This window comes from Tiliqua scincoides, chromosome 8 (genome assembly GCF_035046505.1).
Source record: "Tiliqua scincoides isolate rTilSci1 chromosome 8, rTilSci1.hap2, whole genome shotgun sequence".
NCBI lineage: Eukaryota > Metazoa > Chordata > Lepidosauria > Squamata > Scincidae > Tiliqua > Tiliqua scincoides.
This window is the reverse complement of record NC_089828.1, coordinates 37,045,211-37,108,264: the sequence shown is the minus strand read 5'-3', so window position 1 is coordinate 37,108,264 and position 63,054 is coordinate 37,045,211. Positions and strand designations below refer to the sequence as shown.

Below are 63,054 nucleotides of genomic sequence, written 5' to 3'. Positions count from 1 at the left end.
CTAGTATTTGGGAGATTTTAGAAACACTGCTCTTGGCAGTTTTTTTGGCAAATCAATCGAGCAAGTTAAAGTATTCAAATACTTGGGCATGAATTTTCATTATAAACTATCCTGGGCCTTTCATCAGGCGTCTGCAGTTAAATTCACTAAGTTAACAGTTACCTTACACTTTTTTAATACCCAGGGAAAGTCTTGTGTAAGTAAGCTGCTTTACGTATATTTAATGCTAAAATTTCTGCCCAACTTCTTTATGGTGTTCAAATTTGGCTTCCTGTGTTTAATTCTGAAGTAGAGAGAACCCATTCAACATACTTCTACAAGATTTTTGGTGTTACTCACTGTGTATCTTATGCAGTATTATGCCTTGAGGCTGGCCAAGTCCGACCAGAGTATTTAGCATGGGTCAGATTTTTAAAGTTCTGGCTCAATGTTTGTTACAAAGCAGAGCAGATTCCTTTCTTTGATTTCTGATTCTAGTCAATATACAGTTTTAACTCTTTTTATTTCCAAACTGTTTTATCAGACTTGGTTGATCACTTGGGAACCGGAACTCTAGATAGTCCTCTTAAGGGTCTCCTACTTAGAGCCCAATCCTGAGCTCCCGTGGCACGCAGCTGCAGCGCCACGAAAAACAGCTGCCTCCACATCCTGCGCTCCCACGGCAGCTGCGGGCAGCACCTAGGGAGAAGGGAACTTTTGTCCCCTTCCTCCAGGTAAAGGGAGTAGCCCCACAATGGGGCTACTTGATTCACGGTGACATAAGAGCCTTTGTGTCAGGTGCCGAACCTGATGTGAAGGCTCTGCATCTGGTGGAGCGACACCTCCCTCCCTCCCTGCTCCTTCCCCCCTAGTGCTCTCCCCACCTCCTGGTCATGCCTTCTCCCTGCCATCCACCCGCCTCCCCCCTCCCCAGAATGCCTCCTCCCCCCCTGCTTTCCTCGCCGCTGCTCAGTAGTCCAGGCGACCGCTGAGTGGCAGAGGCCGGGCGCCTGCCCGGCACTAACCCAGCACCAGCCAGTGCTAGTCCAGCATTAGGACTTGCAAACATGCCCTATGGCACATTTGCAACAGTGCATGCCGGTGGTAAGCCAGAGCGTCAAGCTCAGGAGTGGGCTCAGACTCCAGGACAGCAAGAGACAGGAAACATTTGCAGCAGTGGCTAAGACTTGCTCACCTCTTCATCTGCAGTTATTCTTTAATTTTGGACATACTGTAGTTTGAATGATGATCCTCAGGTCTACTGTACTTACACTCCAGCCAGATGCAGTGTATTCCCACCTAAGGAATTGAATGCTAGATTTAACCCATGTTTACAGGCTGATAGATGCTGTGATTGTAACCAGGGAGATATTGACACGCTGGTACACATTGCCCATGCTACGAGGATCTGCATATTGTTTTCTTGTATTCATTATTGACTTACCATTCAGGAACCTATGATGATGGAATTTTGTGTTTCCTCTACTGACAAGTCCACTATTATGCAACTAGCTGATCATGCCGTTGTTTAAATTAATAAAGTTAAATGTGCTGCTTCTGTTAGAGCCGCTAATGATTGAAACTAGCCTATCACTAACTGTGTTTATGGGGGAGCCTGACCCTGCACTCAGTAGTGCTGTTTAATTGCATAGGATTGCAGTGTTTGACCTGTTTCGTTTTCCAGTCTCCTTAATTTTTTTGTCTGCTTTGTATTTTATGCCTTTGTATTTGGCAGGCAGTATCTGTCCCCCCAAACGTTGGGGGAGCAGCTGAAAGGGGCATCAGTGGAGAAAGTGAACAATTGGAGTTTTTTCTGCTTGTCCAATAATGTCTGTCCTGGTTTGTTGGTTGCTTTGCAGCTACCCTGTTAAATAACTCTGGTGAAGCCAAAAACTTTCTCATCTCTTTGTGACCATTCAGTTGGTGCTCATAAAAATGTAAAGTATTGGTAAATTTAAATATTCTGTTTCCATTTCATCCTATCAGTTATATGTTACCTTCACTGCTTTGGGCTTGGGATGGAGCTGATGAAACCACTAAGAGAAGAGATGGAGCAGGAATCGTTTTGAAGAATGTCTACATTGCAACTTTTTCACATACTTGCTGGCTGAGGGCAAAGGTCAACTTAGTCCAGCATCTCCCCCTGGACTCAGCCAGATACTCCAATGGGAGGCCTACAACCACAGCATGAAATCTCCTATCATTGTGTTCTAGCAGCTGGTACTGAGTAGTCCCCTAGTACTGAATCGTCTCTCTGAACATGACGTCTCCATGAAACTGTTTAATCCCCTTTTAAAGCTGTCTCAGCCACTGATCATCTGCTTCTGCAGCAGCAAGTTCCACAAATTGCATAAGGACAAGGGCATGTGATATCACCTGAATGGCACTGGGGGGGGGGGGGAGAGTCTGGGGCAGAGCAAAAAAATTGTTGACTTCTCTAAAGGCTTCTATGGTGAATGCAGCCTCTCTGCTTACACAACTCTCCTTGCACCATGCCTCCACCCAGCTCATCACAGTAGTTTCATGCTGTCTATGTAGGTTTTTTAAAACTTGCTGTTATGCAGATGTGTGTAAGTTTACATAATGTATTCTTTACTGTTTGGTATACTTTGTTTTGCCACTACCAGTCTGGTGGAGATGGTGCAATGATTAGCATCACTCTTTCAGGGCTGCTCCTCCATGGCCTCTTTGGAGCTGTGGCTGCCAAACAGCTTCCCACTGGCCCTAGTCATTCTGACAGCTGCTGAGGAATCTCCAGCTGGGGACAGAGAATTCTGCCATACCACCTTAGCTCAGGAGTTGTACCCACAAAGGCACCCATCAGACCACCAGTCTTCTGTGGCAGTGCATTGACTGGGAGGGAGAGATCATGTATGGTTGCAGTAGTTGTTGAGATGGAACTACTCTGGCTCAAACTTTTCAGAAGGTGGGCACTAGTCCATGCAGGCTAATAATTGCTACCATACAGATAAATCAAGGCTACTGTTTCATGGCAGTGGTATTTCTTTTCCCCCCACTCCCTTCCAAACAATCAGTGGTGTAGCTAAATGATCATGTAGCTCTGGAAATGATGTCATGCCCAGGCTTTTAAAAAAGTGAAAATGGGGGGAAATCTGCATCCTCTCTGCAGCAGATCACCGCCCACTTACTCTGCCACCTATCCCCAGACTCTCTCTACTAACACCTTTTTGGTTCCCTGCTGTATAATAACAATGCCTAATTGGCTCTCAGAACAATCAGGGCTCAGTGGTCAGTTTTGATTTAAGAAAATCCAGTTTTTGTTTCATAATGCAGATGTTTTTATTTTCTGGTTACTTGGCTATAACTGTACACAGAATAGAGGTATTTTGGCATGGGTTGTTCCATTGTATTCTGCTTTAAATTCTGCATTGAATGGTATATAACATGCTGGTATTATTTGAAAATACCAAGGTTTTCACAATTTTGGCCAGTAGTGTCAAGCTCAGTAGTGTCAAGCCCCTCTACAGCTTGTTACCCAGTGCAATTGCTACCCTCTGCACCCCTTTAGCTACACCACTGCAAACAATGCTACATGATGAAATTATATTGCTCTAATAGGCAAGGAGGGGTGATTTTTCCCCAATTCGTCTTCATCCAAACAGTGCTAGGTCATCATGGAGCAACAGTTTAGGGCTTTTGGGGGGGAGGGAAAGAGGAGTGTAACGTCTCCCCCCATTATCAAAATGCCACTGTTTTCATGGAAATAAAATGAGGATAAAATAATCACAGAGGAAGATAAAATTATTGCTCCTCCACATTAAAATCATTTATAATACAGGGACCATAGTTCAGTAGTGGTGAGTATGCTTTGCATGCAGCAAAGGCCTGGTTCATCACTTGCAGCAACCCCAGCTGTTGTGCAGAAAGATACTGCTCTTCTGCCCCTCCCATGTGAAAGCCTGGAAAGCCACGAAGGGTCAGTGAAACCGAGCTAGGTGAACCAAGAGACTGACCCACTAGAAGACAGCTTTCTCTAGCAATGGCTCAGTCTGTAGGGAGGCCCAGATTCCTCCCCAGGTTAGAAAAAAGAAGAAAAACACCAAACACTGGGGCGTAGGGATGAGAAAGACCTCTGTGATCCTGGAGAACTTTAGCCAATCACAGAAGTCACTACTGCACTATTGGTATAAGCTCATGAGATTTTTCATCTAGGTGCTGTTCCTGTTAAGAACTGGGCCGCACAGCAGGAGGTGAGCAGTGGGCAAGCGACTGAAGCTGTTGGGGTCTGGGTGAAGCCCTGGACTCCAACTTCCCCAGAGACTGGCCTCAGCAGAGGAGACACAGTGGGAGGAGGGGAGAGAGCACAGGGAGCAGCTGTTGGGAAGTGAGTGTCCAGCCTCCGGCGAGGAAGTGCTGAGGAACCATCTTTCCTGGCCATCTTTCCTGGCTTTCTGGCCATCTCTAGCTGATGATGCTGGAGGCAGGGGAGCTGGCGCTGGGCGTGGATGTGTGGCTCCCGGCTGCTCCCACCAGGGGGAGATTGGCTCGGGGACCTGCTGTCCATGGGCAACAAGGCGGGAAGCCTCCCCAACGCCATGGTAGGCAACGAGGGAGTGGGTTGGCTGGGGGGTGGGGGAAGACAATCTGTAAGGGAGGAGGGAAGTGCCACTAGCCACCAGGGAAAGACAGGGAAAGGGAGCTGGGACCCTTTTATGACCCCACCAGAGTGGAAGGGATGGGGTTGGGGGAAGTTGACCAGTCCAATAAAGCGCAGGGAGGAGCAGTGATGAGCAGGCGGTATGATGACGCAGGAAGCTGTGAAGCCACTTCTGTAGGATCCATTTCAGAGCTGTAATCCCCACCGGGATGAAAGCAGGGTGACTCAACCCTCTTCCCCCAGAGCCTAGTCTGAGGTGCCCTGCAGTCTCATTCTACCAAGTCTCAAGGTCCCCCTGGAGAGGACTCAGGAAATCCCCTTCTTCCCAGCTGTCAGCAAGGGCATGTACCTGACGATCCCCCCATTGGTCTTCCACAAAACCGGTCCCTGGTGCCAAAAAGGTTGGGGATCGCCAGGTTAGAGCTTACAGTATCTTGAACAGGCTGGAACTTGGAGGGTTTAAATAGCATGTAAAAGAGGGGGGAAATGGGAACAGTGCACAACACCCAACCTCAGCATTACTCATGTACTCTGTACATACAGAGTATGAAATAGCATAGGCTGGTAGAAGAACTTTACCTTTTTAAAACACATCCTTGGGATCCAGTGTCAGGTTTAGAACAGATTAGATTACTTTTCAACCTGCTTCCTCCACAGGCTTTTGCAACTGTGCTTTACTCGGAAGAATTTTGGTTCTCACCTTGGTTAGATTCAGAAATCTGGAGTGGTGGTGGGGTGTGTGCGGGTGTATAAAAAGGAAATAAACATTAAATAAATCCTGGACATCAAAAAGACTGAGCTCATGCCTCTCATCACAACCAACACCCTCCTCCTCTTTTTATTTAAAGGTTAAAAAAACAAGACACAAGAAATTATCCCAAAGAGTTCAAATATGAACACAAGAGAGACCAGGAAAGAAAACCCAGAAAAATAAGATGGGAGAGAAGAATGAACAGCAGCAGCCGAGTCTCTGAGATTAGTGATTCTTGTCCCCTTTACAAAAAGCAGGGTGCTGAGCTCAAGTGCGAGTGGGTCACCCTGCACCTTCTCTCCAAGCCCAGTTCCTGTAAGCATATTCTTTGGCTGGAAAACTGGGGGGACCTCATTTGCCCCTTGCCCAGACTGGGTTTCAGCAAGGCTGCTGGTGTCCTTCAGTAGATGACCTCGTACACGGAAGCCTTCTTGTCTCCAGAGCCAGTGACAATGAATTGGTCGTCTGTGGAGACGTCGCAGCTGAGGACGGAGGATGACTCCTTATACTGAAAAATGGCGAGAAGAAGGGGGTGAAATTGCAGTTGCAAAGAAAGGGCCAGTTTTGCTTTAATAAGAGTGGAACTTAAGACAAATGTAAGCTACTTCTGGCAGCATTTAGAGGCTGTAGCCCAATGTGCAGCAGAAACAATCCTACACTTTTAGTGTGCTCTGGAACACCCTTGATCTACAGGACTGGGCTGAAAGTTTGAAGTTCCAGTGTGTGAAGCATGTACTGCTTGCTGCTCCTCCAGATGCTACTGCCCCTTTCACCATGATGACAGCAGAGCTTTATCTGCCATACTGCTCTCCCCTTGACAGCTGCACTTTTGTTTTGTCCATAACAGCCTCTGAATGCTGCATCATCACAGAGGAATTCTTGGGGAGGGGTGGCTGCCAGTAGAGGCCATTTCTCCACCCATGATACATCTGTGATTTGATACTATATGACAATATACTGCTGCTCAGTGGGGCATCATGGGGGAAAAACACCAGTACCATCAGCAAGCAACTGCTGGAAGAAGCACAACACAACCAGGGGTACTCTGTAGCCACCCTTCCAATTTCCCCATTGCCCACCCCATCAAGAATCTTCAAATGGTTTCCCAATGTGCAAAGTAGACCATGAAAGTGTGGAGGCCTTTCTGGGTCAGGTCCAGCTAATCAAGTTCATGCCAAGTTGCTCAGCTTTGCTAGCAAGTATTTACTTGCCTTGGGCTGTGGACAGAAGATAGCCATAGTTGGGCAAAACAGGGTGTGTAGGTTTTTGAAACAGGCTACAGAAACCTGCCAGCTCTGTTCATACTCTACCTATTCTTTACTTAAATAATTTTGGGGGGATTAAAAAAAAAAAAGAAAATAAAAGCAATACAGCTGTCAGCAACCATGGGATCAAAAAGCATGGATATGACATAGGAAGGGAAGCCTCCTATAATAACTGTCTTCAGCCTTGGTGGATGGATTCTGCCTTCTCTGAGCTAGCCCCTTACCTGAAATATATTTGCTCCATAGGGTGTCCTCCAGGCATTCAACAAGTTGTCCTTTCCAGTACTTACAAACCATTTCCCTGTAATGAGTCAAGTTGAAACAAGTGTTCCATCTCAAGAGAATAATTAATCTTAAGATTTGGATATACAGTCCCTCCCGCATGGAGAAACAAGCTACCCAAGTGACAGGGATATTTGCAAATTAATTTATTACTATTTCATTCACTGGATTGCTAGCTCTCTCCTTCCTCATACTTAGAAAGAGAGTGAGCATGTGCCCATTTAGGGCTTGTATGGTAAGGATCCCAATAACAGAGAAGAGCCGTATACAAGTACAGCTCCTTCTAAGCACAATATCTAATGCATGGCTGATGGTTGTGATCCTGCTCGCTCCTCATTCATTCATCCATTCATCCAATATGTGCAAGAGAGATCAGCCTTATTAACCCATTTTTTTCCAGCAGACAGGTGTACACATTTGGTCCCTGTTGCATACGTGCAACGTGGGGCAGAAAAGACTTTAAAAAAGTCATCCCTGTGAGCATACAAATTTGTACACAGTCATGTGTCTGTGCTAGATAGGAACTGATCGACCACTGTTTGGGGATTCAATTTGAGTTATCCATCTCCAACCCCCACCCAAGACACCACACCTGCACCTACCACAGGAGGCAAACTTGAGGGAAAGGACGCAGCTCTCATGAAGGTGGAGCTGGTACTTCTCAGGCTTTGTTACATGCAGGATTTCCACATTGCTACTCTCCATCCCGACTGCCAGCCATTCACCAGTGGGGCAATAACCCAAGGAGAAGATCTGGGGAAGGGGCGTAAGGAAAAGGATTAAAACACATTAAATTTTTAGAAAGGCCCTGTCATTTCTTTGTCAAAGATAAGTGTATGCTGAAGTTCTGCAGAAGCTCAAGTATCAAGCAGTTGCAGAATTCATAGGTAAGTTCCTAGCCCGTATGATGGCATGGCATGTGAGTGAGGCCTTCTGAAATCTCAGAGCAGAATGCATGTATGCAGAACATCTACCTTGCTGCAGCTAAAGGGATCTGAATCTGGCCAATGCTTGGATGGGAAACCACCTGGGAATTCCTATTGGTACCTCCTTGAGGTCCAGTATGCAGGAGATAAGTATAATACATACACAAATATTTCCAATGGCTAAGGACAGGGCTTTAGGAGCCTGCATAGCCCCTGCTCATCCCCCTATAGCTAGCTATGTTGTGCAAATTGCTCACCTAACTTACATTGGCTGCATAATTTCAGCTATTGTCTATGGGTAGGATTTTGATTACTTTGGGGCAAAATTCTCTAACCACTCAAAAAAGGAAAGGAACTGTGGCCACAAGAGTGGAAGAGGCTGACTCACATCCATCAAGTACAATTCACCACAGAAGCTCTGCCTCACTTTTCCATCCCTGACTCCTGTCCAAGGTTTCACCCAGTTCTGGCACAGTGCTTAGCCCCCCTCCCCCCCGATAAGGGAATGAGTCCACCAACACAAAGGATGGAGAAGTCTGGGTTCAGGAACCACTCCAGTGCCCTCCCACTATTTTTCAATGGACTGAGGACCTTTTAACTCTGTCAATATTTGAATTTATGGCTCATAGAAGACAATTGTATACGGTTAAGTTTTTGGATATTTGGAAGCCCTTTTTTCAAAATTTAATCTTTATTAATATCCATTTTATATATGGTTATGTTTGTTAATACACTTACTGATTTTACACACACCCCTTTCTTTTTTTCCTTTTTCTTTCTACATTTGGAATTTTGTTTAGCAATTGTATTATTGTTTTATTATTTACCTATAAAGAAAATAAAGGAACCACTCCAGTTGCGAACCCCTGAAATAATTTGCCCCATCAAATACACCCACTGAAGGGGAGCCCCAGGCAGGGTCTAATCATGCTCCCATCCTCTGTGCCTCCGGAGACAGTCCTGCACCCTCCTCTGACAGGAGGACTCAGGTCCTCAGTGTCACAGGATAGGCTTTACTATCACCCCATGTTCAGGGGCAGTGGCAGACACCATAGCACACCTGAGGCAGCACCTGTGGAACAGGGCATGGTCCTATTATATTCCTGCAGTTTCCTTCTGAGGGAGGTGAAGTTTAAGTTCACAAGTTCACTATTTAAGTTCACAATTGGCTCCAAATTATAGCTGGAGTCAAAATTCTACACTTTCTGCTTCCTAGTTTGCATTGAAACTCCACAGTGAGCTGTCCATGGTTCTGACCAGTGGTGACCTGACAAGTGGTGGCCTCCAGCTTTGGACACACTCTAACCCAGGGGGGACTGCACTTGGCATCACCCCAAGGTCTGACCCTTTCACCCTTTGTTCATGTATCTGTTCATCTGATGCTTTTAAAAAATTATTTCTCTGCCATCAGAGTTCAGGTGGGTGGTTACCGGAGGGAGAAGTTTCTATACAATGCACCCTTAGATTTGTAACTCACTTCCTAGGGAAGCCCACTTAATGGCCTCAGAGCTGTCATTCTGAAAACAGGTTGTCCTATTTTTCCAGGCACCCCCAATTAAGAAGAGCCTTTGTGTTTTCTCATGATCTACTGGCTTCACAGCTGTTTTCTTTTTTTGTAATTTTATTCATTTTATGGGGCAACAATTGCTTTGAGTATTTTGGGCCCAATCCTATAGGTGTCTTCCACTGATGGAACCAGTGTTCCATCAGCAGATGGCCCTCTGCATCATAGCTGCAGGTGCTACACAACAAAGCCACCAATGCAAATGGTTGGCAACCCACAGGTGTGCATTGGGTCACCAGCCACCAGTGGAAGAGGCATAAGAAGAGCCCTGCTGGATCAGGCCAAAAGGCCCATCTAGTCCAGCTTCCTGTTGTGGTGGGAGTGGGAAGGAGGAATAATTGGATGTTTGGGGGGAGGGTGTGTTGGGGAAGGAGGGGGTGGTGGATGTGGGCCACAGTTGAGTATGCCGGATCTTATCCCTCATTTTTTACCCTGGTCCACTCCCTGGCTCCTGGCTATACAGCTGGCATAGACCACCAGAGAGCCTATGCAGAGGTAAGCAAAACATGTTTTCTCACATACCTCCTGGTGTCTCTCTCTCTCAAACTCACACCCCATAGCATGCAGCATGTGCTTCCATGTCATCTCTGCATACTTCAACAAGGCAAGGATAGGAATGGGCAGTTTATTTTATAAGTAGAATGATGGTGTATACATTTCTTAAGAAGAGGCCTTCTCTACTTGGTATGGGAGTTATAGGCACTTTCAAGACCTCTTCAAAGGATCTGCCTTTACTCTCCTTCTGCCTCCTCTACCAGTTTCACTTAAGGAGCAAAACCTTCCCTTAAGAGCTACATAGTTCACTCCCCTCTCCCTCCCAATTCCAGAACTACCCTTTGAGGCTACCAGCAAATCCAAGACTGGCTGCAGCCAACTCAACCAGAGACTATCCTTGGGACTTATTGCCCCTTCTCCCTCCAGGACCTCTGCTTACACCCCACCTTTCCCCTCCTCATCCCACCTGTGAGCTGAAGTCGTGCTGTTGAAGCTGTCGGCCTTCCCGCAAATCCCAGCACCGCACAGTGTTATCTAAACCCCCTGTCCAGAGTTTTGTGCCATCATTTGAGATGTCAATGCAACTGGCACCGTCTGTGTGACCCTGGAACTGCCTGGAGGGGAGGGGGGAAAAATAAGAGAAAACAGCTGCCTTAGATATGTGATGCCTGTGATCCTGGAAATATTGGCCTACATACTACCTTGGAATAGCTAAAAGGAGTTTCAAGACCTCAGTAGTAAATTCTATTCCCACTGAGAAGTCATCAGAGGCAGCCCCACATTCAACACATTATAGTAGCCTACCCAACAAGACTGCAGGTCTGGTTTCTCTTTGGGTACAATACTTACCTAACAAGTGTCTGGTTCTGTAGGTCCCACACCACAATATTGCCGTCGCTGCAGCAAGAAAAGCAGACCTTAGCATCAGGGCTGATGGCCAGGGCATAGCAGGCTGGGGCAGAAGAGGTCAACTCTGCCTTGATTCTGGGTGTAGGAGCCGCTAGGTCCCAAATGGACAGGGTGCTGGCCTCCCCACCAACTATGAGGCTGCGGCTGTCAGGGAGAAGCTTGCAGGATCGGATGTAATTTTCCCGGTTCTGAAGTGGAAGAGGAAAATAAAAGTGGCAGAGGGAGAAGTAACTGAAAATTCCACCACTGCTAAGTATTGTCAAGAGCCAATAAGAGAGTAATTTTACAGTCTGCCTACCCATCAGCCAGTGGGACCTGCATGGTAATTTGCAAGGCCCCTTCCCTAAACATTTAATTTTAATTTTCTAAACAAATTCTTAGAAAAGAAAAATGTATAGTACATAATAAAAAAAATTTATACACTATAATTACATTGATCAAGCATTGTTATGCACGTCAAACACTTCTGTACCTTCTAATAAAGAAAATGTATACATTTTTATTTAAGTTCTTTGGAACATACTGTACATTCTGTTTCAATACATAAATCCTTTATTCTAATCATTTGAAGGGTTTTAAAGTTCATATATCATGATCATGTGTTGTTTAGTCAAAGCAGATAGAGACCATTTTTAAAAATCAAAGTTGTTCTCAATTGCAGATTTTTTTCCTTTTATTTTATAAAAGCAAAAAGCCAACTTCAACTCTGTCAAAAACTCCCAAGCCAGTTCAACCAGTTCTTCAGTGAACTGTAACTGAATCCAAACCTTCAAAAAAAGGTCTCTCAGATGTTTGGAACCTGAAATGGAACTCCTAGGCACAAAAAGCAGTAGTTTGGTACAAAATAAGTGATTCAGCAATCAGTTACTCAGTTTTCAACTACCTGAGTAGTACTTTGTTTTCCTTTTTTAAAATCTTGTCATATGCATTTCACTTGTGGAAAACCATTTTTAAAAATTTAAAAAAAACAATTAAAACTTTTTTTGAGTTAAAAAGCTATCTTTGTACCATTGGATGCAACAGAGTTTGATAACAGAGAAAAGGCATCTAAAAAAAGGTTCAGAAAGTGTCTAAGGATGCAATCCTAACCCCTTATGTCAGTGCTTTCCAGCAATAAGGAAATAAGGGCAATGCAGCTCTGAGGGAAGGGAACAAACATCCCTTTACTTTGAGGAGGCCTCCGTGAGTGACACCCAACTGCAGGATGCAGCACACGTCCCATTGGCCAGTGCTGGAAAGCACGGGCATAAGGGGTTAGGATTGTGCCCTAAACCACTTAACATTTTTAAAAGTTAGCACCTGAACCAGAAAGTTGAAATGCATGAGAATCAACCTGAATCAGAACGGAACACACTTTTTAGAGGGTTCCGCTCCCTCTTGGCAGCACCTTCCCTGCAAAGCCATGACCCCCACCCCAAATTCTCTCACCGCACTTACCAGGCAATCAAGCTGTGCCACAGGAGTTTTGGTGCCCAGCTGCCCCACGTCCCACACCTTCACACATCCCTTCCCTCCTGTGTAAACATGCTGGGTGGAATTGCTGATGGTGACTGCGCAGACTACCTCCCCATGAGTCAGTGTGTGGAGCTGACGAGCATGCCGTGGAATACCAGGACCCATGAGGGCATCAGGCGGGAATGGGACAGGTTGCATTTGCCCATCTGCACTGACATGGAAGGAATAGGGCCTGAGAGGAGCATGGAGAAAAGAACAGAGGTAACTTGCAGAAATGGAGTGATGATCATTTGCAAAGCACCTGGGGACATCTAGAATAAACAGTTCCCCTCAGTATAGGGCCTTCCCAAGGCTGGGAAAAGTTGCCTTCTGCTGCTGTTTCAAGTTTTTAAAATAAATACCCTGAGCACTGCTGCCCTGATTCTGATCAACCTCCACCCTGTGGCTGCAGAAAACTTCAAACAAAAACCCCAAATATGCAGGAACAAACAATGTGTTTGGCCCTATTTGTGTTTGGCCTATAAACAAAAAGGTTTCTAAACCCCATAGCTTCAAACTTGAACATCTCAGAATGCAGCAGGAATTCAGTCAGGTTAGTGCTGTGCCAAATAAGGAACTGACTTCACTGCCCAAATGTGCCCTCTGACCTTGGCCTTCCATTCACTTACGGTTTCCCTGAAGACGTGCCCGCCTGAATCCCTGTCGAGAGCCCCGTAACCCGCAGGTGTGAGTGAGGGTCGTAGGCCACCTAGCCAATTCAGAGAGGAGAAGTCCCTGTGGTTAATCTTATCCAGGAGCACAATACCCTCTTTTTCCTCCCTCCTGCCCTTCTGCAGGCTGGTCCCTTGGGGGTCTCACCAGAGGTGAGCGCCCATAAGTGGCAGCCCCGACAATTGTTGCTCCATTGAGCTGGGGGGTCACAAGGTGCAGCCCAGCATAGGCTCCAGTGCCCCCCATTTCACCATTGACAGCTGCATGGGCCACGTTGAAAGTAGCAGGGTAGGTGTTCTGGATGGCAAGTGGGTTTCTCAGGCCCAAGGCTGAAAAAGGGGAGAGAACCAGGGTGTCAGAAAGCATGCTGGGAGCTCCCAAAATCTTACCAATGCTCTTTTAACTAGCTTGGCTCCATGTTGGCCAAAATAAGGTAGTCATGGAAAAATGGGGAGGGTGCAATGAATGTTAATTCATTGCACCCTCCCCATTTTTCCATGATTACCTTATTTTGCTCCCTTACAACAGGTCCGTCTTCCCCATTTCCCAGGCTACTTCTCTCCTCTGTTTCCCTCTCACTGCATTAGCTAAATGGTTTGATCAATCTCTAGGTCCTAAGATAAATGCAGCTTTGTGTGCTGTGACTAACGAAATACAAAGTTATCCATCCTGCATATATTATGCAAATATATAAATATTCCTTGGGGCATTTGGTGGGCCGCTGTGAGATACAGGAAGCTGGACTAGATGGGCCTATGGCCTGATCCAGTGGGCTGTTCTTATGTTCTTAAATATGTATGTATTTTGCTTTTATTATTTTCTACTTCTATTAATGGGGAAGGACAAGGAACTACCAACATCACAATCCAACTTCTCCAATTAGTTGGGGGGGGGAAGCACCCTTGTCAACTCTACACTAGTCTCTGCCTTCTGTTTCAATCAGGCAACAAGTCCATCTGTCATCAAATTTCTAGCCCTTAAGGTCACAGTGAGAAACTTCTAGGTACATTTCCCCAAATTCTACTACATTTTAACATAAGAACATAAGAACAGCCCCACTGGATCAGGCCATAGGCCCATCTAGTCCAGCTTCCTGTATCTCACAGCAGCCCACCAGAGAACTTTGAGAACTTCTGTGCTTGTTTCTTTCCTCAGCTGCTCTGCATGATTTCAGGCAGTAGCTATGAGATCACATGTTTAAGAAGAGTCCCTGCCTGGTCCATCTCCTTGTGCATAGAAAAGTAACATGTCAGGGAAAAGACTAAAACGAACCTTTTTTGAATACTAATCTACTTAGATATAGCCAGGTTTTTATTCTCCCAAATGCAACTTCCCTATTCTCCTCTGCTACCTGCAGCTTGAAATACAGGTGCCTTCCGCTCATTTGACAGGTTAGGGACCAGAGCCATGGTGAAAAGTGGAACCAGTTGAAAAGCAAAACCCACTATTTTATTGGTTTACAAATGCTGCTTCCAATGCTTTTTTAGCTAGCAAATTGCAAATGACTTTTTTATCTTGCAAATTCCTGCTGTCACACAAAGATTTCTGCAAATGGATTCTCATTAATGCCTTGGAATGGGAATAGGAATAGACCTGTGCTCGCCTGAGCTCTCTCTCTCTCTCTCTCTCTCTCACACACCCCAAAACAGTTTGAATCACCATGTCATATGCAAATCAACATGGGGAGGGCAATTTTAACCTTTAGACCAGCAGAGAGAGATTGAAAGAGCACAGCATGCATTGAATGAATGACTTCCGGGTATAACTGAAATGTGTTGAAAGAGCAGAACTTCAAAAAATGAACCATCAGAGAGCGGGGACGCCTGTAGTACAGTCCAAGAAGAGCTTAACCACTTCATTCTTCTGACTGCGTAAGCTAAGCTTACGCTTAAAAGGCAAACATGGAGTCAAGGGCCTGCACTGCTCAGCCCTGGTAAAGGTCTGTCTCCTTTGGGCCTCCCTATTACCAATAGACTCCACCGTCTGCTTTGCTACCCCTGGACGGAGCTGTGGCGTGCTGTTGCTGCTGCTGCTGCTGCTGGAGGACCCCTGTCCTGTCCCTTCACCTTGGGAAGTTGGGGTGCTAGACTTCAAGCCAGGTGTGCCAGCCTTCTCTACCTGCAAGGTAAAGATTTGAAGTTTTAGACAGGTGATTTGAATTTCTGTTGAGTCTAAGGGCCCAATCCTATCCACCATTCTAGTGTCAATGCACCTGCAATGCAGCCGTAAGATAAGGGAACAAACCCTACCTTATGAACGCCTCTGTAACTGACCCCCTACCACAGGATACAGCCAACTCATGTCCCATTGGCACAGCTGCAGCAGCACAGGAAAGCTGAATAGGAGTGGGCCCTAAATCTGCCTAAATTTATATCTGGCAAACACAATAATTTTGAGAAGGAGAATGCCTCTTTCAAGGTCAGAAGTTGCCATCAGCAGTTTTCACAAGTACTTCTACTCAGTGACATGCAGTGAGGTCCAGACCTAGAGAGGCAATAAACATTCACTCCCCCCTCCCTCCCCCCTTAAGCTCAAACTCTGAAACGCACTCTCCCCCCTCCTCCAGAAATAAATTAAAGAAAAAAAATTCACCTCTTCTTTTCCCCTGAGCTAGGGAGAGCTCAGCACAGACTGCCTGAAGCAACCAAAAAGCTATCTTTCCTGGTGCTATACAGAGTGGTTGTTTGTGCAGGCTCCCTGTTTTTTCCATGACTTTTTTTTTTTAAGCCACCAGGGAGAGCTACCTCCATTTGCCCGATAATAAAAAATAAGGCGGCGCTTGTGACATCAAATCTCTGGGAAGGTATCAGGAAGAGTTGCCTTCAGCAGATTAGCCATAATCATGAGTGACTTCCAATTTAAAAAAAAGAAGAAAAAGCAGAATCAGAAAAAGCAGAAGAAAAGAGCATCAGCAAGCTCTGGGGAGGCAGTGGGAAGACTTGCTTCTTTTCTGTTTAATTGTACAGGCATCCTTGCCTATTTTGTCCTTTGCAAGCCACCACAGCAACTGAGCTGATTGGCAACTCTCCTTGTTCTCCATGTTTATGTGTGTGTGTGTGTGTGTGTGTGTGTGTGTTTTGCTTTAAGTGGATAGAGCTAAAAGGAGCAGCTTGGGAAAGGCAAAAAGTTACTTTTTAATTTTTTGGGTAATTTACTTTTTTTTTCACTTGCTGGGTTAGGTGAGGCTCTGCCTACCCTGCCTACTTTGACTTAATGTTGCTACTTCTACTAAAAAGAATTAAAACTTAGTGGGGGGGAGTGTGTGGCCCAATTAAATTGGGGTTGATTAAGAAGATCTTTAAATTGATTAAGTTAGATTAAAGGTTCTAGCCTTCATGAAAAGGGTGAGATTGAAAAGTCAGAAGAAGAAGAAAACACTCCAGATCTTTCCATTCTGCTCCACTACAAAGTCTTCATTTTTTAAGAGAGATAAGCCAAGGGGTCTGCTGAGGAGAGCAAAAGTATGCCAAGCTGGACAAAGGGAGGGTATGGATGTCATAATCTGTCCGCCCCCCACAGGAACCTCCAAACTTAAATTATTGAAAACCTGTTCGGCTGCCCTCCCCACAGGCCTCTGGCTGCCTTTCCAACCCACAGTTGCCACAATTTGTCTCAGAAGGAAAAACAAAAAACCCTCACTCCCCAAGAGAGCAATCTGAGGGATTCTTCTCCCCAGCACGGCTGCTAGGCCATGACACAACTCACCACCCTCCCTCCCTGTTTCTGGGCTACAGTCCACAGACAGGCCACAATTGGAGCCTTAGCCATCTGGTCTTTAGTAAAATGCATAAAAGTGTGTTTGTGGTGGCAACAGCAGGAGACCGCCTGTGAACATTCCATAGCTGCCAGTTCATTCTTCTAGATCACTGATTTTCAACGTTTTCCATCTCAGGGCACACTGACAAGGCAATACTATGGTCAAGGCACAGCACCAGGTTTTTGACAATTGTAAAGGCACATCATGCTGCCAATGGGGGTGGGGCTCACGTTTCCCATTGGCCCTACTAATAAATGACCTTCCCACAAATTCCTGAGGCACACCTATGGACCACTCACGGCACACCAGTGTACCACAACACAGTGGTCGAAAATGGCCGTTCTAGATCCTAGAATGTCAGGTTCGGCCAGTGGCTTCATACCCACTGACATCACCAACACAACTGCTCTGGGCTGGTTCACATATGAATATTCATCACTGGATAACCTGCATATCTGAGCAAGCCATTACACTAAACCCATATTTAAGATCCTGAGAAGCTGAGTGAGAACAGACTATTTTTCCTCCCCAAAGGCCTTCATGTTCCCCAATAATATACTGTGTACATACTGTGCAAACTGTGGTGACATCCTTGGTGGTCCGTGGTGGGGAGGCACTGCTGGAGGAGGCCATGGAGGTTGGGCTAAGCTGGACTGTCTCTTTCCTCTGCAGGGAGACTTTATCAACCCCGTTCTCCCGGGAAGAGAAAGAGTGGACACTGTGGGGGGAAGAGGGGTCCTGGGAGAGGGACAATGTAAAGCATCAGGGGTGCTACCTGGATTCAAATAAACTGCATCACCAAATACATATTGTGTAAAATCCAACCTCTAAGTGAAGAGACGTAATTATTTAAATTCCTAAATGAAATCTAAACAAACAAAAATAACCTTTGAATCTTTCAAAGGTTCAAAGAAGAGCTGGGCTGTCTCACACACAAACACACCTACCTTTTCACTGCTCCATTCACAAGCAGCCAAAACAGAGAGTGCTTCAGTGTTTTGTTTCAGGAGGTGGGAAGTGAACTGAGGAGGAGCATGAAGACTGCCCCAGAGGGTGATAATCCTCCTCTAATTACATAAACAGCCATGCCCCCATATCTGCAGGGGGTTCTATTCTGGAACCCCCTGTGGATACCTGAATCCACAGACACAAGGAGATGCCTACTCCCACCACCTGGAGGCAAGGGGAGCAGAGTTTTTCTGAAAAACTGGAATGAAAAACCTGGAATGAAAAACTTTTTTTATGAAAAAAACAAAAGTGATGTTATTTCACCTCTAAGGTTCAGTCTGAGCCCAGCAGAGGCCATGGACACCTTTCTGCAACCAATGCTGGGTTCAGAGGACCATCCAAGGCTCTGCTCCCCTTGCCTCTGTAGGGGGTGTGTGCCAAGGGCACACACGGGGCATCCTGTGGACTTGATACACAGATAAGTGAATCCACGAATACGGGATCTGCGGATACACTGCCCCGCCCCCGTATAGTAGTTGCCTTTTCCGCCACCCCAAAACCCACCTGCGTCATGGTCAAAGCTCAGTGGTGTTTCTTAGGACTGTATGCAAGTGTGTGGAAAATGCATTATTGAACCTGCAGAAGTGGGTGTGTGTGCAGCCTTCTGTTTAGTATTTGGGTTAAGGGCTCCATGCATAGCTCCTTGCCCTTTACCATGACAGCCAAAACCAGTCAACAATTTTGATGTCAAATAGTTTAAAATTCAAAACAATAATAGTAATGCACCATTATTTTATTTGGATAGTCTACACAGGTCCCAGAATTAATTATTATTATTATTATTATTATTATTATTATTATTATTATTATTATTATTAACAACAACAGCATTTATATACCGCTTTTCAACGGAAAGTTCACAAAGCGGTAACAGAGAAAAATCAAATAACTAATGGCTCCCTGTCCCAAAAGGGCTCACAAACTAAAAAGATGCAAAAGAACACCAGCAGACAGCCACTAGAAAAGACAGTGCTGGGGTGAGGAGGGCCAGTTCCTCTCCCCCTGCCAAATAAAAGAAGAGCACCCACTTAAAAAGAGCCTCTTACCCAGTTAGCAGGGGTTAACAAATTCAGATTTGCTTTGTTTTTTCTTGACAGAAACACAGCTTGCATAGGTGTCCCTAGTGAGCTCAGATCAAACACACTGGGCGGGAAGGGTTCAGTGATGCCTGAGATGCAGAGATGCATCCCAAGCATGAAAAACATTCCTCCCTTTAAGTACTGCTGGCTGGTTTCACAAACCAGCTCCAAAATTCCACACAATAGCTAAGCACGCCCCATTTTCTGGTCAAAACATGCAACATTTCCCTTCTGGGGAGCCCAGTGCCAAGAACTTTACAACTCTTCCCCTGAAGGCAGCTTAAACCTTTCCATAACCCCCACCCCACCCTGGCATTTGCTCACGAAAGGCCAAGCCACAAAATACACACCTCATCAACAACCAGGTTGTCCTCACTCTTGTCTCCATCGCTTCCCTGAAAATGCAAAAAAAAAAAAAAAAGAAGGGATGGAAGAGACAGCAGCATGTCTGCATGAGCTACCCCACAAGCTCATGCGGACTTAGGGGTGGTATTGATAATGAGAAAAACCAGTGTTAAAAAAATTTAGGCCCCAAACTCTGCTCTACTCATCTTTGGTGGTTCTGCAGAAAATATGTGCAGAACATAATACGTGTCCCTCAAGTGCTCTGGCTTACCTAGGATTACCTAATTGACCCCAGAACCCTTCTCACATGTATGCGGGCTGGTTTTAACCTTCTGCACATGCCTAAAGGCACCTATTTCATTTCATTTAGTACTGCTAAAGTGGCTTACTTGCTAGGAAAGTAACAAAAGAGATTACAAGGTTCATGTAACCTCTTATTTATGACACAGTGGTTAGAACAGTAGTTTCCAAACTGACACAATTTTTGGTGGTTCATGAAACTGACAGGGCAGATTAGGCTATGTGTATCAGGGGTTAAAGAAGCTGCTACTTGGGAAGGGAGTACTGCTGACCAATCAACATTTAAGCCACACCCCCTGGCATTTATAAATCCAGCAGCAGCCTCTAGGGCCTCTACAAAGTTTGGGAACCACTGAGCAAGAAAAAAGCTTCTTGCTTGAAGCAAGAAAAAAACTTGGGTTCAAATCCACACTTGGCCATGAAGCTCAGCTGGAGACCTTGGGCCAGTCACTATCTCTCAGCCTAACCTACCTCACAGGGTTGTGGAGAAGAAAAAAGGAGGGGGAGGAGCCACACGCCCTACTCTGAGTTCCTTGGGGGAAAGGTCGCATATAAAATTTGCACCGGGAGGTGGGGAAATCCAGGTCCTTTAGATTGAATGAACAAAAATAATATTACAAATAGGGTCACTGAGTCCAACTCTGAGGTTTCCTCTTAAAGAAAGCAGGGAGACGACTGCTCCTAGACCCTTTTCTTTCTGTTCTTCTTGTAGAGTAGGCGCTTCACCAACTTTGATGCTCCTCTCCTCCTCCATCAGCTCAGACAGAGGCCCTCTGGCTCTCCTGAGGTGGGGGTGCCTCCCTAGGCCTCTTAGCCTCTGGGATAGTTCGAGAAACGTTGACTCAGGAACCAGAAAAACAAACACATGGCACCTACTCAAGGGCACTCTCCCTCACCATCCCTTCCACTTGTTCTAAGAGCTGAACAATTCCACCACCACGCACAGGAGAAACAACAACAAAAAAACCCTACACTATGTTTCCAAATCACAGGTTTTGCATTCCACAAACTCTCCCTTCCTCCCAAACAGGATGGAACAGCTTACATAATCAGTGCCGTACTCCTTCTCATCCGTTTTCCTTTTTTTGCTGCTGTTCAAGTACTCCGAAATGGCTCGCATCCTTTCTCCATTAGATAGCGCTAAAGAACTCTGGAGGACAGAGAAAGAGAGAGGGGAGGAGGAATCCCTCAAGGGGGAAACAGATCAATGAGTAACAGGAGTATGCCTTCAAATCACCATCACTGTCACTTAGCCTACCCTATCTCACTTCATCGTTATGGGGATAAAAGGTGGTAACCCATGAAGTCCTTGAAAGAAGGGCAGGATATAAATACGCACACTTTTTCAAGAGGGACCACTAGCCAGATACACTGTGATCCCCATATCCGTGGACCTGGCATCAGTGGACTTGATTCACCATGGATGCCAGCAGATACCAGGGCCTGAATTTAAAGGCCTTTAAAAACAAAAAGCACACACCAAAATAAGAGTTCCTACTTTTGTGGCAAAACTGTGCCATTTCCAAACCTCTAGAATAGGGATGGCCAACCTTTCAACTTCAGGGCTACTGGACCTTTAATGACTACATAGAAGCAGGAATTTCAGCAGATGCAGCTTGTCAGATGACTAGAGCTATTTTTAGCACAAAAGACCCACTTCCAGGTCACATGGAAGTTCCTTTTACCTCCCAACCCCATGCCAGAATACATCGCAAAGCATTCTGGGGCAAGGCTGGGAGGAAAAAGGAATTTCTGTGCAACCTGGACATGGGTGTTTCAGTGAAGAAAATAGCTTTAGAGATTTGGAAACAGCATAGTTTGGCCATGAAGAGGAAGGAACCCCAATATGGGCACGCTTTCTTTGTTTTTAAAGGCAGACCCTGCCTTTAAAATTCAGACCCTGGTATCTGCTGATTCCATATCTGTGGAGGGGTTCTGGAATGGAACATCCTTGGATACCGGGGTCTGACTGCATGTCTTGATCCCCATCACCTAAGATAAAAATGTAGTAGCACATTCACACCCAATGTGTCGACCCCTTCAACAAGGGTGCAGATGCAATGGCTTTATAAGGGAAAAAAGGAGGTGCTGGGAAGCAAGTGCTTTTGTGAATGTTTTCTTTGTATGTGAATCTTATAGCACTCTACTATGAAAACAAGGAAGTGCCAAGTTACATTCTCCAGCAAGGGAGCCCTCCGCTCTCAATCCAGATGAAAGAGGGTCAGTAGAGTACTGGTGGGCCCAATGAAACAGCACAAAATCATGGTGAGGAGGGGGAGGGAAATTTTAGCGTTTTGTCCCCACTGGAGTTCTCACCCTGAACACTGCATGCTAATTTTATTGGGGGGGAACGCTTCTCAATAAAAGTCAATGAAGTCAATAAAAGTGTTCTTCCCTCACAATATAAATAGAGAGCAGAAGGGTGTGATTGGCAGGGCCTAGGAGAGGGGGGTAAAGGGGGTAATTTGTACTTGGGCCCAGGGTCGGAAAGGGGGCCCAGGAACCAAAGGAGGGGGCTCAGAAAGTTCCTGGAATTTGACATTTTTCTATCTCACCTGAACTCACTGCCAGGGCATAATGCTGGGGCAGAACCACGCGCATGCAGTGTTAACTGCTGCTTCAAACCATACACACTGGGCCCAGGAAAGCGTCCATGACCTCCTTATCAAAGTGTTAAATCTGGCCTGCTACAGTAGCTCTAAGGCTTGTGGATCCCATAACTATGAAAGAGCTCAGGGACCCAGCTGTGGGGAAGTTCATTTCGATTCATTCTAGTGTGAGCCTAAATATATTAATTTTCTGCAATAGATTTTCTATATTTCAAAACTTTTAGAGAGACTTAGGAGGGTATTTGGTTTTCCACATTACTTTATCTAGCTGCCAATGGTGAATGATCAGGTAGACTTGGGCACTGCATCAAGAAGCATAGTAGACCTGACGTCCAAAGACTATTGTGGCTGGCAGCATGCTCCCCCACCCTATTTTGCCCTCCATCTGCCCCCATTGCTCCCTTTCCTCTTTGGGAAGGGGTCCAGAAGGAACTTTGTACCCCCTGCTAAAATTCCTCTCATAAGCCCTGGTGATTGGGGTGAGAACTGCAGTGGGGGCAAAGAGTTAAAGCCCTATGCCAACTCCCCATGACATTTTGGGTCACCTCTAGCACACCATTAACAAAAATAAATAAAGGGCCATTTTATTTGTTTCCAGTAACAAGATTTGACCCTGAGAGAAGGCTGCTATTAGGTGGGGGGGGGGGAGAATTGGTGCTCAGAGGAGATCTTATTCTAGGATTGGCACTAAATCCAGGACTTTTTTTCTACTCAGCTTACCAGGCTGTCAGATTGAAATGCTGATTGAGATGTCACTCCCCATCCCTGCCTGTTTGTGTTTCACATTGCAGTTTCCCAACTGATGATACACCAAGGTTGGGGCTGAGGGAATCGGGTCCTTTAGGCATTTGCAGAAAGGTGTCACTGATCTCAAGGTTAAATACAGACCAGCAGCAACAAGTCCCATAACACTGTCCCCTTTAGTGTCAAATTTGTTACAGCACTCTTCATCAGGTGTGACTGGCAGCTATTCTAGCCAATGAGAGAAGTGCATTCTGGGAAACATGGGGTCAATCAGCGCTCGTTCCCTGCCTCATAGACATCAAACTCCTTAGTGCTGTCGCATGAAGCACCCAACTTTCAGGAGTGGATCCTCTGTGTTAAATTAATGCATTGACTGACTGGCTCAACCAATGATCCACTGGAGATATGCATTGGAGATATTATTGCACTGGTTGAAGAAAGTTGCCAGGTTGAAAAAATGGATATCTGGGAAGCATTCAGAATCCACTCACACCCCCAGGCTACTTTAGCCAACACATTTTTGAACTCTCTTTCACAAGAAAATCACAATCAAAACCCAAACAGTTGCATGAAGAAAGTCAGAATGTTAAGCAAAAGGATTTACCTTTGCTTTCCCCTTGACAGCCTATTTTTCTACATGTGGAGAGGGTCTCCCCCCATGTAGGAGCAATCAGACATGTAAACACACATGCTCATCCCTCTCACGCTGAAGCTTGGTGTTTTACCACTGGCTGGTAAAATGCCACTGGTTCTTGGAAACAACAAGAGGTTGTTGGTTGGTGGTGGAAGTGGGACATAGTGCAAACCAACTGCACAGGGCAGAGGGCCTGTGCCTATTTTACCACATCCATTTTATTCTCACAAGATCAAGTTGGGAGAATGGCCTTGGCTCAGTGGTAGAGAACTTGCTTGGCGCTGCACAAGGTCCCGGTTCAATCGACAGCTAAAGGATTTCTGTCAGCAGGGCAGGGAAAAGCCTTTCCTTGCCGGAGAACTTGATCAATTGCTGCTCTGGTATGAGAAGGACCACCCACTGGGCTTGGTTCAAGCCATGTTACTTGCCTGCATGAAACACAGAAGCCGGCTTAAGATCATCCGGTGGCTGAATGCAGGGCTGAGTGGATTTGAACCCAGATCTCCCAGGTCCTGGCACCTCAGTGGTTCTACCTGGAGTGCCACAACCCAAATGCTATCCTGTCCCTCCCCGCACTTACTTGACTGGAGCACTGAGGGCGAGATGGAAAAAACATTTTAGCAGTATGACTCTGCTGGCCACCTGCCAAGCCATTTCCCAGCTCAGCAATGGGTCTGTGCAGCCTCCTCTTTCCCCTCCCTATTCAGGCCCCGTCCCCGACACACACAGATAAAAGCCAAGGCAAGACGTGCACCCAGCCATGCCTCCCGCTCCCTCCCTCCTGGACCAAAGCTTTCCTCTCAGAAAGGAATAAACTCCAAACAATTGGGGAGGAGGGGGTGGAAAGCAAGCAAGAAATGGAAGGGGGGAAGGAAAAATAAAGAGACTTACGGGACCCGGGTCTCTCTCTGTCACCATAGCAACACGGATCAGCAACAGGGCAAGAGCGGAAAAGCGAGACAGAGAAAGGCAGAGATTTTAATATTGGAAAAAGGAGCAATGCCTCCCTCTGCCCCCACAGACATTTTCCATTCACTGGAAATTTACAAACTAGAGACTGCGGGGAGGGGGCTTTCCATTTCCCCCCTCCTCATTGCCAAACAGATACAAATGGAATCCCAGGCCCTTAGGTGGGAGAAGAAGATGCGGCAGAATGATGCGGTATTTCTCCCTTGTTCCACAGTCAACTGTGTGTTGATGCATCAGACTTGTAGTTGACTTGAGGTGAGTGACAGCTGCCACCAAGCAATCAGACAAACCAGCTTTACAAAAAGTAGCTTCTATCCGTGACAACAGCAGCTTTCCTTCTGGGGCAAGCAGAAACTTTGGATCGGGAGCAATTTTTGCTGGTGCTGCAGTGCAGAGAGTATTAGCATGCCACGGTCTCAGTCTGGGTAACCCCAGCTTCTATTTACAATAGGAAAAGTGGGGGGGGGGCAAGGAGGAAGTACGCATTTTATGTTGAACCAATTTGGCCCTTAGGTCACAAATTTGGCTCTTACTGGCACAAATTTGGCTCTTAGGCCAGGCTAGTGAACATTTTCTGAGGGACTAGTCACTTGTATGAACTGATCAAAAAGGCTCCAACCTACGTATCTACGCTTCCTTTTTTTCAAAGCCAGTTTAAATTTTTCTATATAATGCTTTTGAGTTTTCCGACACTGACAAACACATCAATTTCTCAGTAATTCAAATATTTGTTCCAATAAACAGTATATGTGCTCCACATTTGCATCCTATGTAAATATTTTGCAAATTATTTCAAAAAATTTTTTGAACAAAGGATTTTTTTTTTTTGCTCTTTAGCAAAATGACATTAGTTAATGTATGCTATATTCATCTTTCAGATGCAGCGTTCAGAGGATGGTATTTTCTAGCCAGAGCTGTAGCTTTGGAGAAACACTCTTATTCTGCTTTTTGGGATTTATATTCCATCATCCTGGCCCACTAACAGCCCAATCCTGAGCTGCCCAGGGCTGCCGCCAGATCCTGCACCTTCCGGGCTACTGCGGGAGGCGGCTCGGGAGAAGGGGACTTTTGTCAGGACCTACTGGAAGTGATGTAATGATCAGAAGTGACATAATCAAGCAGGAAAATATTTAACAATCCTACACTGCAATCCTACCCACACTTACCCAGAAGCAAGTCCCAATAATTAGTATTGTTAAAATTATATACAGAGTAGCCTGTTCAAAGTACAGATGTCTAACATTTCCTCAAATGCAGTCACATACCATGGTAGCATCAAGTCTAATAAATTAAAAATAAAATTTTGAAATGGAGACCTGTCTGAAACTGGCTTGCAACCCACCTAGTGGGTCCCAGTCCTCAGTTTGAGAAACAACAGGCTTAGAGTAAAAGTCCACTTTTTTTTTTTTTTAAATAAACCAAAAAGACAGAATTCAAGACAGTACATTAATTAATCTCCACAATGGAGGACAAAACCAGGGCAAGAATTGAAGAGAGGCAGCAGATATGGACAACGTAACAGAAAGAAAATGGGTAGAAAATGTCCCCCCCCCCACCCCACCAGAACAGACTAGGCCAGGAGACTCCAAACTTTCAGCATGAGGACCACATCATATATCTGAAATGGTGTCGAGGGCCAGAAAATAATAAATACATGAAGAACCGATGATTAAGTGTTCGGCACTTTGAACCGGACTTTCTTGATTAAGGTCTTAGAAGAGATGAACTTTGGAGGTTCTCTTTACCCTTTGGAGATTCTCTTTGGTGGTTCTCCATTTAGTTCATTTACTAAATGGATAAAATCAATTTATATGTCACAAACTGCACAGGTGGTAGTGAATGGAGAACTGTCAAAGGTTTTTGAAATTCAAAATGGTACATGACAAAGATGTCCTGTATCACCATTGTTGTTTATACTTGCCCTGGAAGTTTTGTGTAGAGACATCAGACAAGATGAAAGAATACCAGGTGCAAGGATTAAGAATGAACATTTTAAATTAAGAGCATTTGCAGTTGATATGGTCCTAATTTTAGACAGACCACTAAAAGATATCAAATTGTTGATGGCTAGGTTGAAAGAATTTGGTTTATTTGCAGGTTTTAAGCTAAATAAACAAAAAACTAAAGTACTATCTAAGAACATGTATTTAAAAAAATAAGTAAGATTGATGAACAAAACTGGGTTTAAGATAGAAAAAAGTTAAATATATGGGTATTATATTGACATGTATGAACTGTATGTTGTATCAAAATAATTATGTTAAAGTTTGGAATGAGATAAAAAGAGATTTTGCAAGATGGGAAAGATTGAAGTTATCTATTCTAGAAAGGATTTAAGTGCTTAAGATGAAATCAACTGAATCAGATGAAACAACTGAAAATGTTGTTTTTCTTCCAGGGTATACCAGTTTTACTCTCTGATAAACTGTTTAAAGAATAGTGGCAAAATTTATATAGCAGGGGAAAAAAACAAGAGTAAAGTTTAAGATTCTGCAGGATGCAAAATAAAGAGGAGGACTAGTGCTGCCAGATTTGAAAATTTACTATGTATCACTTTGTTTTCTGTGGATGAAACAATGATTGTGAAATAGAAAATTGCTGAATTTAGAAGGACATGATTTAAGATTTGGCTGGCATGGATACTTGTGGTATGATAAAATAAAAGTAAATGTTGAATTTATGAATCCTTATGTTAGACATGCATTGTGGAGGATATGGTACTGATATAAAAATAGGTTTAACAGTTAAATTCCACTATTAACTTCACCACAAGAAGCACATTTTGGTTTGAGTACAGAACAGGGAGATAAATGGCTACTATATAGAATTTATTATTTACACAGGGGCAGTTGCAAACTGCTGCAGAAAGATGGACATGTCCTTTTCTCCTCCATACCTGAACAGACTCCTTTGCCAGCCAGCAGGACTATCTAGTATATAACTTGGTTCAGAACCCAGTCCCCCAAGACCCTGGGACATAAGAATTGTCCTCAGCAGAAGGAGCTGGAGCTGATCAGAGCCACTCTTGCAAGTTCTTCTGTGTGCTCTCTGGATCTAGGGGGCCATTTCTCACAAGAGGAGATGAATTTCACAGGAAGATACCAATCTCCAATCTCTCCAGAGTGCATGGAGGCTGCTTAAAACAACAGTAATAGAGGCCCAGCGGAAGTGTATACCGCTTAGGAAGAAGGGCTCCACTAAGTCCAGGAGGATGCCCGCATGGCTAACGAGCCAAGTTAGAGAGGCTATAAAGGGCAAGGAAGCTTCCTTCCGTAAATGGAAGTCTTGCCCTAATGAGGAGAATAAAAAGGAACATAAACTGTGGCAAAAGAAATGTAAGAAGGTGATACGGGAGGCCAAGAGAGACTATGAGGAACACATGGCCAGCAGCATTAAGGGGAATAATAAAAGCTTCTTCAAATATGTTAGAAGCAGGAAACCTGCCAGAGAAGCGGTTGGCCCTCTGGATGGTGAGGGAGGGAAAGGGGAGATAAAAGGAGACTTAGAGATGGCAGAGAAATTAAATGAGTTCTTTGCATCTGTCTTCATGGCAGAAGACCTCTGCCCGAAAATACCGCTGCCCGAACGGCCCCTGACCAAGGAATTAAGTCAGATTGAGGTTAAAAGAGAAGATGTTTCAGACCTCATTGATAAATTAAAGATCAATAAGTCACTGGGCCCTGATGGCATCCATCCAAGAGTTATTAAGGAATTGAAGAATGGTTGCTGATCTCTTGACTAAAATATGCAACTAGTCCCTCAAAACGGCCACGGTGCCAGAGGATTGGAGGATAGCAAATGTCACACCAATTTTTTAAAAGGGAAAGAGGGGGGACCCAGGAAACTATAGGCCGGTCAGTCTAACATCTATACTGGATAAGATGGTGGATGTTGGCAACCTTCAGTCTCGAAATACTATGGTATCGCGCTCTGAAAGGTGGTTCTGGAACAGTGTCTAGTGTGGCTGAAAAGGCCAATTCGGGAGTGACAATCCCTTCCACACTGGGAGCAAGTGCAGTCTGTCCCTGGTCTGTCTCCCTGGCTATGGGCCTTCCTTCTTTGCCTCTTTGCATCAGACTCTTGGCCAAGTGTCTCTTCAAACTGGGAAAGGCCATGCTGCACAGCCTGCCTCCAAGTGGGCCGCTCAGAGGCCAGGGTTTCCCACTTGTTGAGGTCCACTCCTAAGGCCTTCAGATCCCTCTTGCAGATGTCCTTGTATTGCAGCTGTGGTCTACCTGTAGGGCGCTTTCCTTGCACAAGTTCTCCATAGAGGAGATCCTTTGGGATCCGGCCATCATCCATTCTCACGACATAACCGAGTCAACACAGGCGTCTCTGTTTCAGCAGTGCATACATGCTAGGGATTCCAGCACGTTCCAGGACTGTGTTGTTTGGAACTTTGTCCTGCCAGGTGATGCCGAGGATGCGTCGGAGGCAGCGCATGTGGAAAGCGTTCAGTTTCCTCTCCTGTTGGAGATGGTGGAATGCCATGATGGTGGACTGCCATGATGGTGGAATGCCTCATCAAAGATAGAATCTCAAAACACATAGACAAACAAGCCTTGCTGAGAAAGAATCAGCATGGCTTCTGTAAGGGTAAGTCTTGCCTCATGAACCTTTTAGAATTCTTTGAAAAGGTCAACAGGCATGTGGATGAGGAGAACCCGTGGACATTATATATCTGGACTTTCAGAAGGTGTTCGACATGGTCCCTCACCAAAGGCTACTGAAAAAACTCCACAGTCAGGGAATTAGAGGGCAGGTCCTCTCATGGATTGAGACCAGGAAACAGAGAGTGGGTGTCAATGGGCAATTTTCACAATGCAGAGAGGTGAAAAGTGGTGTGCCCCAAGGATCTGTCCTGAGACAGGTGCTTTTCAACCTCTTCATAAATGACCTGGAGACAGGGTTGAGCAGTGAGGTGGCAAAGTTTGCAGACGACATCAAACCTTTCCGAGTGGTGAAGACCAGAAGTGATAGTGAGGAGCTCCAGAAGGATCTCTCCAAACTGGAAGAATGGGCAGCAAAATGGCAGATGCGTTTCAATGTCAGTAAGTGTAAAGTCATGCATATTGGGGCAAAAAATCAAAACTTCACATATAGGCTGATGGGTTCTGAGCTGTCTGTGACAGATCAGGAGAGAGATCTTGGGGTGGTGGTGGACAGCTTCATGAAAGTGTCAACCCAATGTGCTGCGGCAGTGAAAAAGGCCAATTCTATGCTTGGGATCACTAGAAAAGGTATTGAGAACAAATATGCAACCTCTTGATTTTAGAAAGGGCTATGTCAGAATGCCAGATGCAAGGGAGGGCACCAGGATGAGGTCTCTTGTTATCTGGTGTGCTCCCTGGGGCATTTGGTGGGCCGCTGTGAGATACAGGAAGCTGGACTAGATGGGCCTATGGCCTGATCCAGTGGGGCTGTTCTTATGTTCTTAGTATAAGCTGAAGGCTAGAGAAGAATTAACAGTATAGTACAATTAGAATCATAAGAGCAGATAATCTCTAAGATTTATGAATTGTTGAAATTTGAAACGGAAGAACAGGTTAAAGAACAGGTATGATTCACTGGGCTAAGAATGTGGATATAAACCTTCAGTGGAAAAATAGGAGAAATTATGGACAAGGCATATGAAATTTACTTTAAATGTTAATATCAAGAAAAATGTACATGATGATTTATAGATGTGGCCATCTAAAATGGAACTTGCAATATGTACATATACACACACACACATACACATATACATATGTATTATATATAAATGTTTGTTTATAAATTTTTTTTTTAATTTTCTCTCTTACTGTGTCTTTCCTTTTCCTTTATTATTATAAATGAAAGAACTGATGACTGACTACAATAAGTGGGTGGGGTGGGCGGAGGAGGGGAGCAGAGGCAAAATTGACTTGAACAGGAAGGGGGGGAATTGATTTTGGAAAAAAAACAAAAACATAAAGCAACCTGTAATGGAAATAACAAACCTTTTTTGTCTCTGTGTTCAGTTTTAAGTTCAACAACCTTTAATTTATATTTACATATAGACATATCCACGTCTCCCAGCATTGGTATAGATCTGATTCAGCCACTAGAGGTACTGAACGTAATAGAATAATGTCTTTCCATTACATTGCATTACATTCAGCACCTCTAGTGGCTGAATGCTGTATATACCCAGAAATGCATCTTTTGAGTTATTTTTAGCCCCAAGAGGATGGGGAAGGACTGGATAAAATCGTCCCAAGGGCTGGATATGGCTCCCGGGCTGGAGTTTGGAGACTTCTGGCCTAGGTATTTTCTGGAAGATCTAATAGGACCCATACAAACTCTGAAACCACTACCATCTGCTCCCTGCACACTGAGCCCCTTACGAAGGCTTGTGCAGAAGTGTCACAGAATCAGAGTTGGAAGGTTCCTAAAAGGTCATCTAGTCCAACCCACTGCATGTAGCAGGAAATTCTCCTAGAGCATCTCCAGCAGGTGCTTGCCAAGCCTCTGCTTGAAGATCTCCAGTGAGGGAGGAAGATCTTGGCAATCTGTTCCACTCAGCCTAATAGGACCCACCCAAGCTCTAAAACCATTACTAACTGCTCGGTGCACACTGAGCCCCAGGCAAAGGCCTGCACAAATGTGTTCCTGCTTTCTAGGGATCCTCATTTTGTACTCATCAACTATAGGCTTGTCAGTCATGATAGTTTGAACAGAACCATTGTGTAGATAAGTATCTTTGAATAGCAGGTGCTGCAGATCTACAGGAAAGGGCTGTTGTCTACATGTCCTACCTGAGACGCTTGTGGTGAAGCATGTGGTGTATCAGCCAGGCACAAAGCTAGCTGCTGTTAGAAACAGGATAGATCTTTGGTCTGTTCAGCAGGGTGTGCCTTGTGTAGGTTATGGCTGTCAAGACAGCTCAATGCAAGTCTACCTCCATGTGCAGAGGCAGTCTACCTTGGATTATAAGGAAGCTTGGAAGGCTCTCAGAGGCCTCTAGATTGCCATTGCTGAAAATATTAGATAGATGGGTCTTGGTTTGGACTCTGAAACCCAGTCGTTTCACAGGCAAGACATACATACCTCTGTGCTCCACATCATGAAGCCCTCTGTCATCCTTTGTAACAAGTTGAGCCTGGGCGCCTAGTACCCCAGACAGTGCCAGGAGCCCAGAAGCACTGCCAATAGTGGCCAAGCTTGCTGATTGCATGCCGGAGGGATGTGGGGTGAGCGGGATAGGTGGCGCATGGTGTGAAAGGTGCTGTGCCTGGAGCTGATGCTGGAGGGAGGAAATTAAAAACAAAAAAGGAAAAAGAGAGACACAAGTGTTTCTAAGATAAATTCAGAGTCACCAAAAGATAGTATGGTTCACTGGTGAGAGGACTGAGGCTTTGGACCTGGGTTTGCATCTCAACTCAGAGTGTGAATTCCAAGCATGCCAAGTTCAACTACAGCCTCGGTTTCCTCATTCTTAAAGTGGGAGTAACAACTCTTCACTGAGTTTTTGCATAAGCAATCACAATAACATTTGCAGAGAACTTCAGATGTTTCAAAAATTAAAGCTCCAAAGTATATTCTTGGTTAATAAATATATTCAAATTCTGCAGCCAGCTAAACAAATTTTTGGCACTGGCATATGTACTTTTAGTTTTTTAAAAAAAGGATGAATCAAGTCAGTTTGATTTGCAACTCTGCTCGCCACAAAGAAGTACCAGAGATCTCAAGCCCAGATTCAGACCCTTAAAGCTATCCTGCAGAGCAACTGTAGCATGGTGCCTAAGAGACAAAACTGTGACCCATGAAGTCCCTAGTGTGACTCTTCTACCACAAATTCACCCAGTGATCTTAGTCAAGTTACTCAGCCTCAAGCTGCTATCTGCAATATGGAGATAATTATACTAGCCTATCAGCCTCATAGAGCTTCTGGTAAGGATTCATGATGTCTTGAATGGGCTCTGAACCTTCAAAAAGCAGTGATTCCCATTCTTTTTAGCACACAACCCACTTAATCAGTTGTATGACCAGGTAGCATTTCAGAATGCCTTGTAGTGCAACAGCAACCAAAAATCAGGTTGCGACCCACTGGTGGGTCATGACCCACAGTTTGGGAACTGCTGCTCTAACGCAATATATAAATGCTAACTCATGTTTCTTTGTGTTTTTTTGTTAAGTATTTATTACAGTATTTGTTATTTATTACAGATACAAGTGAGGAAAATGGGTTAGACTTTGGGCAGTTACTACACAGGTTACACATAAGGATATGGCCCTAGATTACAACATGCATTATTCAAAAAAAGAAAAGACTGAAAATGCCTGAAAAAAACACAATAATCTTCAATACAAAAGCTATCATATTTGCCATTATAAAAATTTAAATTTATCTCAACACTCAAGACTGAAAATGCCTGAAAAAAACACAATAATCTTCAATACAAAAGCTATATTTGCCATTATAAAAATTTAAATTTATCTCAACACTTGATATTGTTTAACTAAAATTATCCAATCATAAAAAGGCTTCCAATATCTTCTTACTCTACCTAAACCTCTCTCTTTCATTCTTTCTGGTAAAATTTCCATTTCTGCTATTTCATAAATTTTGTCTATTAAATTTTCTCTAGTTGGTACGTCTAGATTTCCAATTTTGCGCAAACAGTATTCTTGCCGCTGTAACAATATGTACAATAAGGTATTTTCTATATTGGTCTTTAATTTCTGATGTCACATTGAGGAGGAATATTTCTGGTTTGAATGGTAATACACAATTCAATATCTCTTACAAGAATTTATGTATCATTTTCCAGTATTTCTTTGCTTTTTCACGTGTCCACCACATATGATAAAAGGTTCCTTCAATCTCTTTACATTTCCAACACTTATTTGATGACCCAGAATACATTTTTGCTAATTTCTCTGGAGTTAAATACAATCTATAAAACATTTTATATAAATTCTCTTTAAAAGACACTGCTTTAATTATCTTAATATTTATATTCCAAATTTGTTTCCAGTCGTCCATTGATATATTATATCCAAAAATTTTTGCCAGCGCACCATTGCATCTTTAACTATTTCATCCTCCATTCTTATCTCCAGGAGAAAATTGTACATTTTTTTTATATATTTCCCCTCATCAATCAAAAATATTTTATCATATCTTCTTCATAAAAACCCATTTTTTGGTCTTCTTGTAATCTTGTTCTTATTTGCATTTCATTCCACTAGTCCAATTTTATTCCTTTCTCTTCTAACTCAAACTTACTTAAGATCTCTCCTTTAATATTCAACAGATTGTTATATGATTTATTTTGGTCTTTTTAAATCCAGTTCGGATTAGTTGCTATTTCAAGTGGTTTTAACCATCTGGATAATTTAGAGTATATCTTGTATTTTATCTGTTCCCATATTCAAATTAAAGGCCTTCTTAAAATGTGTTGTCTAAAATATCCATGCTGTTTGCCTTTATCATAAAACAGGAATGTGTGCCAGCCTGTTTGTAAATCATGTGCTTCTAAAATTAAAATTTTGGAATTTGGTATGAGTCCTCAATCTTTTATCCAGTTTAGGGCTGCCGCTTGATAATATAATTCCCAGTCTGGTAATCCAAATCCTGCTTTTTTTTTTTTTTTTAACCTCTTGAAGTAATTTCTGTCTTATTCTTGGTTTTTTACCTTGCCAGATGAATTTTGTAGTGATTTTATTCATTTCTTCAAAAAAAGTTGTCTTCAAAATAATCGGAATAGTCTGGAATAAAAACATTAATTTTGGTAATATTTTCATTTTCAATAGAGCTATTCTTCCCATTAGGGATAACTGCAGTTTATTATATTTCTCCAAATCTTTTTTTATTTCTTTCATTAATTTAATATAGTTGTCTTCCATTAATGTACTTGTCTTTTGGTAATTATAATTCTTAGATATTTTACTTTGTTATTTGTAGTCCAAATTCTTTTAATCGTTCTATATCATTGTCCTTTATATTTTTAAGTATCATTTTGGTCTTCTGGTAATTTATTTTTAAACCTGCCACTTCCCCATATTCTTTTAAATCTTCTATCAAAAATTCTATGGAGTTAAGTGGATCTTCCAAGATAAATACCAAATCATCTGCAAACGCTTGTAATTTGTATTCTTCACTTTTAATTTTAAGCGGTTTCATCCTGTTATCGTCTCTTATTACATTATTCAACATTTCTAGTGTCAAAATAAACAACAGTGGTGAAAATGGACAACCTTGTCTTACTCCTTGTTGAATGTCGATCTCTCACGTCAATTCTCCATTTACTCTTATCTTTGCTTTTTGATCTGAATATATTCCTTGTATCATCTTAATAAATTTTGGACCAAAATGTAATTCTTGAAGACAGTTAATCATAAAATCCCAATGTAAATTGTCAAAGGCTTTCTGGGCATCTAAAAACACTAGGGCTAATTTCTTATCTGGATGCGCTTCAGAAAATTCCAATATGTTTATTATAGTTCTCACATTGTTTTTCAATTGTCTTTTTGGTAAAAAAGCAGTCTGATCTTCTTTAATTATTTAATTTAATATATTTTTTAATCTTGTAGCTAAAATTAAAGCAAAAATTTTATAATCTGTATTTAAAAGCGAAATAGGTCTATAGTTTTTAATTTCTTTTTCATCCGTGTCTGATTTATGTATCAAAGTAATTGTTCCTTCCTTCCATGAGATTGGTATTTCTCCAGTCTCCCACATATCATCAATCACTTTTTTGAATGGCAACAACAGTACTTCTTCAAATTTCTTATAATATTCGGCTGGTAATCCATCAGGGCCTGGCATTTTTTGGAGTTTTTGCCTTTTGATCACTTCTGTTATTTCATTTATAGTAATTGTATTTTCCAACAGATTCTTTTGATCAGCTGAAATTTTAATGCTATTATTTTTCTTCAGATATTCTGTTTCTGGTGTTCTATATTTTTCCTCCCATATAATACCTGATAAAATTGTTCAATAATTGTTTTATTTACTTCTAATTCTGTTTTCTCTTTTCCAGTCAAATCCTTCAATGTCTTAATATAGTTTTTTTTGTTTTCTTTTTTTAGTTTATAAGATAACCATCTACCTGGTTTGTTTGCATTTTCAAAAAAATTTTGTTTTGCCATTTTCAATTTCTTCTCCATCTCTTGCGTTTGCATTATTTTAATTTCATGTTGTATTTTCTTAATCTTTTGTTGAATTCTTTGATTTGTAGGTTCTTTCTGTGCTTCCATTTCACCTTTCTCTAATCTTTGTATGAGATCTTTAGTTTTCTTCTCTTGTCCAATTCTTTGTTTTGCTGCATTTCTTATTGCTAATCCTCGGAAAAATGCTTTACTCGTATCCCATACAATTTGTGTTTTAATTTCTGAATGAACCATGACCTGTGTTTTCTTAAGGTTGATCGTCAGTCCAAAATCTTGGCAGGCCTTGCTAAAATGAATCATGAGCTGCTGGAGATCTTTGGCAGAGTGGGTAGAGATAGCTGCATCATCGGCAAAGAGGAAGTCACGCAGACATTTCAGCTGGACTAAGGACTTTGCTCTCAGTCTGGAGAGGTTGAAGAGCTTTCCGTCTGATCTGGTCCAGAGATAGATGCCTTCTGTTGCAGTTCCAAAGGCATGTTTCAGCAGGACAGCGAAAAAAATCCTAAACAAGGTTGGCACAAGAACACAGCCCTGCTTCACTCTGCTTTGGATGTCAAAGGGGTCTGATGTGGAGCCATCAAAGACAACAGTGCCCTTCATGTCCTTGTGGAAAGGCCTGATGATGCTGAGGAGCCTGGGTGGGCATCCGATCTTTGTGATACAAGGACATCTGCAAGAGGGATCTGAAGGCCTTAGGAATGGACCTCAACAGGTGGGAAACCCCGGCCTCTGAGCGGCCCGCTTAGAGGCAGGCTGTGCAGCATGGCCTCTTCCAGTTTGAAGAGACACTTGGCCAACAGACTGAGGCAAAGAAGGAAGGCCCATAGCCAGGGAGACAGACCAGGGACAGACTGCACTTGCTCCCAGTGTGGAAGGGATTGTCACTCCTGAATCGGCCTTTTCAGCCACACTAGATACTGTTCCAAAACCACCATTCAGAGCGCGATACCATAGTCTTTTGAGACTGAAGGTTGCCAACATTCTGGATGAAAATTGGTCTTAAAAAAAATTCCATTTGTTTTTGCTTGATTCAAAAATTTCTGATCGTTCAAATGAGCTGTATTTAACTTCCAACTATTTCTCCTTAATTTTTTATTTATTGTTAATAAAATTGGATTATGATCTGCAAATGTATTAGGTAAAATTTCAGTCTGAAACGTTCCATCTAAGCCGGATATTGAGGCCCAGCACATATCAGTTCTAGACCAAGAATTATGAGATTTTGAATAATACATAAACTTTTTCTCCTCCGGGTATTGTGTTCTCCATGTGTCAATCAACTGTAATTCTTCTGCCAATTCAAAAAAAGGTCTGGGTAGGGTTCCTCCTCTTTTTACAGATCTTTTGTTAAATTTTCTGTCTCATTTAGCTTGTAAAACCGCATTAAAATCTCCAAATAAAGAAAGATCCCTGTCTTCTCCCATGATTAACTTCTCATATAATCTTCTGTAAAACTTATCTTGATGTGTGTTTGGTGCATAAATATTAACAATTAATGCTTTCCTTGTTTCAACCTGAATCTCTATAATCAGAATTCTCCCATCTTCCGATTGCCACTTCATTTCAGATTCCAGTTTGGGGTTAACATATGTAGACCCTTTTCTTTTGGTGTGGGTCTGAGGCAAAAAATAAAGTTCCCATTTTTCTATTATTGAGAAATCTAACATCATTTTTTCTAATATGTGTTTCTTGAATACAGATTACATCTGCTTTGGTTTGGTATAATTGATGGAATATTCTTCTGCGCTTCTGAGGAGAATTCAGTCCATTAATATTTACAGAAAAAAATTTCACTTGTTGTTCAGCCATTTTCACTTAGAAATTTTTTTTGTCTTTCTTGATATTTTCCTTGTTCTCTGTCTTGTTTGTATTTTCCTTCTTCCTCCCACTGCTCCTTCTACTTCTTCTTCTTGGCTGTCTTCTATATCTTGATCCATCTCTTTCTTTTTTTTCTTTTCTCCATTCTGTTCTTTTTGAGTTTGATCCGAAGATTCTTCTTCTTCTTGATACTCTCTTTCTCTGAGAGTTCCCTGTTTTGTTCTCCTAGGCTTTCTCCATATTTTGATAAAAATTGTTGAGCTTTCATCATTGAATTTATATTAAATCTGCATATTTACATATGGAGCACAGGAGGGAAAGCCAGACTTCATTACTGGATCTGTTGAAAGATTTTAGAAATGATATGAAAGAAGAGATAGACAAACTCTCTGAACAAATGAAGCAAAGAAACTCCTCCCTGACAAGTATGCAGGATCAGATTACCAAAAATAAACAGGATGTCAAGAATTTAAAGAGAGATACGAAGAAAACAAATAAAAGTATGGAGGACATGGAAAAGAGAATGGATCAAATGCAAAAGGAAAACAAAGAACTAGAGACTTCTGTAATGAGACAGGAGATGGAAAAAGCAGCATTTATTATCAGAATACAGAACCTTAAAGAAAAATCTTCAGAAGACACCAGAAGTCGAATAGAAGAATGGTTGACAATGGAGTTGGAACTGGAGGAGGATCAGATTAAAGAGATAATAGATACTGCATACAGAGTCAATTCTAGATATGCAAGATTGAATAATAAGCTAAGAGAGATAGTGATAAAGTTTACAAAAAGAACTTCAAGGGATAATATATTTAAAAGATTGGAGGACAAACAAAGAGTAGTGGAGGGAGAGCAAGTGAGAGTTTTGAGAGAAGTTCCCTGGAAAGTTTGCCAAAAAAGAACATAGAAATTTTGCTGCAATACTAAGAAGAAATAGTGTGAAATATCGTTGACAAATTCCAGAAGGCTTTCTGTTTGTTCATTATGTTTCTTTGTGATCGCCATCATAATGAGACAATTCGAATAAGGTGAAATCATCAGCTATCAGTCAAAATACAAATCCAGAAAAGCAGACTGCAATGGTTTGGCCACGTCTGCAGAACAAACACCAGCCGGCTGCCATACAAGCTCCTCTGGTGACAGTAACCTTCCTATTGGAGGGTTCCATGGGTAGCACCAAAGAAAACGTGGCTCAAACACATTGAGGAAGACCTAAGGAACCAAGGCTTGACCATCAACAAGGCAAGAAATATCGCCAGCAATTGCCAAAAGTGGACGCACATCATGAATGACACATGAATCCCAGCACCACCTACAGCAGCGTATTTGCTGAGAGGACAACATGCTCTCCAAGCATCAGTTAAAGACTGAAGAAAGCTGCTCATTTTTGGGGGTTAAGGGAGGGAAACACTTGATGGCAGTGGTGGGGGTGGAAGCATCCTGCATCCCCAGAGCTTGTGTGTGTGTGTGTGTGTGTGTGTGCGCGCGTGCGTGTGTGTGTGTGTGTTGAGGGGGACTTTTTCTGCGTCTTCCAACCACTTCCTTAATTTCAGGGAAGTGAAGAGAAATGAACATTTCTAGTACGTTTCTAGAAGAGAAATGTACTGTATTAGAATGCATAAACATCAGTGTGTGTGTGGAGGGGTGTATCAAAAGAAAATTAGTGATAACTAAGTTAATGGGGTAAGTTGAAATTAACTGGCCATTTAAAAATTATTAAAGGGGTGTGTGTGTGTGTTCATTCTTGCACACACAAATTAGTCTAGGCCCAAGATGATGTGCCAGCTGGCCCACTCTCATCATGTGAAAGAGATGGGTATGCACAGCCTTCCCTTCAGTGCTATCTAGTTGTGTGGGGGCAGTACATCAAAGTTATTCATAGTTTAGTGATGATTCAGAAGAACTGTGTCCACTTATGTTATTAGACAGCAGTGGGATGAGGTGCTCAGTAGAGGGAAAACGTTCATGCCCACGTTTCTCCCTATGAGGAGGATGGAATGGGCATGGGTGGAAGTTTTCTCTGAACCAGCCCTTATATTTTATGCGTATACAGGGTCGGCCCAGACATGACGTAATTGCCTAGGCAGATGGGGGGGGGGCACTGTCCTCCTGTTTGCCTCCCTCCTTCACTCCTTGAATTGATAAAGGAAGAGGGGGACAAAGAAGAAGAGGAACTGTGGAGGAGAGGAGAATGCTGAGCTAGAGCAGGGGTCTCCAAACCCCGGCTCGGGGGCCAGATGCAGCCCACAGAGAGCCTCTATCTGGCCCTTGGCCAGCCTCTAATCCCCTGAGAGCCTCTGGTCCAGTTGACCAAACACAACTAGAGTTGTGTTTGTGGGGTGGGGGAATGGGGGCCTACTCAAGTGTATGCTTTATTTCTTGGACTGAATTTCTTGGTGCTTGGAGAAATCCTGAACAATTGAGCCCATTCATTCATTCTTCTAAGTTCCATCTCTAATGTATTTATTTAAATATTATATTTTTTTTCCCCAGCCCTTGACATTGTGCCAGATATTTGATGTGGCCCTTTAGCCGAAAAGTTTAGAGAACCCTAAGCTAGAGCATTACTGAACGGAAGGAACAGAGGCTACTTTATTGGGTAAGGGGAGACAGTATTTGGCATGCTGGCTCAGGCATCAGGAGGTCTTGGGCCAGCTCAGTGCACACGTGGTGGTGGTGGTGGGGAGAATAATAGGTGTACCAACTTTGTGATTTCTGAGCCATATGAAAGTATCTCTGCGAATGGGTCAGCACCTCTAAAGTCCAAATGTTTTTAATATTTAGATTTTTTTAAAAAATGTGTTTAGATTGCACTGGCATAGAGGGACCCTTCAATCCACATGACCTAGAACTGCAGATAGCTCAAGGCACCCCAGATATCATCAAAGTCTAGGAGTCCACCAAAGTCTAGGAGTTTTTTTGTTATGTCAATTGGAACTCAGGACCTCAGAAATGAGTGCTGACGCTCCTGTACAGAGTAAACAGAACCAGGCATGAGGCAGAAGCTTGAGGGGGTGGAGGTGCTGACGAGTGTGGTTGACCATTCCTCTTCACATGGCACCTGGTGGTAGTGAGGGTGGGAAATTCAGCTGCAGCCAGGATTGTGCCCCTATCTGCAAACTGCAGTTACTTGTCACCTGCATAAGCAACAGCCATGCCAGACATTTTGAAGGGAGTGAAGTCATAGACGAAGGCTTTGCCTCCCCAATATGGATTATTGTGGGGGGCTATGTCCACCTCTCCCACCCCTCCTCACATATCCCCAGAAGCTATAGATTTGCCCTCCACACACAGGTTCAGTCACTGTGTCAGAAATGGAGGGGAGAAGAGGCAGGCATGAAACTTGAGTCAACCCAGAAAATCTCTCCTAAGAAGGGTGGCTTATTCCTTCCCCCACCTTGTTTTTTTCCCCTTTAAGTACATGGGTTTTGACAGAGCCTGCAAAATTGGGTCAACTTTAGCTTCCCCAGCCTTTTAAATTAAATATCACAGCTCATACTCAAAAAAGCTTTCAGAAACACAACGAATAGCAAAGGGTGGTGGTGGTCTTCATAGGCTAACCCCCGTTGCCACAATCTGGTTTCCTATCTGGATTGCTCCACTTCTCCCTCCACACATGTAACCATTAGACTCCCTTGCTGCAGACACTACATATGCACATCCCTCCCCACCAGATCTTCTTTCCAAAGAAGAATTACATTTGATAGAACCACAGTTACAAAGACGGACTAATCGCTCCAGGTTGCAAGTGCATATTCTGCAAGGACACTGCCAAAGTATGGGGTTTGGAACCAGGGGTGGAGATCCACACATCGATAATCTCAGTTTCTGTCTCAGAATAACCATTTTTCCAGTTCTTAGGAAATAGGTGCCCAAACTTGCGTTACGTGAGGCTTTGATTATGCCAGGATGGCAAAGCACTTGCACTGCATGCAGAGAATTCAATCCCTGGCAGCATGAAACAGCATGAAATTTCCAGGGTGAAACTGGAAAAGATTCCTATCTGAGACCTGGAGAAGTCCTGGAAGTCAGTATTATAGACAATATCAATGGATAAATTCTCTTCTACTTATGGGAACTTCCCCAAAGCCTGAGGTTATGTATCTTACAGAAGCAATGGGTAACTTAAAAAAAAATTTTTTTTAAACAAACAGTAGGGATAGAAGAGATCACAAGTTATTGTTATCTGCTTCAAGATCTGGAAAAATGGTAGGCTATAGCACCAGTTAAAACAGCAACAAATGCTCTCACTCTCTACTCATCACCAGACAAATTAGATGAATAAAAATCAGATGCCCAAGCAGGATTACCAGTGATCAAGTAGACAAAGATGGAGAAGTTCTATTATTTGTACTTGCCTGATGTATCAATGTAGCAGAGTTTCTTCTTGCACAAGCAAGCATGCACAAACATATGTACACATGCACGAGGACACCCCCCCCATTCCTGGTCCATCACTTGCCATGTTTTGTTCCAGACATTCCCCCCCAGCCCCCCACACTAAATCCAATTACCCGCCACCATTATCATTATCACATCCCTCCATTCAGAGGCTCTGCTAATCCACTCATTAACTGCTGTGGTAGAGCAGTTACTACGGCCAATGCACCTTTGAATGGACCCTAGTTCTGGCCTGCCTCAATTCCCAGCTTTCTGCATGCTGGCATATGCATATGGCACTCAAAGGGTGGAACTGCAGGACATTTGTACAGGACATTTGTAATTGTACCCTTAAAAATGGGTCATGTAAAGTCTAGCCCAAAATGGTACTTCCTTTAGCACCCAAAAATCTGAAATTTGGCAAACAAGTAGCCCAAGACACTCTGGTCAGAGAGCAAGTACAAAGCAATTCTCTCCCTTGAAAGAAAGCATGGATGAAACAAAATGTTCCTTTGAATAGTTAGAATACTTTGGTATAACTAGATAGGGGGCTGTTTTGTACATGTGCCATCAAAAGAATTCCAGTTGCCAGAAGAATGCAAAGAGGGGGGAAATGTGGCAATCAGTAATTTTAATTCACGTAGCCAGATCTTTGGTTGCACGCAATGGCAATGTAGTCTGGGGAGTCCTTGAGCCAAGTCCAATTCTGGGCCCATCCCTCAGTGTTTGTGTCCCTACCTGCACACTCCTTGCTCCAACACAGAAAGGTCACAGAAAGAGGGTGCTTGCCTCTTGCCACCACCAGATTTACTTACAAGATGGCTTCTCAGTTTCATCCCCCCTCTCTCTCTCACTGGAGGATGCCTTTCCCTCAGTGCCCTGGCAGCGCTGAAGAAGTGCTCCCCCCAAGTTTGTTTGCCTCTCCCAAACCAGGATGGGCACCACTCTTGTGGTGTAGAACAAGAGGTACTCAAGCAGCCTCCTGCCTCCCACAGTTATCCATCAGAAGCCCCTACATCAGAGGCACAACTGCAAATGGAGAGGGTGGGACAGTGCTGCAATGGCATGAGTTGGTCAGCAGGGCAAACCCATGCTGCCACTGCCTGTACTGGGAGGCTTCACGGTTTTGCTGGTTGGAGTCCTGGGGAGTCTGTGAACCTTTGGTGAGTGCCTGACCTGGCCAACCTGATGCCACCCCTGGCTTCAGCTCTCAGGGTATTCGCAGGTTTTCTCAGTGTTGGCCATAAAGCAAACCCCACAATGTTATTCTAACACTACCTGGAAATCTCAAATTTGGTAAGTGACAGAGAATCGCTTGTGAGAAAGGGGGAAGCCTTTGGAAGGGAGGGCTGAGGATCTCCCAACTCTTACGGATATAATTGGATGATCTGTCACCCTTTCTACCATGGAATGAGACATGTCATGTACCCCGGATCCAGGTCCAGAGACAAGCAGGGAGGCCAAAAAGGTTATGGGAGTACAAACATTGGCTCTTCACCCCCATCCCAGGGAGCAGAAAGGCAGGAAGGACTTCCCCCAGATAGGAAAAGAAGTTATGTATTTAAAAGCAGGCTTGGGTCTTCAGCAACAGCATGGGAGGGGCAGGGTTCCCCCTAAAAATGCTGGGGAGGGGGTGTCCACATACCCCAATTGCCACGTTCAGTTCTGCCATAGTCACCTGCTTGGCACGTTCCACTGCTTGGACCACTTGCTGTTGATGCTGATGAACATGAAGGATGGAGCAGACACAAAAACAAAAAAAACAACAACCAGACACTCAATTAGCAGAGAGATGCAAACAGCCCTGTTCATGTCCCCCACCATCCACTACATTCCTTCTAAGGCAAGAGAATGCCTTCTAAGTCATTTGCAGTTGGGGGGTGTGAAACGTAATCTGGGGACTGCTCAGATAAGAGGAGTGCTCTACCCATGCGGCAGAATGAGGCGGTAGAGATTCAAGGTAGCAGAATGGACTGTACAGGTGGAAGACACTACAGTGAACATTCCCTTCAATGCACTGAAAACTACTCCTTGCAAGTAGGAAGCTAGCACTGCAGGCTAGAACCTGTCTCTCTCTGATGTACTTGTTTCTCACTTGAGAACATAAGAAGAGCTCTGCTGGATCAGGCCCAGAACCCATCTAGTCCAGCTCCCTGTATCTTGCAGCAGCTCACCAGGGAGTACCCAAGACCACAAGAAACTTGCACCTCGCTGTCACTCCCCTGCGTCTGCCATCCTATTTACCTTTGCACCCCCCAACAAGGACACCAGACTGCGGCTTGGGTTTAACTTGGGCCACTTTATTAAACACAAGTGACCAATTTTTAAAGCATGAAACCTACTGAACACACCATCTCTCCCTCGCCAGTGAAAAACTCGTCGGGGGTAGGTGAAAAACTGCCATCCACAGCCAATTCAGACGACAGAAAAAAATTCCTACCCAACCCTCATGACTTACTTACCGAGGGTCATAGCTCCGTGGTAGAAAACATGCAACAGTTCAATCCCTGGAATCTCCAGGCAGGACAAATAAAATTCTCTGCCTAAAACCCTGGAGAGTCACTTTCAGTCGGGGTCAACAATATTGAGCTACGTGGAGCTGTGGTCTGGCTCAGTATAAAGCAGCTTCCTAACATGGAAAACTGCTCCATGTTTTCCCTCCATAGCTTGATGTGGTACAATCCACTCCACCACCTTAGGACTCTACCACCTCAGAGTGGGTCTCTGCAGGACAAACTCTGTACACATTAAACATGTCACTGTTCAACTCCCTGCTTGCAACACAGAAGGCCCTCTCCCCCCCTCCCACACACACTTGACACAACAGCAGTCACAACAATGTTCTGGCTTGTAGCCAGAGTCACATCTAATCCCTATCCACCCTGATTTCCCAGAGACATGCTCATGTTTCAGGTGGCTGGGGATAGTGGGTGGGGGAAGGGAATTCACCAACAGCTAGAGTGGATCAAGCAGCAATGACCACTGGAGACACTCACCTCCTGGGACAGGAATGGGATGAGCTGAGCACAAATGACGTTAAGCCGCTTGGCAATCTCCGTCTGCAAGGACGAGGAGAAGAGAAAATCCAACATGACAAAATCTCAACCATGACTTTGCAGCAGCAGCCACCTCCCAGCCCCCAAGAAAGGGCCCCAGAGCTCAGTGGAAAAGCTTCTGCTTTGCACACAGAAACTCCTATGTTCAGGTTCTAGCATGTGCAGTTAAAAGGAACTGGGGTGGCAGGGCTGGAAACTGAGAGCCACAGCAGAATATACTGGGTGAGGTGGGCCAAAGGTAAGCCAACCAGGAATATTCTACCCTTCCCATCTGGGCTAAGAGGCACTTTTAAAGTGATAGTACTTTTATAATGGGGTGGGGGAAGAGAGGAGGGCACAGAGAGCAATTGTCAAAGCATAGTATCTTTTCCAGTGGTTCTTTGCAGACATCAGTCACTGTTGTAACTTTTGGGAGGGAAGGGAAAACAGGGAAGTATCATTTCTCTATTACATAGCCTGCTTTGCAAACTGCTTTTATTCAGAAGTGGTACCTACCAGTGTTTCCCAAACTTTTTAGCACTGGGACACACTTTTTAAAATGACACTCTATCGGGAGCCACCTAGGTTTACCAGACTTTTTTTTTAAAAGGAGATCTAAAAAGAAATCATATTTGTTCATAAGTAATAATAACCCAAAAAAGACCCTCAAACATTTATCTCCCTATATTTACACATCCTTGCAAACTGCAGGAGCTGAGCTCTTTACAGGGTAATTAGCAGCTACAGTACCTGCTTTTTGAACAGTATCGGGGCTTGAGGCAATTATCTGATCTTTCTATCACCCTTTGGTGACCCTCCCAAAAGTCAGGCCGGGACCCACCAGTGGGTCCCAACCTACAGTTTGTGAACCACTGGAGACTAACAATAATGACAGCAATAAATAGGTAGGAGTCTCCTGCAGATAGTAATCTCATCTCCCCACTTTCCTTGAACTACATCCTACTTTGTATCTACATCCTCCTGTCTTTCACCATATCCCTTTGTTGAAAGGAACACATAGGATCCCATTATTCTGTAACAAAATAATGAGCAGGCAGAGAGTGTCTTTTCCTTATCACTGTGCATGTGCATCTATGTGTACATGCTGAGCTCTCCTGCTGTAATGAACACACATACACCCCTCACAATTAGCAGCATGGGGTAAGATGAAAATCTGGTAGTGTGTGCCTGCATTCCATTTGGTAAACAGTGTAAAACTTGGCTCCCCTGTTGTCTTTTTGGAGGGAGCTGATACCATTCAGGCAATGCTAGGCTATGGCTGCTGGCTAATATGTGTGTGTGTGTGTGTGTGTGCGCTTCCCCATTCCACTTTAGAAAATCCTTGTTTGTCTTTTCAATTTTTTTTTATTTTAAGAGGCCTTAGGTTGTGCCAGCAAGAAAGGCAGGACATCAATGTTTTAAAATAAAACAACACTCATAGTCTCCTATTCCCAAGCATCTGTTTCTGTTCTGGCTAGAGAAATGAAAGCATCTTTTATGAAGAAAAAGAAGGGGGGAAGGAAGAGAAATAAGCATGCACACTATGACCAAAAGAGCTAAAAAGAAGAAGAAAGAAAAAAAGAGAATACGAGAGAGAAGGGAAAGGCAGAGGGTGGAGGGAATTGGTAGGAGCGGAATTGGCAGCAGGTAGTTTCTGGGAAAGATTTAATTCTCTCCCGGGGCCTGTGGTAATGGATTCTCCTTTCTAATGCACTGATGGGCAGCCTGCTCCTGGGGGAGAGCCGCCTCCAATTCACTCGCGCTCGTTAATGTTCAATTTAGTGGCACTTTAATGCTCGCAGTATGAAAAATGATCAGGCCAGCTTGCTGGGCTTCCCCCCCTCTCCAGCCTCCCCCTCCTCTTTCCTTTCTACCTTCTGTTCTTTTGTAAGGGGGGGGAGAGAACCAATCACACCTTTGCCAAAAAAACACATGCTGAACCATGATTTTCTTTTCCAGAGCCACAGCAAGGCAAGGCATCCATTACCACCAAATACCTAAATAGATGGGCCACAAACCAGGATGGGAAACCGGGAGTTGTGGTGATATGCATTAACCACAGTTAAGTGTTGCACAGAAAGTGCTTCCTCTTTCAACCATCCTCCCCCCAACCCCGCAAACATATGCAGTATGGATGCATCATCGATTTATATCATAGTGTTACATGGAGGCCTTCAATTTCATGTATCCTAATAAAACCTCTCTCTGTGCTTGGTCCATGGAGATGCTGCTTACATCAGAACTTTCTAGCATCACACACATCTTTGGACCTGGTCATGCATTCAAACAAAACAAAAGCCCTTTCCTAACTCAGTGCTAGCAGCCTAATTCTCACTGAGATGGCTCAGAGATTGGGCGACATCAGACTACATGTGGAGACTCACATGAATTAAATGATTCTCCATTAAGAACAATTAAATTAAATCCCTGCTGCTAGAAACCTAGCCAGGCAGGGTTCTCGCCTGGACTGATTTGCTAATTTGTCCTTTGTCTAGGGAATTTTTTGAGGGATGTGAGCCCCTACCTCTAGTTTGAAGTGGTTATCTTCTGAATGCACGTGGACTATCTCACTGAGAACTTAGGCCACAGACACTCTTGATTGGCAAGCAATTCCTATTTAGCGCTGCCTCTGTGCATGCACCAAGTGTCTCATTACTAAGTAGCTTGAACCAGCTCCCAAGTACAAGGTCTCGCTATAAAATTGAGCTACATATCAGGAAGCCACAGCATCAAATGTCACCTCTATCATGAATTCACTTACAGGTATCACACAAGCAGACACTCTCAGCCTCAGTCCTTTCACCTGCAATACAGGGATAATAGAACTAGGCCATCTTGCAGTGCTGTTGTAAGGCCATAAGGACTATGTTTTAATTAGCTAAATTACTTATTATGACCACTTAGATTGAAAAAGGGCAGGCTCCAAGCCAGAGAGTTCCACGATCAAGCCCCCCAATTCCAGCTGCAAGGGTTTAACTTAAAAATTATAACTAAGCTCCGAGGAAGACTGGCTGTCTTGACCACCAAGCTGGTTATCCCTCATCCTGTGCCACAGTTAGCATTAGTGGTGCGACCTTTAGAGGTTGGCAATAAAGCTTGCAAACGTGAAGAGGGCTGGGGGGAGGTGTTGAGCAGCGTTAAGGATGCCTGCCGGGCAGGACTGCTGGGCCTTAATCTAAGGGGAGGCACTCGGCTGCAAAAGGAAGGGGAGGGATTGAAAGGGGGGGAGGAGGGGAGAAGGATCCATCAACGCGCCAAGGTGATAACCCTGTAGGCTCCCACTGGGGCGTTTCTCATTTGTCACGCAGGGCCTGTCAGAGACCAGACTTACGAGCTCTCGTTAAAAGGAGGGGGGGAAAGGAAAGGGAGAAAGAAAGAAAAGGAAGCGTAGACAGCCTCCTGGCAACTGGCCAGCAGCACCTGAAGCTGACAGTAAATCCTGCCGTCTGCACAGCGCAAGGAGCAGCCGGAGGAAATGAGCAGAGAGGGGCCAGGGATGGTGAATTCCAATAGGGAACACACACACTTTTAGAAGGACGGGTGGAGAGAGAACAGACTGAAGCAATACTGAGGGGAGGCCCTGTTACATATGGTGCAGTCATGGACAGGAGAATGTGCTTTGCTGGATCAGACCAAGGTCTATTTGGAAACAGACTGCAGGGCTGAAACAGCTGCCAGCCAGATGCCGCCCAGAAGCAGAGCAGGCTGCCTTTCTCTGTTATTTGTCCTCCATACCTGGCAATGGAAAGGTAGACTGCCTCTGCATAGAGAGGCTCCATATAGTTATTATATCCAATAGTCATTAAAAGGTTTATCGTCTGCCATGTATTTGACTGATCCCCTCTTAATAAGAAAGACTTGGCTGGATCAGCCTCACAAGCTTGCCTAATTCAGCATCCAGTTTCTGACAGCAGCTAACCCCTGCAAGCCCACAAGGATGGCATGATGGTGACAGCTCTCCCTTGCTGTGGCTAGCCAACAAATTTTGTTCAAAGATAGACTGACAAAGATTATGAAAGTTGGGAGTACAGAACTTGTTTTTCTTCAGGTCCTGCTTGTAGGTTTTCAGGATGGCCTTTGTGGGAAACAGGATGCTAGACTAGATCTGGACTCTCAAGTCAGATTCAACAGGGCTCTTATGGGTGAGGGAAGAGCAAAAGAAAAATGCCAGGGGAATAAATAGCAGTGAGGAACAGACAAGGCTGCCTTACTAGAAATCAGACCACTGGTCCACCCAGCTCAGTATTATCCACACTGACTGGCAGCGACCTAGTGGATGGGATAGGAAATGCCACAGAGATGGAGATTGTAGGAAGAGACACAGGAGGTCAAAAGGATACATTCTTGAGTAGAAGAATTAATGGGAGGGGAAGGGGGAGGAAGTGAGGAGAAGAAAGGAAATTGGTCTTCCACCGAGGGTACTTTTTCCTTAGTAGCCTCCATCCAAATGCAGAGTGTATGCTTCTGGGGGCAGGAACCTGTCTCCTTTTGCTTTCATCAGTGCCACGCAAGTTGCTGCTATAAAATTATTGTGAACTCATGGCTTCAGTTTCTTCCCTTTTCTTAAAAACTTTTTTGATTCACTTACTTGTTTGTGCATTTCGATGTTCAACCCATAAGACATTTCATAGTACTGCAGGATAGAGAGAGAGAGAGAGAGAGAGAGAGATATTGAATTTAATCAAAGAGTTCTTAAAAAGACGGCCTGTCCTTCTGAGATCAGATGCCTAAACAGCTTGCCATTCTTGCTGGTGTAGTGCAGCTACTAAGAGTCTGACCTACAAATCAGGAACTCCCAAGTTCAAATGTCACCCTACTGTCTCTCAGCCTCAGTTTTCCATGCATCTAATATGTGGATAGTACTACTAACCCTAATAATGCTTTGGAGAGACATGAAGCTCAGTGATAGAGTGCCCACTTTGCATGAAGAAGGTCCCAGGTTCACGCTGGCAGCATCTCCAGAGAAGGTTGGGGGAAACCTCCTGTCTAAAATTCTGTAGGGCTGCTGCCAGTCAGAGTCTGCTGATACTGACCAAGATGGGGCAATGATCTGATTCAGTATGTCCATATGGCCTGCCATTTTGGGACATTGTGAGGCTTATAGGAGGAGAATACTTATGAAATAGTGATTTGTACACCCAGCAGTGAGACACACAGACCTAGTATTACAACTCTGTTCTCTCACTGTGCCCCACTCCTGCTTTTCTGCTCAAAACTTTCAACTGAACAACCTGCAAGATCTAGAATCTGTTTTTCCAGTGCTAGCACACATCAAACAGAAGCAGTGAAATCTGAAGATGTGCAGAGTGCCTTTGGAATTGTAACACACCCCATGCACCTCAGGAGCGGGGAGGTCAAAGAAGAGAGGATTTCTGGGACAGAGACATTAGTTCCAGGAAGGCTTATGCCCCCAATGCCTCTCTTTCATAGGAGTTAGTCACATCTTCCTTACACAGAAGGGGTTTTTAATCTCGTTTTTGTTAGTACGACTTTGGGCGCAATCCTAACCCCTTTCCAGCACTGGCATAGCAGTGCCAATGGGACATGTGCTGCATCCTGAAGTTGGGTGTCACTCACAGAGGCCTCCTCAAAGTAAGGGAACATTTGTTCCCTTACCTCAGAGCTGCATTGCCCTTATGTCAGTGCTTTCCAGGGTTAGGACTGCGCCGTTTGGCAAGTACCATCAGTCCCAACAGAGATGGCAGCTGTGCCCAGGAGTGGGCAGCTTACCCTACATTTGGGGACTTGGTCTACACCAGTGATTTTCAACCTTTTTCATCTCATGACGCACTAAGAAGGCACTAAAATTTTCAGGGCACACCATCAGTTTTTTCGACAGTTGGCCAGGCACCCTACACTACTGGCCAGGGACTCACATCTTCCAAAGGCCCTAACACATAAGCCTCCCCCAAACTCCCCTGGCACACCTGCAGACCATTCACGGCACAGCCACGTGCAGTGACACAGTGGTTGAAAATAACTTCTTCCCCTTCCCTCTACACCCTCTTTCCTCACTTCCAGTGAGGTCAGATCAGGTCAGGCAGGGAAGTAGCACATGGTCACAACAGCACCTGCCACATTGTGAAGTACAACAAGCGGCACCACTGGTTGAAAAGCACAGCTCAACAGAGATTGAGTGAAGCTTGGTGTCTGGATTATGGCATGACGAGGGTGCTCAAGTCAACTGCCAGGCAAGAACACAGCACAAAGAACAAGGAAGCAAGACATGTTCACCAGCTTTGCTCAGGACCAACTTTTCTTCCTGCCACCACATGCACACGCACACACCCCATCACCAGGGGGGCCGCTTACCATGACATAATGCCGCTGGATTTCTGTCTTTTCTGTCGCCAGTTTTTCACACTCCAGCTTCAGACTGTAAAAATAGAAAGAGGAGGAGGGAAGAGAGCAGCCTCCATAGCCTACAGTGAGGCTCCGCAGCTTACACAGACCAGCGCAACTTCCCCGGCTAATTCGCACCATTGATTTAATAATAAATTAAATTAAATAAATCCACTCAGCACTCATGCTGAGCAGGGAGCTGAACCAAAGTCAAGCTCCAAAACCAGTTCAGAGTGTTTTTCCCAGTGAACCAGAACTGAGCCCGAACATAAAATCTCTCAGCTGTCTTCAACCTGAACCAAGTCCCTAAACACAAGAGTGGTCATGGTTCAAAACAAGCCATTCAATGATCGAGCATTCTTGATCCTCTTTTTTATTCTTTTGCATGTATTTTGTGTTTGTAAGATTTTTTTAAAAACCCAAAACAAACATTTTAAAAATAATATTTGATATTGATATTATTCAGCATGAAATGGATCTAAACTGGTTCAAAGTCAGAAGTGGTGGTATAACTTGGGAAGTCAGTATTTGAACCAGAGAATTAAAAAAATACGTATGAACCTAAAATGGGACAAAACCTAAACTTTTAATGGTTCAGTTCCCTAGTGATGGAGTTATTGCCCAATATGGGGAGGGTTTGGTTTATTTACAGCTCAGTTTGCTGATGGGAAACTCTTACAAATTCTGCGCTAGGAAAATAATAATTGAATTCTACAAATCTATAATTGTAGAAACATGCATTTGGACCACTTCTCATTTCAAAATTTTTAATATTCAGCATAATCAATCCATGGGTATGGCAACATAGGTAGGCAAGGGATACATGCTGCAGGGGTGGCAGAACTGCCCAATTGGTGTCCTCTGAAAATTGCCACAGCATAACCTGGTGATCATGCAAGCGTTCAACCTGCTTACACCTGAGTAAGCAGGCAGAAAGCATGCACAATCACCAGGTTAGGCTGTGGCGGTTTTCGGAGGACACCGGCAGGAGGGGTTCTGCCTCACTGGCTGCCCCTGCACCACACATCCCTTAGGTAGGCCACCCTCCCAACTACCACTGAACATATCCAGTCAGCCTTCTGAATTTGCAGAGATTTCATTTTCCCCACACATTATCCAGCATATTTGTGCAATGATCAGATCTAGAAACTTGATCCCCCCCAAAATATTATTATATACTGCTTATGAAAATTCACAAAGAAAATCAAATAACTAATGGCTAATAAAATTAAAACCACAATTCTTAGGAATACCACAGCCTGAGGCTTTTCTGCATTCCCATGAAGTCACTAGGTATTTACATCTCAAAATGATCATAACTCTTCAAACAGCACCCTTACACTTAAAATAATAATGCAAAATGACACATTGTCCTAAACAGACAGATCTGTTCCTTGTAGTCAAAATGTCCAACTTTGTAATTTGCATTCATGTAGAAGTGTTCAACTTTCTTTTAAGATTAAAATCATAAGTATCAAAAGAAAAGCCCTGCTGAATCAAACCAAAGCGCCATCAAGGTCAGTGCCTTGTTTTCAACAAGACGTATCCAGACACCTGAATGAGAAGCCCACAAGCAGGGCATCAAGAGCCCTCCCTGCTGCTACCTCCCCCGGTATTCACAGGCATACTCCCTCTGTACATGGAGGTCCACATAACCATAATGACTGACACGCCACTGACAGACTTCTTTTCCATGAATATGTCATGTTCAGTCCTTGCTGTCCCCACCTCACTTAGGCTGCAATACTATACACATTTTCCTGGGAGTAAGCCCCACTGAACCCCATAGAACTTACTTTAGAGTACACATGCATAAGTTTGAGCTGTTAGTCACCTTTCGCCTCAACTAAAAAGCACCAAATGTTGTAGCCTTTCCACAACTGGCATGTTGTTTCAAGAGCTGGGAGGTCTTGGGCCAGCCCTGGAGTCATAAATTATGGGGAGAGGAGTTTGAAGGATTTTTCTTTCTTTCTTTTTAAGGTGGATTTTTGTGCAACAGACTTCCATCCTCTTGGTGAACTGATGAGCAGATAGGAGACAAGGTAGGGTGTGGGTAAGGAAAAAAACCTTTGTCAGCAAAAGTGAGTAATTCCTAGATTATGTGCTGGAGCACATTAGTAGGCTGTGGAAGAAACACTGGAAAGGGCACATTAAACAGTTAAAGGCCCAGATTATGTGCAGAAAGAGGAGGCTGCTCATTGCTTATTTTCTTCTCACTGGGAGTAATGCCCAGACCATTGACTCATGGAAAGATACAGGTGACCCACTTCGGAAGTAAAGCTTTATGGGTGCACAAAACTGATGGGTGCCCCCATTTCAATTTGGAACTAAAGTTGGCTACTGAAAGTTTGGGAAAATGTGATTTAAGAGGTGGTGGAACTTAGAAGCTCCAGGCCAAAGAAACAGTGGAAATTAAGAGACCCTGGCCAGCTTACCTGTGGTACTGGTTCTGCAAGAACTGGAACTCTTCCTTGATTCTGTCCAAAATCTCTGGATAAGTCAGCTTCAAGGACTGGGGGGTGGTCGAAACTACGCTGGCAGCTGCAGCGGCAACAGCCGCTGCCGCCGTGGCAACAGGTGGCGCCTGCAGGTGAGCCTGAGAAGGACATAGACAGCACAAATCACAGCCCGCTGTGCACAGCAGCCAATATTCCCACCGTCATCCCTTTCACTCTGGCCCTTTCATGGAGAAACTTTTTTTTTCCCTATCAGTAAGAAAACAAGACATCTGCTAAGCTACAACCAAGGCTGATAGTGCTACGCCTTTTAACCCTCCTGAACATGCAAAAACCCCTTTATTAATCTAAGACTGGAGTCTGATAGTTCCAAGTTAAATTATAATTTGTGTATGTGAGGGGGGGAGTTAACACCCATTCAATTCTATTAAGTATTATTGTTAATGCTACTGGTACTGTGTAATGAACTCCCTTGTTAATTCCAGTAGGCTCCAGATACTTTCCTCAAGCATTTTTTCCTTCAACTCAAAACATCTCATAGGTTTCATCCCTACCCCAACAAAAGATACATTCCTTCTAACAGAGGGCTAATTGATCCCAATGCTCTTTTAGTCAAAACTTTGCATTTTAAAAAATGCAAACACTCACTCACACCTGCAAAGTGAGACTGAAATACTGCAGAAGTGGGAGGGGGAAATGCTTTACATATTTGATAAAATTTTGTAAGCCACCTTGGGCATTTGCTTTAGCAGGGGAAAGACTGGGTATACATTTTTCAAAATAAATTAACAAACATTTTGATATCTAGTTGGATAGGCACAGAAAGGCTAAACCCACTTCTTCCACAATACTGATGGGTCTTGAATTTATTTGGATAGGTTGGTCTCCTAAAGCACACTGAGGAACAAATGAAAGAGATCACTTAAATAAATAAATAATAGATCTTCTAAATGCAGTACTGATGGTTCTTGAACGTTTATTTTGCAATGACAATTTTAATTTTTGTTTCAATGTTACTATCAAAAGGATTATTTCTGAAATAAATAAATCCAAGTTCTCCTGTACAAGTATCAACTACAAGAACAAGTATCCAAGTTCTCATGCTTGAATAAAACCACCTCCTTCGATCCTCGACTATACTGAGGGTTTGCGTCATGCAACATGTAATTCATTGATGAAAAACATTAGAAGGCAATCAGTTTAAAGAAGGTGTTTATAAGAGATTAAATGTCACCAATGAATTAGGAAACCAAATTCCACATGGAATCTCAAGTTAAGACTAACTCACCGGGGGCCGGTTTTGGGGGAACATCCTTGGAGCAAAACCATAGGCCTGTGGTTCCAGCTGCGTTGCTTCTCCACCTGTTGGATTGCTAGGATGTTAGGACCACAAACACCAGCCTCAGTGTAGCTGAAGATTACAAAAACTGAAGGAAAGAAGAGAGAGCAGGTCACTGCAACATCCAAGATGGTGAAAAAAATATCAATATAATTTCCCTGATAGTCTGTGGTGATTAAAATACACCTGCAAGCAACCAAGCATTTTAAGCTGAAATCATTGGGTTGAACACATAAAGCTGCCATCTACAGAGATGTACCATCAGTCTGTTTTGGTCAGTATTGCCTACCCTGATCAACAGCAGCTTTCCAGGGTTTCAGAGAGGTACTTTTCTCAGATATCCCTGGAGGTGTAGCAACTGAACCTGAGCTTTTCTGTGTACATAGACCTGTCCAACAATGAGCTATGGCCCCCTCACCAAGGCTACTTTCCCTTTCATGTGATCAACATGCTCCACATAGGTCACAAGCTAGCAAGAAAACATTGAGGTCTACTGACTTTGAAGAAGTTATCTGCAAGGCTGATAAAACACAAATGATGGGGTGGGGTGGGAGGGAAGGGGAAGGTCAACAGAGATGAGTATCTCACTCCACAGTGCATCTACAGAATGGTTAGCACCAAAGATAGTACTGGAGGTATTGTTCCCCCCCCCCATGCAATTGACACAAAAACTATTTATTTAACATTATCTATACCCCATCTTTTAAAATATAATTTTCTCCCATGGTGGCTGATAGAATAAAAATTAATAATAAAATGAAGTTAAAATGTGCACTGCACAAAGTTAGCATAGTAACTTTCTCAAATCTTAATTATAATCAGGGGTTCAGAGCATCTCAGAGAGACCATCTTGTTATAATCCTTACAACACATGGTAAGGCTAGCTGGCGTTATTATCCCCATAATGCAGATGCAGAAGACTAAAAGAATAACGGTTTGCCTAAGGCCACTTAATGACTTCATGAGAGCCTCTCAGTGAAAAGTAAAACATGAGATTCAAACCGGGAGCTTCCCTAATTTGTAGCTCAGGTTCGTAGTCATTATAGAACAAGTCTGTTAAAAACTCTTCGTTTTCCTCCTGTTGTCCACATGAATTAGTCTTTGGGGGCAGGTGGCTTAACTGGAGACAGCCACTGGAACCTGTTTTCAACACTACTGTTTAGCTTCAGAAATGCAAGAAACAATCCTTTAGGAAAGAGTTCCTCTGGGCATGTCAAGTCTATATTTTCCTTTACTACCAACTAACCACATCTGGAAGTGTGCAGAGATGCTTGCCAGTCAGAGGGCATAGTGATTCATCACCATAGTTTAGCCTGTGTACTTTTTGTTTTAAAAAGCAGAGGGAGTGGGGGAGGGGAGGAGTAGCTAGAAGCTCCCATTCAGAGGCAGCAGTTAACATGGGAAGCTTGCATTCACACCAGTCCTATAATTTTATCAATTTCTCTGGCAGGAAGACAAAAAAAGAACCCCATCAGAGCAAGTTCAGTGAGAACCAAGTTCAAGAACCCAATTATGCCAATCTTACAGTCTCCTTCTCTCCCCCCCCCCCCCCCACACCTCCTTCCTCAAGCTTTTGCCTGTCAGGCTCAATTCACCCAGGTACAAATGGGTCCCAGGAGACCTTATTTGTACCACTCTGCTAACTTTAATATTTATAAATTATCAACATGTGTAGAAAGCTGAAGAATGTCAGAAGAGCCTTGATAGATTATTAGACCAAAGGCCCATCTATTCGGCACTCCATTTCCCACAGTGGCCAACTTCATGCTTTTCAGGAAGTCCACCAGTAGGGCAGGAAGTCCCATCAGCAATGGTCACATAGAGATAGATTGCTTCTGACCCTGTGGGTTATGTTCAGCCTAGATAATAGCCACTGATAGATCTTATGTTTTTTGTCATTTATCCTCTGGTGCCTGATATTCAGAGACAGTGTGCTTCTGACCCTAGAGGTTCTGTTCAGCTATCATTAGTGGACCAAACATATTACTTTTACAATCCTTCACTCTTTGGCAGCTAGCCACCACTATCCTTAGTTGCTAGATAAAATAACCAATGCAGAGAAAAAGAGAGTGTAAAATTAAATCTTAATTAAATAGTCCAAAAGGGCAAGGTTTTGAAAATCCTGCTTCCCTGCCTTGGCAGCCCATTGGCACTTGTAGTGTATGAGCCAGCAGGGTGGCTTATAGATATTCCGTGTGAACTAATTCAGGTAAAACAACCTAGAATCCATCCAGATATACTGTATTCTTCCTTTGGCAAGGTCAATGTGATTATAATAGGGACAGGGTCTGGGTTTAAATCTCAGCTGAAGCCAGGTCAGACCCTAGTCAGAGGCAGCCCTCAAACAAGATAAGGTGAGGTGACCATCTGGGGTAACACATTTTGGGTGTCATTAAAAGCAGTAGACAGATCAGGTTCCATGGTGCACAATCCCCTAGGAAGATCTCCTTAAGCAAGCCTCACTTGGGGGCATGGTGCTGATGCTCAGTTTCAATGGGGCAACTTCCAAGAGAATCAGGCCCTGTGTCAAGTAGCAGCATGGATAATGCTGTTTGAACAGAAAAAAGCAGATTCAGGAGGGACAAGGAAAGTGCTTCTTCCTTCATTAACTTAATGAAATCATGGTCACAAGAAGGGGTGATGGCCACTACTTTAGATGGTTAGAAAAGGAAGTTAGACCTCTTCTAACTCAATGGCTGCTGGGCATGATGGCACTTCCATACTCAGCAGCAGTCTACCACTGAATGCATTTGCTAGGGAGCAACAGCAGGCAAGAGCTGTGCCTTCATGCCCTTGCTTACAGGTTACCCAGATACATTTAGCTGGACACTATGGGAAGCAGAATTCAGGTTTGAGAAAACCTTTGGTCTGATCTGATCCAATAGTTCTTCTAATGGCATGGATTCTGGGGCTTGCCCAATCCCTCAGCTACTGTACAGTTCTAAATCTAGACACACCTGCAGCTTTACCTGCTCTCTGGGGCAACCAGTGTCCAGCCCATTAAGTACAAGGATTTTGGATATACTTCTCACAGGTATCTCTTTCCCCCAAATTCCCCAGTGACCCAGAACTCCCTTTCCAATGGTTAGCCTGGTTTAATAATAATAAAACCTTTTACAACTCCTAAGACCCCTCCTCAAACATGAAAATCTCCAAGCAGGAAAGAAACCCACATCCCTATCTTCCTGATTCTCCCTCTCTCCCTTCCTCTCCAGGTTTAGATGAAAGGTGAGGGCTTGTTAAGCCTACCTGAAACTCCCTTTCCCCATCTGTGCCAGAGGCTGGAGCAGACTGAGGTTTATTTAGCCCTCTCAAACTGCACTCTGCACATGTGTGGGTTGCCCTGTTTAAGTCCCTCACTTGCACTGACAAACCAGGCTCCAGCTCTGAGGACCCCAGATTCATATTAAGGGTATCTCCCCCTGCACCTCTTTAACTCTAGGGTTCACCCTGGGGGAATATAGGCAGTGGTGGAGGCAAAAACAGGAACAGAGGTAGGAGCAAACTGGTGTGCCTTTGTTTATCCTTGTGTGTGCATTTTGGGGTGTGTGTACCTGTGACCTATGCAGGAACAAATCTTTAAATTGCATCCAACCTCTGCCACACCTTGCAGTTCATTTTAAAATAACACTTCTCCCCATACCATTTCCTTTACTCTGCCCTCTTAAAGCAAGGAATCCTTCCCCCTCCAATAATAATAATAATAATAATAATAATAATAATAATAATAATAATAATCCATCCACCCGCCCAGACCTGATCTCCATTGCTTTAGAAAGTGCCTTCTCCCACTATTAATTCTTTACTCTCACCTCTCCACATTAAACTGGACCCCCTTTCAGTCGCAGCTCCTCTCCAGCTTCCCCCCCAGCATCAAGATTTCAGGCCAAACAATGGGGTCCCTCTTTTCTTCCTCCTCCTCCTCCTCCTCTTGCAGCCCTTTAAGAAGCAGCACCAGCAGCAGGTAGAAAGATCAGGCAGCAGGAAGAGGCCCCTTCTGCTTCAGTCCTTACACCCCCCCCCATCCGGGAAGATCGCCCCCCCCCATCCTTGGACACAGCTACTCACCAAAGGGCTGGAAGCCGGATCGGGGCCCCTGAAGCCAAGCCGCCTCCAGCAAGGGAAGGAGCGGGGTGGGCCGGGGCCGCTGCCTTCTGTGCCCGAGCCCCCCACCCCACCACCCCCGTTTTCCTTTCCCCTTGCGGGGGAGACCGATCAATGAACGAGCGCCAGCTCCACGTGGGGTCTGGCTCCTTCTCTTTTGCCACAGACGAGCGCGCCAGAGCCAATGGGAAGGCAGGGAAAGGCGTTCGGCCCCCACGTGGGGAGAAGACAAACACAAAGCCGAGGAGGCTCCTGATTGGCTGGAGTCCGCAGCCCGGAGAAATGTGTCAATCTGTGGAACGCGATGTAGCCAAGAGAGGGAGAAAAAGGAGAAAGACGGAAGGGGGAGGGAGAGGAAGGGTTTTAACCCTGTGAAGGCAGGGAGCGCAGGGAGGGAGAGGACGGGAATCAGATTAACCCTTAGAGGGCTGCAGGGCCAGAGGGGGAAGGGTTGCATTTAACCCTTGAAAGGCTGGAGGACAGAATGGGCTTAACCCTTCAAGGTCTGCAGAGACCGGCTTAAGCTTTAAATGCCTGGGGGGATCGCTTCAGGGGCCGGAAAGCCTGGAGGCAGGCGGGCTGGTTTAGCCCTGGGTGGGAGAAGGGAGCGGGCTTAATTCCTGAAAGGTCTGGCGGCAGGAGGGAGCGGATTAACCCTTTCAAGGACCGAAAAGAGGGAATTGGTTGAGCTGAAAGGGAGATGGGGGAAATTGGCTTAATCCTGAAAAGGACCAGGAACTGGATTAAAGGGTTGGGGTGGGTGGGAATTGTTTTAAGTTTGAGAGAGCTGGAGGGGTGGGTGGGTGGAGCCCCTGGAGAGGGGGCCAATGTCGGTGGAGGGGAAATGGTTAAACCTTAAATGACTGGAAGAGGGATTAGTTAATTCTTAAAGAACTGGAGCCCAGGAGAAAAAAGGCGAAGGCAGTGCTTCACCCTTAGAGACTGATGGGAGAGCTGGTTAACTTCAAGGACCACCACGCTGAGTGAGGGGAAATGAGGTTACCTTTAAAAAGCAGAACTTTTTAAGGACAGTGTCAGCAATTCAAGCTGCCACCTCCCCCCCCCCCAGGCTCCAGTGCACTGAAACAATTCAGGGGGCAGGTAGAAATTCAACTGGTAGGGTTCTCCCTTGGCTTGGAAATGCAATCAGAAATACTTAACCAGTTGAATTTTTGTGTTTTCAAGGTTTGGGAACCTTTCCAGAAGGTATGCAAAGGGAAAAGGAGTCGCTGATTTAAAAAGGCACCATAGTTCACATTTCAATTGTCTGGCATCAAATACAGAAAAATAAAAAGAAGAGCATAAGAAAGAACCTTGCTGGATTGGATAAAAGGTCTGTCTAGTTCAGTATCTTGTTTTCCACAGTGACCTGTCCGATAGCTCTGAGAAGCCCACAAACAGGGCACTAAGCTATCATCCCTTCCTTGCAAGTCTCCAGCATCTTGTCCTCTGAGGAAGGTTGCCTTTGAACAAGGAGGCTCCATTTAGCTATTATGGCTAATAGCCATCACTAGATGTCTCCTCCATCTATTTGTCAAATCCCTTTTAGTAAGAACATAAGAAGAATTCTGCTGATCAGGCCAACCTTAGTGCAACTCACTTTCCCTGTTTCCAACAGTAGCCAAACAAATCCAGGAAGCCCGCTAGCAAAGTTTGAAGGTCACAGCCCCTACCCCATTGATTTAATCCAGCCCTTGTAGTAGGACTATTTCTGTCCATGGAGGTTCCTTTAAGCTTGTATACCAAACAATAAACCTCCATAAGCAACCCCTGTGTCAGACCAAAGGTCCATTTAATCCACCATGAGGTGGTCAGCTGGATGCCTTGAGGAAGGCAGCACAGCTGCCCAGATGAATGTGTCCAGCATGTAGTACTCAGTGGCATACTACCTGTGAAGATAATTGCTTATGGAACTATCACAAGGTTGATCATGACAAAATCTTTTTTCCCCCTCATAGCTTCAAAGAGAAGCAAAATATGCTAGCCCTTTTAAGTATAAAGTCCCATTTTACAATTGGGGGAAACTGAGGCTCAGAGCTATACAATTTGCCATGGGTCAGGGAACCAAGCATCCATAAGATGACAGCCTTCTTGTTGTCAATGTTGTCAAACAACTGGGAGTAGAAAACCCCTGTTGATCTCCTGCAGGTCTCAAGGAGCTCTTACAGTAGATCCAGACTGACCTTCTGTCCTCTGACATTAAGGCAGACAGTCAGGCCTTTGCTATACATGCATGTGTTTGGGGCATGGGTAACAGGTTCTGGATCAAAATCCCAGACATGTTTCTGCTGCCTTTCTGTCTCAATGATGTTTTCCCCCACCAGTCTAGATGCAGATGTAGGTCACCTTTTGTTTTTGTCCCCTCCCTCTTCCCACACCCTTTAGGAGTCAGTGGTTTCCATGGACCCCTGCTGATAACAGGGGTATTTCCCCCTCCCCTCCCCAGCATCCAAGGATCAGGAAAGGGGAGGAAAAAAAACCTGTCTAGCCTTTTCCTAGCTCTCTGCCATGTGTCAGAACGGATCTTTTCCAATCTGTTTCCTTGAGCAGGGGTAGTCTAGTGTGAGCTAATGTGAGATTAAAAGGAAGCAAAACAAACAAATGCAAAAATAAAAATCCAGACCTTATCTTTTAAACTGGGTGCCAGGACATTTGGATTTCATTTCTGTGTCTGCCACAGCCTTTCTGGCTAAAGTTGGAAACAAACAAGGTGTGAGGTAGCTAGGAGAATACTTAAAAAAAAAAAAAAATGACTTCATCTTATGCACACTGACTTGCCTGACACATGGAAGAGTTTTAGAACTCAGTGTTCCCCTGCTGTAAAATGGGATTTTATGATTCAGAATGCTGACACAAGTTTTAAAGAATTATCTGCAATGGCTAGTCTTGGGCTAATTGCTTCTCACTGAGCATAGTGTTCCTCACCTGCAGAATAGGACTATGAATTGACCAGGTCTTTGTGCAGTTGCACTAGCCCTTTTGAAAGTTCTGTGACTGAAAATCTGATTTGTAATCACTCAGATATAGGTTTGTAGTATATGTAGGGCATCCTAGTGTTATGGCTCATGGGACACAGTAGCTCCTCTTACCCAAACTACCATTTTGCACCTGGCTGTAGCTGGTGAATCTCAGGAATTCTATTAAAACCCAGAGCTGATCTCACAGTATGACGTCTGCCCACTGCTGCTTTAACTTATCATCTCTATCATATCAACACAGGCTGCCCTTAAGGACAGCTTGGAAGTTTCTGCTTGAGCCAAAATGCAATGGGTAGATATGGAAAGGTGTGTGTTTTGTTCCAGCTGCACCAGCTGCAGATAACTTTCCAGCTTCAATTCAAGGTGCTGGTTCTCACCTTTAAGCTGTTTCTGCCCAACGTTGCATATATGCAATAGGGATCAAATGTGTACCCCTCTGGGCTGGGCAGGAATGGGTTAAAACCCTTCATGGCCTGGACCCTGCATACTCAAGGGCTTCTTGTATTGTTCCCTATACCAGCTCTAGTCTCTTCCCAGACCTTGCTTTTGTCTGAATCTTCTGTTTCACCTTTGCTACAGTTTTAAATGGACTTTGGCACCATTTTTAGGTTTTTGCCTCCTTGAGCTATGGCAAGGAAACTAACCAATACTGTATTTTAAATAAATTCATATCAATAAATTAACACTTTATAGCATCAGAAGAGTATTTTAAAATCTACCCCACCTTGCAGAAAATCCATTACAAAATAATTCAGAGCATGCCATCCAATTGTGCCCCAAGCAAATTTAAGTTTGGCTTTTTTTTTTTTTTTTTTTTTTTTTTTTTAAGTAGTAGTGGTTCTTGTTAGGGCAAAATTGGATTGATTTTTTTGTTTAAAAAATTATGTCACAGTCCATGGCTCAATGTGTGCACTCAAGAAGATTCAAGTAAATATAGTCCGTTAAAAGAACAAAGCCTAGATTCTAAAATAGAAGGTTTCAAAACCAAAATGCCAAAAGTCCAGCATCAGACACCTAAAATAAAATCCTCAATACACCTTGAGGACTACAAGCTTGGGACTGG

The 63,054-nt window shown here is 44.0% G+C and overlaps 1 protein-coding gene across 3 annotated transcripts; it reads right to left on the bottom strand.

Moving 5' to 3' along the window:
* Nucleotides 1–5,409: 5,409 nt before the first annotated feature.
* On the bottom strand, nt 5,410–59,173 carry LOC136658949 (transducin-like enhancer protein 1). 3 transcript variants are annotated; one of them, XM_066635927.1, is made up of 22 exons: nt 58,978–59,173; nt 58,722–58,848; nt 54,859–54,997; nt 53,550–53,710; nt 51,085–51,148; nt 49,361–49,405; nt 44,734–44,796; nt 43,383–43,457; nt 31,472–31,667; nt 24,323–24,339; nt 20,490–20,594; nt 19,150–19,194; nt 17,283–17,450; nt 14,923–15,073; nt 13,103–13,284; nt 12,913–12,992; nt 12,227–12,476; nt 10,730–10,977; nt 10,347–10,494; nt 7,498–7,648; nt 6,838–6,914; nt 5,410–5,856 (listed from the first exon to the last, which is right to left on the bottom strand). In XM_066635927.1, exons 3-22 carry the CDS (start codon nt 54,880–54,882, stop codon nt 5,749–5,751), a joined length of 2,358 nt encoding a protein of 785 aa, XP_066492024.1. In that variant the 5' UTR covers nt 54,883–54,997; nt 58,722–58,848; nt 58,978–59,173; the 3' UTR covers nt 5,410–5,748. The 3 variants fall into 3 exon arrangements, with proteins under 3 accessions (XP_066492024.1, XP_066492023.1, XP_066492025.1); XM_066635926.1 differs by lacking the exon at nt 58,722–58,848; XM_066635928.1 differs by lacking the exon at nt 58,722–58,848 and having other exon boundaries at nt 43,416–43,457.
* Nucleotides 59,174–63,054: the final 3,881 nt, after the last annotated feature.

Excerpts from the sequence above, each read along its gene's own strand:
- LOC136658949 (XM_066635927.1), bottom strand. The coding sequence starts at position 54,882 with ATGTTCCCCCAAAACCGGCCCCCG. Across the intron at positions 31,668-43,382 it reads AACTGAACGTGGCAATTGGG|CATCAGCTCCAGGCACAGCA; the intron begins GTATGTGGACAC and ends TCCTCCCTCCAG. Across the intron at positions 13,285-14,922 it reads GCAGACGGTGGAGTCTATTG|CCTTGGGCCTGAGAAACCCA; the intron begins GTAATAGGGAGG and ends CCCCTTTTTCAG.